The 71,238-nt window shown below is 39.4% G+C and overlaps 6 protein-coding genes and 1 long non-coding RNA gene across 11 annotated transcripts in view; 6 read left to right on the top strand and 1 right to left on the bottom strand.

The window, feature by feature from the left end:
• Positions 1–1,755, top strand: part of LOC311287068 (uncharacterized protein) — a 30,796-nt gene extending 29,041 nt beyond the window's left edge. For 2 of the 3 annotated variants that reach the window (XM_084403652.1, XM_084403654.1), the window contains exons 30-31: positions 509–633; positions 884–1,755. In XM_084403652.1, the coding sequence (XP_084259778.1) occupies positions 509–633; positions 884–1,137 (379 nt within the window). In that variant the 3' untranslated portion in view covers positions 1,138–1,755. The remainder of the gene's footprint in view (positions 1–508; positions 634–883) is intronic. The other variant, XM_084403653.1, reaches the window with a different exon arrangement.
• Positions 1,756–3,118: 1,363 nt separating this feature from the next.
• Positions 3,119–8,676, top strand: LOC311288535 (lysosome-associated membrane glycoprotein 1-like). The gene is made up of 6 exons (XM_084405975.1): positions 3,119–3,282; positions 4,602–5,059; positions 5,213–5,332; positions 5,838–5,907; positions 6,515–6,685; positions 7,819–8,676. The coding sequence occupies exons 1-6, from the start codon at positions 3,237–3,239 to the stop codon at positions 7,956–7,958; spliced, it is 1,005 nt and encodes a 334-aa protein (XP_084262101.1). The 5' UTR covers positions 3,119–3,236; the 3' UTR covers positions 7,959–8,676.
• Positions 8,677–15,299: 6,623 nt separating this feature from the next.
• On the bottom strand, positions 15,300–15,722 carry LOC311288537. Its single transcript, XR_014626952.1, has 3 exons — positions 15,621–15,722; positions 15,494–15,540; positions 15,300–15,367 (listed from the first exon to the last, which is right to left on the bottom strand). It is a non-coding gene; the product is annotated as an uncharacterized lncRNA (long non-coding RNA).
• A 26,823-nt stretch (positions 15,723–42,545) lies between these two features.
• Positions 42,546–49,503, top strand: cd68 (CD68 molecule). The gene is made up of 6 exons (XM_084405974.1): positions 42,546–42,705; positions 45,048–45,688; positions 45,850–45,969; positions 46,626–46,695; positions 47,267–47,437; positions 47,788–49,503. Exons 1-6 carry the CDS (start codon positions 42,660–42,662, stop codon positions 47,925–47,927), a joined length of 1,188 nt encoding a protein of 395 aa, XP_084262100.1. The 5' UTR covers positions 42,546–42,659; the 3' UTR covers positions 47,928–49,503.
• Positions 49,504–52,407: 2,904 nt separating this feature from the next.
• LOC311287007 (uncharacterized protein) lies at positions 52,408–55,296 on the top strand. Of its 2 annotated transcripts, none has more exons than XM_084403552.1 (7): positions 52,408–52,546; positions 52,643–52,785; positions 52,877–53,020; positions 53,770–53,823; positions 54,005–54,160; positions 54,683–54,805; positions 54,911–55,296. In XM_084403552.1, the coding sequence occupies exons 1-7, from the start codon at positions 52,540–52,542 to the stop codon at positions 54,947–54,949; spliced, it is 666 nt and encodes a 221-aa protein (XP_084259678.1). In that variant the 5' UTR covers positions 52,408–52,539; the 3' UTR covers positions 54,950–55,296. The 2 variants fall into 2 exon arrangements, with proteins under 2 accessions (XP_084259678.1, XP_084259679.1); XM_084403553.1 differs by having other exon boundaries at positions 54,686–54,805; positions 54,911–55,081.
• A 3,627-nt stretch (positions 55,297–58,923) lies between these two features.
• On the top strand, positions 58,924–61,852 carry LOC311287005 (uncharacterized protein). 2 transcript variants are annotated; one of them, XM_084403549.1, is made up of 7 exons: positions 58,924–59,093; positions 59,195–59,337; positions 59,437–59,583; positions 60,300–60,353; positions 60,535–60,690; positions 61,216–61,338; positions 61,453–61,852. In XM_084403549.1, exons 1-7 carry the CDS (start codon positions 59,087–59,089, stop codon positions 61,489–61,491), a joined length of 669 nt encoding a protein of 222 aa, XP_084259675.1. In that variant the 5' UTR covers positions 58,924–59,086; the 3' UTR covers positions 61,492–61,852. The 2 variants fall into 2 exon arrangements, with proteins under 2 accessions (XP_084259675.1, XP_084259676.1); XM_084403550.1 differs by lacking the exon at positions 59,437–59,583 and having other exon boundaries at positions 58,944–59,093.
• A 2,772-nt stretch (positions 61,853–64,624) lies between these two features.
• LOC311287006 (uncharacterized protein) lies at positions 64,625–67,503 on the top strand. The gene is made up of 7 exons (XM_084403551.1): positions 64,625–64,735; positions 64,837–64,979; positions 65,076–65,222; positions 65,943–65,996; positions 66,178–66,330; positions 66,862–66,984; positions 67,090–67,503. Exons 1-7 carry the CDS (start codon positions 64,729–64,731, stop codon positions 67,126–67,128), a joined length of 666 nt encoding a protein of 221 aa, XP_084259677.1. The 5' UTR covers positions 64,625–64,728; the 3' UTR covers positions 67,129–67,503.
• Positions 67,504–71,238: the final 3,735 nt, after the last annotated feature.

Below are 71,238 nucleotides of genomic sequence, written 5' to 3'. Positions count from 1 at the left end.
TATTCATGAGAATGAATAAGAAAGCAATATCTTTGTCATAGTATACTTTCAATTGTTAAAGTAACCACAGTCATTGCATGTGCTGCACTTTATTTGTACCATTTTGTTTTATTAGTTTATTTTTATTCCATTTTCCCTTTTTTAGAATTTGAAAGATAATAAAGGTATTGTTTAACAAGTGAGATCTCTGATTGTAGTCCGTCAAAACCAAAAAAGTAGTGCTTAAAGTGTTTGAAAGTCCAGGAATTTTATTTTACAGTATCTGTACGAGCCCTGTTTTTAATATACACTACCAGTCAAAAGTTTGGATTTTTTCCATATTTTTTAAAGAATTGTCTTGCTCACTTATGTCAGTTGTTTAGTGTATGTAGTCTATTTCAGTTTTTATATACATGTATCTCTTAAAAAAAAAAAAAAAAAAAAAAAAAACTACTATTAAGAACATTGGTTATTGTTGCATTTATCATGGACATGCTTTAGAAAAATACCCTTTTTTCCTAAAACTCAGGCTGAAAGTATGGGAGCCGTTCCGGAGGAAGCATAAAACCATCTCTGGTTATGGAAGTTTAAATCTTAACTGGTCCAGTTTGCTTTTTATCACTGAAGGACAATCCAAGGCTGTTTTATTATCAGGTACAGTAGACCTTTGACCATATTTGTGTTGGCTTGCTCTAGATGCTATCTGTCTAATCTAGGTCGAGAAAAACAGTCAAACTTTGGCAGTCTAGTATGGTGGTGAGAGGATTTAATAGGATCTTCACAGTAGGATTTGTTTTGTGTTTAAGTTTGATTGAGATACTAGGAAGATAATGTTCTTTTTCCACAAGCCTAAAGGAATATGCGAGAATACATATTTCAATACTTTGAAATATTTGTTCAACAGATGAAGTGAGCATGTGGGACCTGGACAATGGGACGTTGTTGTCTTGCTTCACACCCGATTCTAAGATCCAGACCATCTCTTTACTTGGACCCAACAACGGCACACTGCTTTTGGGCTTTAGTGACATGTCTACTCTAATCACCATGACGGTCAGCCAACAAAATGCACACACAAAATCCAGCACTGCTTGTGGGAAAGACCTGTTTGGGGAATCCAGCAGTAGTGAAGATGATGAAGAAACAAACAAGAACTGATTGGAAGAGCACTGGACCAGTTAAATGTACTGTGTAATATAGGTTCTTTGTCAAGAATGAATTCAGTCTGAATGGAAATATGGAGCTTTATGATCTCTGGCATTCACTTTGTATTGATCTTAAGGATTTTTAGGAAATTTTCTTGTACACGGAATTTTCAAAGCACAGTGTGGAAGGTAGACATGTGACTGCTGTCTTCATGAGAAATGCAATGTATTCCGATCAGCATTTCCAGTGCCTGTTTTTCCACATGCTATGAATTTACCAGAACTTCCCGTCTTGCCCTTAGCAGTCATGAGATCCTGAGGTTACAATAAAACAAATCTCAACCACCCCCCCTTTTTTTTACTTTATATTATTTCAGTGTATTTTCCTAGACTAATGAATGTAGATGAACATAACAAGATGTAATCTCATGTGTGCATACTTTGACAGTCCATTTTCAAGTGTATAGTAAGACATGCTTAAACAGACTCTCCTTCTGTAGCTGTCACCCATGCTGTGCATGAGTCAAAATTTCACTTCCTGCATTTCTGTCACATGAGTGATGAGCAAAACACTTCCTGCTTTTTTTTTTCTTATTAAGGCAAATAAAATTAACTGATGCCATTTTGTTTCATTTCCTATGTAATTATTGATTTATTTAAAAGCTTCTGTCTTTATTTATTGGCAAGTAGGAATCAAATGTAAGATCAGGATCTCCCCCAATTTGTTTAATTTGCACTTGCTGATATGGCACTTGTCTTGTCTAAGTTTTCAGTTTACACACTGTAGAAATGCACTATTTCCAGTGAAAACAGTATTTATTGACTCTGCGAAACGAAACTGGCCAAATAACAGGGGGGTCACTGAGGTAAAGATGTGATCTTAACATGGCGGCCCCCTTGAGGCAACCCATGTGTAATAATGCTGCCTTCATGTGCTTCATCACTTCCCACTTCTAAAGTCGTGATTACGAGCTCATCACATTCAAGTGCTTTGTTGTTGGATAGAACACCAGGTTTATTCCTGCCTATTTTTGGAAAAATCATATTAAATCCAAAATGATATTTAACGTCCCATTCACCTAGCCAACCAAGGCTGGTTGGTTGGTCTTAGCTGGTTTAAGTTGGAAGTAGCTGGTTGGGATTTTTGTGGGGTGGCAACATATAGCAGACGTATATATACTGAATTTAATCACAGTTAAATTGGCCATAACTTTTCATTTGTTGCTGCCAACCAGGGTGGCAGCAGGGGTGGCAAGGCTTTCTTTTAGGGTGGCACTTGCCACCCTATGCTACCCCGGTATATCCGCCCCTGAATACGGGCTATTTTCGCTGTACAATATGCTTTAAATGATTATTCATATTTGTAAATTCATATCTTTAATTACAAGACAGGTGACATAGCTGTTGCAGAAAAAACGAATAAAGAATAGCAGTCACAGCAGCAATCGTTCTCCGCTCTGCCATGTTTAAAGTTGATGGCCTGGCCCTGAACAACCCGGGAGCCCCTATAGCTTCCCAGTGGTAAATACGACTTGAGAGGTCGTATAGTGTCCAATTTTTACCTACTGTAGGAAACTAGCATTTACCATAATTCTGATAGCACATGAAGGCAGCATAAAAACACTACAGGTCATGGGAATATATGGTTTTAATTATATTTTTTTACAAGAACATTTTTAAACATTAAACTTCAAAAGAGAGGAAAAACAATAAGAACTGCTTGGTTGTCCCATAATATAAGATTCTCAATGAATATCTGTATTAAAGATGATTGCCACAATATAAATGTATCATAAAAGCAGTTCTTCTAAATGTTCCAACAAGCAAAACCGACAGCGAGACAGTGACAGAATCCCATATCGTCTGTTAATTTTCGTTTTCTCCAAAGCAAGCTAACTGTATTGAATTTCTAGGACGCTTGTCTCACTAACTGTGATTGGACAAACACTCAAAGCTAGTGTGGTAAAGGACTTCCTTTACCTTATCAGTGGTTTCGTTTCAGAGGAATAAGTGCACTGTGTTACAGGCTTTCGACACCAGTTTCTTGCGCTGCTTTACTGCTGACGATCCAGCCAGTTCTTGTGTCAGGTACATCGAAATAAAGGCGTAAAAATGAAACACGGATTATTATTGATCGCGCTTTTCATTGCTGCAACAGGTAAAGTACACTATTTTACATTAATACTCGCTTTGAAAGGAAATGTTAAATGTTGCTCTGTGTCCACCATTAAACACTGTGTGATTTAGGCTAATACCTACTGACATAACATACTGAATCGCACTGCACTCTGGAACTTGAAAATAATATATAATAAAAACAATAAAATACTAGGCTATAACATATGGTAGGCTACTAGTGCAAGCCATAAAACTGACTGGTTTCATCAATAAGGAAGTGACTGTGCTGTAACATACAACTTCTCGCAAATCTGTAACCTATCCTAATTGAATTAATATTTAACTTTTGTGATTAGGTTATTTTTATTCATGAGAACGATTTTTATTTTTTAAATTACAGCAAAGAGATTTATTATTTGACATAGGCTACTTTTCGATTTCCATGCATGACTTGAAACAACGCTGTAAAGAGAAAGTGAGGGTCAAAATGTTGTAGGCTGAGGTCAAATGTTGTAGTTACGCGTCAGAACATTATAAAGAGTAAAGAGCAAGAAATAACAATAGTCTGAAATGTTTTTGTCTTGAAGTTGGGATGATGTAGGCAAGTTTTCTTCCCTTATGGAAGAACTGACTAGTCCAGTTCAGAAGTGAACACGAAAAGTGTACAAAAACTGTTACTGCGGTGTTACCCTTTCAAAAATACACCTTTGTACTTAAAGAGTGCATTTTAGTACCTTAAAGGTACATATTGGTACCAAAAGTGTACATATTAGTACATAAATGGTATATTAACATTTTAAAGGGGAGGGGGATTTAAGGTTTATTGGTACACTTTTTCCCAGTCATCTCAATGGCAAAAAGTGACCCAATTAACCTGAATTTCCCCCTACTGTCCCAGTGACAGCTTTTGAACCATTTCTTCTGAGAGTGTACCCAAGTGTACCCATTTTTTTCTACTGGTAAACGAACTTTATGTAAAGTAAAGAGAGTGTCAGTTATTTTGTCAGCACTTTATGTTATGAGGCTAATCTAAGGATCACACATCACGTGAAATCGGCTGAAGTGAATTATCACATTTCCCTATTGGGAAATTGTAACGTGTGTACTTGTGACAGCGCGCCCACTTGTTGGGAGGAAGTGAATGTATGTAAACACCATGTACAAAACAGATGGAGGCTCTCTGTATAGTGTGTACTTTCTTCTCAAAAACGTTTACCTAGCTAAATATGTTTTATACGGGTAATTATTATTAATTTTAAATTATGAATCTTTTGTTTTGCCACTGAATTCTTTTGCCAGATGTAGCTCACGCTTGGGAACAAATTTTCTCACATTCCTTGTCTGCATCTTTTTCCTCAGCTCTCACCTCAGGTGAATATAGTTCAGCTTTTATGACCAGCCCGAACACAACGACTCACCTACCAGCACCCACAACAACTCACAACCCAAACACAACAACTCACAACCCAAACACAACAACTCACAACCCAAACACAACAACTCACAACCCAAACACAACAACTCACAACCCAAACACAACAACTCACAACCCGAACACAACAACTCACAACCCGAACACAACAACTCATCGACCACCCACAACAACTCACAACCCGAACACAACAACCCACAACCCGAACGCAACAACCCACAACCCGAACGCAACAACCCACAACCCGAACACAACAACAGCCCTTCCACCAGCACCAACGCCACCCACCAACTTGACAAAGGGGAGTTATAATGTTACTGATGGAAAAGGCAATATCTGTATTCTGGCTGACTTGGCCATCGGGATCCGTGTGAACACCAGTGAGGTAAGAAGCTTTCTGTTGGAGTGGTCTACGGTACATACGCATTCTTGCTTATTATATCTAAATCACTTGTATCCTTCTCACTGTCTACCTTGTCATTTCTCCATATCCCATATAAATATTATCCATTGTTCTGAAACATTTCTGTCTTTCTAGGTTAATGGCACGTTCATTGTTCAGCCAAGTAAAACTACTACCGATGGACAATGTGATTTGAAAGCGGCTAAAATCTTTCTCAGGTTTGGTGATGGCAAAATTTCCCTACATTTTAAAAATGTAAGTTTGTTTATGGATTTTCAAAAATAGCCTATTTGAAACATTGTTGTCATGTATGATGAAATGTAATCAACAAGATCTAGAAGATTTCTTTTACCATTGTACTTAGTTTTTATCAGGCTAGTGGTGTTTTTTTGCAAAAAGAATTGATGTACCTTTCAGTACAACCTGAGTTTGTGTGGTCTGAAAACAGAACTTTGAGGCACTTTAGGAGGAAGTATTAAAAGACTGTGTTATTTATTATCTCTGCCTAAGCACAAACAATGTAACCAATAAGCTCACATGGAGGTAATCACCATTGATTACCATATGGTGACCCACATCATGTCAGTATGATGCAGTTATGTAGATAATGTTTGTTACTCAGGTGGTTTATTGCTTGTTACAGGATTGTTGTTGTGATTTGAAAATTGTGTGATGGTTTTATAATACATTATGGTTCTAATTCTATTGTGTTTGTGTATTTTTGTATAACATTCTAATTATCTTTTTTTGGATTTTCCAGGATGAGACAAAAAAAAAGGTCTATGTCGAGTATGTGGAGTATGATTTGACCTATGCTTTCAAACGTGGAGGTAAATTCCCTGCCATATGACTGGTCCAGTTTGCCTTATAAAACACCCACAACAACACACATCCTCAATTTTCAGCTATTTATTCCCAGGACTTTCAACTGTTACCTGTATAGTTTTGTATTGGGCATCTAAACAAAGAGGTTAAATATTAGTATTGGTCTTTTTTTTTTTTTTACTTTAATAAATTATTTATAATTTTTTTACTCATTGGTTCCTCAAAAATCTACTGAAAACAGAATTCTTGCTTGAAAATTATTTTAAAGTGTTATAAATAGCCAAGCCTCAATAAAACAAATAAACACTAGGCCATGTTGGTCAACCAGTTTGGCAACAGTAAATGTCACATGCTGACAAGGAAGTATTACTGTCATTTTGGTTACAGTAAATGTGTACTTTCCCTCCCTGTGAAAAATCCATGTGTGAATGCATTTCATTTTGAATTAAAAAACAATATGACTGCATAAAGACTAGTTTTTATGTCCATGTGAATACATTTTCCCTATTTCAAACGAGTTGTAGTTAAAGTGTTTTGACTATAATTATGACTATAATCGTTACAATTTCGTTTGTATGTTTGATCAAATTATTTTTATTTTTGTCAACAAAGAAATGAGAAATTACTTAGGGAAGAACGAGTCTCTTGAGCTGTTTTCCGCGGATCCGGGTCACTCTTACTCCTGCAGTGCTGAGACCGTGTACATGGGGAAGGGTGTGAGTCTAGATCTGACCAATTACAGACTTCAGGCCTTCAACATCAAAAACAAGGAATTTGGCACAAGTAAGTATAGAGTAATGACACTTCAATATCTATCCTTGTAGTCCTTAAAAGAAACCTCTATGTTACACTCTACATCAAGTTATGTTGCTATTTGGACTATACTCTTTGCCTTTTTATGCACTGTATAGCTTATGTCCTGGTCACAGTGATCTTACCAAGTAAGACTTGTTCCTGGATCAACATATTTTGAGTCATATTCCTAACTCTACCCATAACTTATCCCTAAAATCAAAGGGAAATGATGGTGAATAACATTGATGTAGAAGTACTGGTTGTAAGCCTTAACGTGACATTAACTGTAAACTCAAATCTGATTGGTTGATTGGAATCAACAAAGATGTTGCACTAAGTGAAATCACGTTCACCATTGTATACTTTGTACAGCTTGTTTACAAAAATTGTTGCAAATGTGGCAATGCAAAGGAGCTGGTTAGACCAGCCAGATGACTCTAAACAACCAGTGCTAAGAAAAAGTAGGCCTGTTATAAAGTCCAAAGGCTACCTAACATATTATTAACTTATGTGGATGAATGTTTTTTTTAAATCATATGAAAATCTGCTACTTTTTTAAATAGCTTTTTTTTATTATTTGACATGACAACTTTAAAAGTCATGAAAATTAAATTATTATCTGTAATACAACTGTAAATGAGCAGTTGTGTCTGCAATTTTGGCCACCCATTTAAGTATTATGTATATTTGTATCTACTAAATTTTAAGACTGGAAAACACTACACAACTTTTGCCCAGATTTTTGCAGAGATTCAGTTCGGATGAGTCGACGCTAGTTGCTGAAAGTCAGAGCCAATCTTCAGATTTGAGTTGACAGATTTTACAGAAAATTGCATAGTGTAAAATTATCACCGACTTTTGTTTCTTTTAGTTTCAGACTATAATTCCGTCCAGTCAGAGAATCAAACATGTTTGATATTGTTTGTTGTTTAGTGTAGGATTCCCAGTTTTTCTTGAGCCTATCACAAAGTTGGCAAGTTTATGCCTAGTGTTTTAAAAATGAAGTTGTGTAGTCTGTTCCAGCCTTTAACTTTTGCCTTTAAAACTAGAAAATTTACTCTGTTTTCGTTTCTTCCAATGAGATACAAGTTCACTGTGCTCTATTTGTGTTTGTCCAACAGCTGATCTATGCAAGGCTGATAAACCGGACTACCGTGTTCCCATCGCTGTGGGCATAATCCTCATCATTCTCATCGTCATTGTAGTCATTGCTTATCTCATCAGCAGAAAACGGAGAAGTAATGGGTACCAGTCACTATAGAGGCCTATAAGTCCTGATTTATACCAGCGATTCAGGTTTACAGGAGATTTAATACTGTTGTGTACGTCTTAAGTGAATGTTACTCATATACTAATGATGAACATGGATGGCTTAGGATCTGTTCAAACAATGTTTACTATTCAGAGACTGTATGCCACATCCTAACACAAGCTGCAACCATACAAACAACTGGCTAAGTTAGTGCATGCCTTATTTAGCCTACCTTCATAAACTTTTTTGAAAGAACCTAACCTAATCCTGACATTACAGAAGGATGTGCATAGGATCTACTTTTGCTCCATCTTGTGTAAGTGTTCTTTTCTGTAGGTGCTCTTCACTGCTTGTCTCATGCATTGCATTTTCTGTGATTGGCTGATCAGCCAATGTTAATCTGATTAATATGTCCAAATTTGTTTTCAAACCAATAGGCTGCATAAAAGGGAATTCAGTTGCTCATGTTTATGATGGGATATATATATAGACCTTTACTGTGTTTTGTAATTAATAATAGAAAGGATTTTTCTTTCTGTTGTGCTTTTTTTTATCGCTTTTTTTTTTTTTTTTTTGCAAACTGAAGGGCTTTACTATTCTGTATTGTGATCTGAATGCACTGAATAATGGGAATAATGTGTAATTTGGATACATATAATAAATAATTTGTCCCTAAAAATGGTTACTATTTTAATATTTAGCTTTAAATAAAAAACGTAACACATAATTTCATGGTAATGCATGTATAAAGCTGGTCCTGATTTGTCTTTCCCACCCTGTAGTTTAATTATTTTTTTACCTTTTATATATTAGTGCAAAAAAAATTAAGATTTTTGTTCACTTGACTGCTAATTCTGTGGTGTAGAACTGGAAGAGGAAGAGGGGGAAAACACAAGGATTATTTTTGGCAGTGTGTTATGTGGCGGCGCAGATGCAGAATCGTGCAAAAGAGTATTTAGAACAGTTTTCTATTAATTTGAACCAAATATTTGACTAAATATTAGTCCACGCTTTGACAAAAAAAAAAAATTAAAGCAACAAATCGAAAATCATCCTCTCAATTATTATTATTTTTTTATTTGGTTTTGGTTTTAGTAAGTAATCAACTTTTTCAAATCCCCTTTTTATGATTTTATTCATGCTATAAGGTTAAAGGTGCTCTAAGCGATGTCACGCGTTTTTTTGCCAAAATATTTTTTGTCACATCCAGCAAACATCTCACTATCCGCTAGCTGCCCGTCCCCTGAACACACTGTAAAAAAACACGGTCTCTGTAGACAGCCCAGGCTCCACAAACGGCAACAAAAACAAACTGGTCCAACCTGGACCACGAAACATAACAAACAGTGTTCCAGCCAATAACCGACAAGAATGATTTGGGGGTGGGGGTTGGGGGGTTAGTGCTCGTGCACATGAAGGGGGTTGTGGGGAGTGGAGGAGAGAGAAGCATGAAAAGGGAAGTTAGCTAGAGGAGAGATGTCCTAACAACGACTAACGTTAAAATTTTATATTCTTGACAATTTTGAAATGGCCGGCACACGACCAAAGAGACGACGTTCCGATGAACAAATAACAAACAATAGGGAAAAGGAGAATGAACGCAAAAAGCGTTCAAAAGGTGGCGAGAACTCCGCCGGAAGAAGGGCTTCCAATCCGACATTCAGGTGGCTCTGTTTTTGCTGGACAGGTGGGTAAATCTAGTTTGTTTTTTCTAAATGGTTCATGACTGTTTCAGGAAGCACGGAAGGTAGGGATGGGAAGGTAGGGATGGGGAGGAGGGAGGGTTGAGCTAGCCTCCGTTTTGTTTGACAATACTTCGAACATCAACAAGAAGTGACATCACCCAACATCGCTTAGAGCACCTTTAAACATTCACTGTAAACCCCAATGTTGTCATTAATAAAGAAATCAAGTTATCATAACATTAGGCTACTTAAAATAGCAAGTTTTGGCATCATAAATTAAACAGGTGTGTTTACTGTAATCATTTGGCAGCAAAAATCTTTCGAATTAAGATTTTAAGTGTTGTGAACTCAATTTCAATTCATTTAAATGATTTGCTATGTCTCTGATTGGTCATGCTTGAAATTCTGCCTTGACAACCCCGCTGATTGGTTGATACACAAGAAGGTAATTGTTTGGTCATCGTGAATTTGCTGATGCAGGCAACAGGCCAGAGGCACTGGCGAACAGTCCGAGGTACCCAGAAAGGCACAAGCCACAAATCAAAAACACCCAAAGGGTAATGAATCTCAGCGAGAACCAGACATGAGTCGAGTCCTTATGACATATAAGAGGTCTGGAACCCCTCCAGTGCCAGACAAGCTCTATATTATAAGTTACCCCTTGGGACAGGTGCTTATGGACATTAATAGTGCTTAGACTGATAAGAACGGCCATTGTCCCATCAGACTATTATACTGAGAGAACCCGAGCTTGCAAGCAGGGTGCCTCTAGATTATAAAATCTGATAAATGTGGCGAGGACCATGAAGAGGCCATGCCTCTTGTAGAATGGGCTCTAACGCCTATGGGACATTCCTGGAGGGCCACAGAGACTGTGGGCCACTAGACTGTGAGACTGTAAGCCAGGGAGATGGCGTCCACAATCCATCTTGATAACCTCTGCTTCGTGACCGGTAACTCTTTGGTGCGGCCTCCGAAGCACACGAAGAGCTGTTCCGACTGCCTGTATGGTGCAGAACGCTCCAGATAGATTTTTAGGGCTCTGACTGGACAGAGCAGATCAACCTCCCCGTCGTCAACCTGGGGGGGGGGAGTGCCGACAACGTCCACGTCCAAGTGATCTGAGGGTGATCTCCGCCTTAAAGACATTCGTTCCAATGAACTGCCGTAGCCAAGGCGACATCTAGTGTATATATCTATGCACCAGTCTGCGCACACGTCACACACCAGGATGCGATCGCGCCCTCAGATCACTTGGACGTGGCTGTGTTACAAGAGGTAAAAACTATATAAATACTGTTCGTTTTCTCGCACAAACCGCTCGTTTCATGTCTTAGGCCATCAATGTGTACTTACGATGGGGAATTGTTTTAATTTGGACTCTGTGCATGCTCTTTGAGGTGGTGACCATAGACTTGCATGCAGACTGACAGACAAGAACGGATTGACCTAAAAATATCAAAATTGAAACTACTGCGGAAAAAAAGACACCTACATCTTGGGATGCCCTTGAGGTAAGCTAAAACATACCAAAATTTAATTTCAAAGTGAACTATCCCTTTAAAGGTGCTGTATGTAGTTTTCAGCGACCTCTAGCGGTGATGTTTCAGATTGCAACCAATAAGTTTACAAGCGCGTGCTCCTGCGTGCTCGAATTTATGAGCGAGCACTGTGGGTACCTTCAGACTGAGACGCAACACACCGGAGAAAGCATCACACAACATGCTGGAAAATAAGGTAAACTCCCACTGCAACGTTACAATAATAGGCTACTTTTATCAGCTTGACGTTGAACTAATGCTCCATGCTCGTACCATGATAAGTATGGAACCCTATATCAACCGTGCCGAATTTTGCCACTGCAAGCACCACTTCACATTTTCTTAAGGAAATGTACATTCTAGGTTTGTAGTTAAGGTTTCTCCATGATTCAAATGCCCTGCCGATGTTCAGCCGTGTTTTTTCACCCGAAGTTCATGCGAATCACTTCTGGCCTTATGAGCTTCAGCAGAAAACCCTTTTTTTTCTTTTCTTTTTTTTTCATTATGTGGAGTTTTTGTTGGAGTCTGTGTTGTGCTGGGAGCAGGTCGTTTCTTAGTGTTATCAGACATGTCATAACTTAAGTTGCATAAGTCATAAGTCCATATCATAATTTGCAGTGTCGTCGCTGTTGAGTGCAAAGTCAGTAGGCTAGACGAGGCGAGAGGCTCGGGAGCGCGCGTGCAGGTCACGTCACTGGATTTCGCGGTAAAACCCGCAAAGTGGATAATTTTAATGTGAGATTACAACCCCTTCACACACAGGCAATAAAAAAAAGGATTCATTTTAGTAGAAAAGTTACACCTTTAATAAAACATTGAACCACGTTAAGTGATTATTCTGTACATCTCCACAAGAGGGCGCTACTAGCACGTGAATGCTGTTTAACAGGGCATGCAATATGCATGAGCAGCTGATCATTGCACGTTAATAATCATCTCTAAATCACACTAATTTCTAACAATAACGTGATGTATAAGATATACACAAGCATCTCACATCAACATAATGTAGAAACACTCTAGACTACATGGAATTACACAGGTAATCAAGCTATACTAATTGGCTACTTTTCATAACATAAGAATAAACGGACGATCTCCACACAATAAGCACGAAATACAGACAATAATCACTTACTGTACATGCACGCACACAGTAAACCAATATTAACTCTGTGGCGAAATGGTGGAATTGCAATACAGATGACGAACTTTACATAAATAATAATAATAATAATACATAGGTTATAGGCTATTCAAAACACTGCCGTTGCTTAAATAAAGTATAAATACTACTGATTTAAAATCACATAATAATTTTTCTAGTGAAACACAGCCATTTGTATCTATTTATTCTGTCTTTAACTTGGCATTACAGTTTAAATTACATGAAATACCAGATTAATACATTATACTTGTTAAAAACATCCAATTCCGCGCATGCGCGTCAAACATCAAGTACGTCATCGCGCTACAAGCTGCAGCGAGGATAGTCTCGTATTTTCAAAAATAATAATAATAGTCATATATATTTTTTCTTAGGCTTAGAAAACGTAAACAGTAAGTGTGAATTCATAAAACTGTTTTAAATAACGTGTTTACCAGAACATAACATCCAAATTTGTTTAATGTTGTAACATTTTTTTAAACTGTTTTTTTTCTAGCCCGACATTGTTTTCCAGCCGTTTATTCCCGCTCCTCCACTCAAATCTTGCGCGCTGACAGCGTCCGGTATTTTCTGTGAGATTTACATCAGACGAAGGTAAGTGTGAATTCATAAAATCATTGTAAATAACATGTTTACCATTACACAACGGCAAAGTTTTTCAATGTCATATTTTTCTGAACCGTTTTTTTCTAGCCCACTGCCTTCAGTTACGGCCTGCGCTGACAGCGTCCTGTGTTTTCAGAGAGATTACCAAAACGTAAGATTAAGCGTTGTTGATTTAAACTGAGTGTGTTTATGTTGTAAAATTAGTCTAGCTTTCTTAGCTAGTTTGGGAACTGCTAACTGGTACTTAGCAACTAATACATACATTTCTAAGAAGTTATAGCTATTTGTTAAATGTTTATTAATTAATGTTAGCCTAGCTAGTGTGCTAGGCTAGCACCAAGCATGCATTTGAAAACCTCACTGCACGCAATTGGATAACACTATGACCAATCACAACAAGCCCCATATGCTTAGCTACCAGCTGAGCTAACTGGTAGATTAGACTCTTGCCGTATCCGGTCGGCAAAACAGACAAAAAGCCAAGTCTAACTCGTTCATTGTAGCGGCCAAAGCCGTTTCAAACAACTGGGGCCTGTTTCAGAAAGGAGGTTAAGTGAAAACTCTGAGTATGTTAACCCTGAAATGAGGGGAACTCTGAGTTTTCTGTTTCAGAATGGGAGGTACCGGTAGGGCTGCACGATATTGGAAAAAAAATTACATTGCGATATTTTTTTCCCAACGATATATATCGCGATATTGCGAGCCATCAATCCAGGCTAAAGTCAATAATTACCATTCCATGTTATTAATAATTTCACTAATAAGCAAGCTTCATTACAAGTGACAAAAAGGCCACTTAATATTTTATTCCAGAAACATATTTCTCTCAGAATTCGGTGAACATTCTACACAGGACCTAACGTTCTTCAGGTTCTAGGACCAGAAAAATTATGTTTTCTGTGCTGATTCAGTGACGCGTTCATGTAAACGGCACCTAGAACCAGCAAAAGTAATGATTAATAGTATGTAAAATATTATAATGAAACATTTTAATTGTTTATTAATAAACAAGTGTTTTCTGTAAAGATGAAGTTGACAATAGCCTACTGACTCGCGATCTTCGCAGCAGTGATCGGGAGAAATGCACTTTTCATACAGATTAATTTTTTATTTTTTTTAATGGTTCTTCTGTAGATAATAGTTATATTTCTATTTTTTTTATTATTATTATTATTGTTATTTTTCGGTATGTGAGGCGAGTAGGCTACCTTTTATGCTGAGTTTCGGTTCATGGATGATAGCTTAATCTCCAGTTCAGGCGCTGGCTGCTATATTTAATTTTTAGGCTATTTATTAAATCCAAGAAAATGGATGAAATGAAATACTGATTAAAATTAAGATACAATTAATAAAAAACGAAATTCGTTTTAAAGAAAGGCTTTGTGCTTTCTGTTTGAGGTCTCTGTGAAAGTTTTAAAGCAGTCTTTTACTGCCGCTTTCATAACGGCCGCGTGACAAGTCCGTAATGTCACGTAACATTGTTTTTTTCCCTCATAAATGCGAACACGAAACGACTTTTTTTTCTAAAGACAACCATCCACAACTTTATAACACTCCAGCAAAGTAGCCTACCTCTTTTTGGTCAACAACATCCTCCTTTTTGTAGACGAAATAGGCTAGTCCCAAATAGCTGATTTTGACTTTTTTTGCGGCGGATCCTCTTCGTCGCGCATTTTTAGCTATAGGATTGCCATGAATGTTGGCTGTGAGCTGTGAGCGCGTTCCTGTCAGATCCTCACTGTGCAGGCACGCGGAACGCCTATGTCACCCCAGCAAAAAGCCATACAACAAACTTGTGTTTACTGTGTGCTACCGTTCTCTTACACTATGGGTGCTACTAACGTAACGTTACCCTTCACATCGCATGTTCCGGCGATGTGACTATCGCTCATTCGCACATCGCGATGTCGATGTTAAAACCGAATATCGTTCAGCCCTAGGTACCGGTATGTCAAACCTGAGAAAGCAGAGTAAGTCAAGCCCGTTTCTGAAAGAGAGGTAACTTATACTCAGAGTCAGTTACCATGGTAACTTACTCTGTGAACCTAACCTGGTCGGGAGCAGGTTTTCTTTGGTAAACCCAGAGTTTCTTTCGGTCTCCTCCCCTTTTTTAAAGAGGAAGTAGTGTTTAAACACCTCATTCATTCTTTCAGTACATTTTTATTAATAAAATTAATCTTTTATTAATAAATAAAATATTGCTATTTTTACTGCAGTTTTTTTCTATTTTTTTTAAATAAGATGAAGTCTATGACTCCTTAACTGGCAACTGAAAATACAGTAGTAGATTAGGGTTACATAATGTAGTTCTGAACAAATTCTACAGAATTAAACTGTGGCATTTACTGGAAATCACTGAACTGTGTTCATCTGTGCAACAGAAGTTGATGGACCGTCCTCCTGCTGTTCTTCCACACTCTGAGGGAGGGAGAGATAAGAATACCTGTTTATACTTAGATTTAAACTTAGATTATCCACATAAAAATGTGAAAAAATCTGAATGTGTAGCTTGTTTGATGTGTAGACACATAATATTAACATTACCTCTGTAGGCCTCTCTGTGGCAGCAGAAACTCTTTATCCCCATCGTCCTGTGAAGATGAGCATTTGATTGAGCACACTTTATAACACTATTAGTCATCATTTCTGGTGTATTGAGTAGGTGACTTACAACTGCCTGGGGTTCTGTTGGGACAGGAGGCTCCAAAAGACCAACAAAAAACCCAACCCAAAGTAAAATAAATGGAAATATCAAAAATAGCCTATATAAAAAATAACACATATGTAAACCTCTTACATTTTATGAAGTCCCTTGGATCTTCGGGAGTGACTGGCTCTGAAGTCCCTCCAGGAATTCCCTCAGCCAAAAATGCTGCTGCACTGCTAGACACTGGATGCTATTTAGTTATTTAATATAAATGTAAAGTCAAGTAGCCTACACCCATGATATGCTCAAGCCTTACTTGATTGAATTATGTTTTAATATTTAATTTTAAGCAGCTGCCATGTTCTTTTAATACCTGCAGGATTGCACCTACATGAAAATTAAAATTAGGTTTAAAGCTGCCGTCGGCAACATTTCTTTGATCATATTCAGTGAAATCGACACTATAATCCGACAGAACAACATAAATAAGGTGGTTTTAGAAAAAAACCCAGAGCTTCTAACTCCACCTGGAGCGTGTTATTTGTTTTGCAAAAATCCACCGCTCCCGGATCATCGGGTCCAATCCGCGCTGGGGGGTGTGAGATCTGACTGTCAATCACAGGTCGTGCACAGCACACGCCACAGATCCCACTCACCCACCCCTCGCGCTGAGTCGCGCACGTTACAATATCACAATGCATTGCACACGCCTGAAGTTCGCAGGTGTGTTGGATTGTACGAAGCGTGATGGCGGAGAGAAAATCTACTAGCAAGCTTCCAATTCCTCGGTTATTGTTGCTATCTATGGGTAGATTAGCCAGGGCAGCCTACCTCCGAGTCCATGGTGTTAATCGATGCTGAAGAGACGGACGCGTTCACAGAAAACATGGTGCACACGCACTGACGAGCACGACCTCGATGGAAGGGTGCTCGCTGGTAGTGGGGGAGGGGCATGAGAGTTGTAAACATTCAAAATTTTGCCCAAGTCGACCCAATCTGCCAGACTTGCCGACTGCAGCTTTAATAACATACTGTTCTTCCAGTTTCACCTCAGATATTATAACAGTTGGGTAAGTTACTTGTATTACTAACTACAAATGACATCTTCAACAGTGCAATTAGATTAATGTAATAATGACAATCTTTAGAAAGCATTGGTTTACTTATTACTAATTACTAAATCCCATGTCAACCTCAACCACTTGAACAATACAAGGAGAGACAAGAAACAGCACTTTTAAAGGGGTAGTTCACCCAAAAATGAAAATGCTGTCCTCATTTACTCACCCTCATGTTGTTCCAAACCTGTATGACTTTCTTTCTTCTGCTGAACACAAAAGAAGATATTTTGAAGAAAGTCGGTAACCAAACGACTGATGGGGTCCCTTTGACTTCCATAGTAGGAAAAAAAAAATACTATGGAAGTCAATGGGGACCAGCAACTGTTTAATTACCAACCTTCTTTAAAATATCTTCTTTTGTGTTCAGCAGAAGAAAGGAAGTCATACAGGTTTGGAACAACATGAGGGTGAGTAAATGAGGACAGCATTTTCATTTTTGGGTGAACTACCCCTTTAATGCTTTCAAATAAACAATATACAATTGCATGAATTATTCTTGAATTGACCAAAGTGTGTAGAGGGAGAAGGTTACATTAAAAATATACCTTTTAAAAATGTATGTTAAATATACAGAATTGTTCTATAGTCTAATGCAATTACATCAGATTTTACTTTAAATTACAGAAGAATTAATGTTCTAATACTGTAAAATTACAGTAATAATGTTTGTACTGGTGAGAAATATGAAGACCTCTTTTTGTCTGGCGCTGTTGCCATGGTGACTCATAATATCTGCGCTCCATTGATAATGCCTTTTTATAGTTGTGGTGCACGCGGTCAACTCAGAGTTGATTGAACTAACTCAATTCAGCTGTTCTGTAACCGAAAACTCAGAGTTTCCCATCTCAGGGTAAGTCAACTCAAGAGTTCAAGTTTTAAATCAGAGTTGGTTGAACCTCCTTTCTGAAACAGGCCCCTGGTGTTCATCCATAGCCGTCTTGCAATGTTTACTAATGACTTCGACGTCACATCGCTGTCGTCATCTGTTAAGCTCGCCTCTGGCCCGCCTATATCAGATAACCCGATGTGATTGGTGCAGCTCGGATACAACGGCATATTTAATGAGCATCATTACTGGACCCCAGAGTAAACTCGCTGAGCAAATTCAACTTGTGCTCTCGCGAGAACTCTAGATTTCCAGGGTATGATATTATGGTCGTAGAAAGTAGCATTCTCACAATATGAAGCTGTATTTGTAATCTGAAAATACATTTCTATAACTCTGATTGATTTTAAAATGTAATTTTGGCTGCATTCCCCCTGAAATGGGTCACAGTCCAGCAGTATTGTTTAAAAAAAAAAAATGAACATGCTTTTACTGCATGTATGGAACTAGACATGAAGTGTCTGAGCACAATTCAGTAGAATGATGAAGTTTCCTTTAACTGTTTGCTTAGCACAGGATAAAGCAAACTGTACACTGAAATATCCAGAACATTAACATCAACAGATTTGCGCAGATTTTTAAATTTTTTTTTTTGTTAATTTTATTTTTATATATGTCGCCAAAAAACGATAGCGAAATGACGGCGTTTCCATTAACTGATGTTATGCGACTAAAACAGAATTTTCTCCTCTCGCGATAAGTCACTCCAAAAATCATGGCGACAGATGTTGATAGGTTTATGTATATCTCAGCCACTGCACTGGCCATTATTATTAATCGAAGGAGACGTATGTGTGTCATCCAATCATTAGGGATGCACGATGATATCGGCACAATGAATGAATATGATATGAATATTTCTGACGATGAGCCTTGCCGATAGGGTGGCGTGTTTCCTATGTGCACGTGACTGTGAAGCATGAGCCCAGCAACTTAAACTTCCAACATGTGGAGGCATTTCCAGCATGGGCGTCAGTTTGGTTTGAAATGTGCCGGGGACAGAGACGCATTCGCAAGTGCATTTTCAGGAGTGCTGGGTACAATGACGCAGTCATTTTTTTTCTCTTTCGTGCAGGTCATGTTTTGAAAGACGATGTCCTGTAGCTTACTAATGTAAGCTCTCCAAGCTACTATGCTCTCCACAGAGCATAAAATATTCATTTTATTTTATTTTTCGTATTCGCATTTATGAGGAAAAACAGTGACAGTTCTCGGTTACGGACGTGAGCGCTCTGAAAGCGGCACTAAAAGAGACTGCTTTAAAACTTTCACAGAGACCTCAAACAGAAAGCACAAAGCCTTTCTAAGTGAATTTCGTTTTGTATTAATTGTATCTTTATTTTAGTCAATGTTTCATCAACCAATTGCCTGGATTTAATAAATAATAAGTAAAGCAGATAATAGATAATGGATATCACGACACGGAGGCGCCCGCGATTGAACTGGAGCTAGTCTCATAAATGAAACGAAACTCAGCATAGCCTACTTGCCTCACAGACCTGAGAAATATATCTATTATCTACAGAACGCTTGAAATCATATTTTTAAACAGAACAATTCAAAACGAAAGAAAACTATGTAATCCGAAATGTGCATTTCTCTTTGGGGCGTTCACTAGGCTACTGAGAAGATCGCGAGTCATCGTCAACTTCATCTTTGCAGCCGACACAGAAAACACTTGTTTATTAATAAACAATTAAAATGTCTCCTTGCTATATTTGACATATTCATAATACTTTTACTTTTGCGGTTCTTTGTGACAACTTTTAGTTGCTTTATTGGCAGCGCCACCCTTTAGGCTATGTTACATGAACGCGTCACCACTGCATCAGCATTCAGCACTGAAAACAGGGAAGCATTTGGTAGACCTGTTCAAGTAGAAGATGTAGGCCTAGCCTATATTTTTTATTTGAAAAGTTTGAAGTCTGAACTTAAAAATAAAATGTGGCACTGGCATATAATTTATTCTCCAAGTGAAATAATTTACTTATTTTTTAGGGGTGAATGTCTGTCTACATTTGTAAAATTATACATTTATGGTAGAATCAAATGTTGTTTTGTTTGTCTTGTGTATTGCCTAATCTACAACACATGAGTGTAATATGGTAAAGGTGCAGGAGAGAGACTTGGATTTCTCTTCTGTAAAATTAAAGTGTAAATATATCAGGGGGAAAATGTGTATATATATATATCGGTATCGGCATCGGACAAAATAAGTTTGAAAATATCGGCATATCGAATATCGGCCAAATTGCAATATCGTGCATCCCTACCAATCATTAATGGTAAGGAAAGACCCTAATACTTGGAGCGGCTGGTGTTTCTGGGTGTTTCTCCCTCATATCTGCTTCGAGGTCTTGATTGTGGCATTTCTTTGAGGTTTAGAATCCAGTATTCCTGTAATTCTTTTGTCTTTTATGAATTTAATAAAGAACTCGTATTCTGTCCAAACACACCGCGTCATCTACGTCAGGTGACCTGTAAATGCGCAAAAACTGTTTCCATTCCAGTTTTGCGAAATTTTAATTTTTCGAATTGCCTGAAAAACCACCTCATGCGAGCGTAAAAAGTGTTTTACGATAAATGGGAATTTTTGCGAAATTGACGTGTTTCCATTGGGCGTATTTTCAATTCACAATTTCAATTTGCACAATTTGAAGGGTATGGAAACGCGGCTACTGATAAGAGCACGATTAATCTGATGCACATAGAAGTTTTTTTTTTTTTTACTATAGGCTCTCAGCCACTGATTCGTGCTCTCAACACGTTTTCTTTCAGGATTATCATTGGCTAATATATAAAAAAAAAAAAAAAATGATATATATATATATATATATATATATATATATAAATCTACAATGTACTTAGTTTTATTATGATGTAATTTACTGTGTATATATATGACTGTTTTTAGGCCAGGTGGTAAATGCTGCCATTCTTCTCGAATACTGTTGCTCTTCAAAGAACCGAGTCATCAATCAGGTAGGCTAATGCACAGAGAAAGACATTTCTATTATCATGTCATGTTGCATCACTCTAACCTGTGCTTAAACAATGGGAACTTTTAGATTTCATCAAAAATATCTTCATTTGCGTTACGAAGATGAACAAAAGGCTTATGGGTTTGGAACAACATAATCTGGATTATTGTGTTAACTCTTAGGGATACCACAGTGCTGACCTGCTTTGTGGGTCTGACATCTGAGAGCAGAAACGTACGTCAGACCCTGTGTCTGCAGTTAGCCAACATCTATAGCCTCAAAAGACGTTAGATGTTTTTAAAGTTTCTAATGTTTTAAAAAAAAATGTCTATGATAATACAAACATAAATTTTATTTTATTTTATTCATACAGGTCATCAAAGCAAGGGGAAAATCGACTCTAGACATTCACTGATCATTAGTGAATAGTAGGGATGCATACCGATACCGAGCTCATGTACTTGTACTCGTACTCGTAAAAATACCCCGATAACAAAGACCGATAGTGCATAGAGACACCGGCCGCAGCAGACACGATGTCAGCCTCAGCAGTGTGGAAATATTTCAAAATTAATGATGATGACCCACGCATGGCAAGCTGCACGCTTTGTTCTGCATTAATATCAAGAGGAGGTACAAAAGCTAGTACATATAATACTGACAATACTAACCTGATAAAACATCTGAAATTGAAACACAAACGTGAACACGGAGAATTTGCCGCTAGTAGTAGCACTCGGCAACAAACGCTGTAGCAAACCTTTGCAAGACGAGAGAAGATGTCGAGATACCCCAAGAACTATAAAAATAACAGAAGTGCTTACCCAATTAATTATTCTTATTCTATAAATGTTAAGTTATAAAATGTGTCGCCCTTTTCAGACCTTCTGAGTTTGCAGGTATGAGAATAGCACAATACTTAAAGGTATTTAGCAATGAAATGGTCAGGCTTTTTTATTTACAACACAGTAAGCTAATGGCATGCACAAAATATGATAGTGTTGTAATATTACAATATAATATTTAATGATAAAGTTTACATTGGCTTCATAAATTAATTAATAACATAAAAAAGCAAAATACACCTGATGCACACTCTTTGTTCTTCATTTTTTAGAAGATGAGTTAAAAGTCTTTTTAGTCTAAAAAGTCTTAAAAGCCTTGTGTAGTTAATTAAGGGAAGGTACACTGCCATCTTACTCCGATGAAAGTGACTTGAACGCACCTGGCGTGACTTAAACGCACCATAAAACCTTGACATAAAAGTTCAAATCATATATATATTTTTTTTCTGCCCTCTCTATATTGGATATAGAAATCTTTTGCTCAGAAGTCTTAAAAATAAATAAACATTTATAAATAATTAAATAAATACATTTTAAATATTTTAAATTTAATAGTTTTTGGATATTATGGGGATTAACAAATGTCTTATTGTATGTTTTGAAGTTTCAAAAAAAGATAAGACAATGTTTATTTGTGTGTGTGTGTGTGTGTGTGTGTGTGTGTGTGTGTGTGTTACAGAGAACTTCTGGAGGTGAAGTTGTTGGATCAGGTTTTGTGTCTTTCTCATTCTGTGCTCTTGAATGATCCTTGCCAGCTGGCATCTCAACTCTTGGGCCGTTTGGGGCGGATCATTTCCCAAGATAAACCTGATACTTCAGGTACACACACAAACATACATTTTATATTTATATACTACACTATACACAAGAACACCTAAAACACCTGCATGTTTTAATGTCAAGGCAAAACTCATATCTCAGTGTATGTTGTTCCAGGTGACCCAAGACGATACTCTTTTCTGCATGATCTGTTAGCACAATGCAAGAGCTCTTCTCTGCCTGTTCTTGTGCCCTCGTACACCTGCCTGCTTCCTACAGGGGGACTTACTCTATGTCCTGGCAAAATCTTGGGAGTTGTGGGTTTCCTTGGGAATTTCCTAGGGGGTTTCGGAACAGTGTTTCTTTTTTTGGAAATTAAGGTCTGTTTTTAACATTACTTGAAGAGACATAAATTACACAGTTATTCCTACTGAATTTTGAGTTCACCGTATGCTTTTAAAATGCAAGTTGATAAGTTACCAAATACAGACTACAGTAGTTGTCCAATGAATTAAAGACCAGTTGACAAGCACATAAACATTCTGGTACTTTACACAAAAAGTGGGCAATAGTTTTGGCCTAGAATAAACTAGCATAGACTAAAACTAATTAAAAAAATGTCAATAACTGTTTATTGGTTTTCCTTCTTTGAATCTCTCTTCTTTTCTCACTGTTCTCTGTGTATCACTTCAGGTGGTCATATGCTCATATTTTGCCTATCATCTCAACATCTTCAGTGTGGTTTCTGAGGAGCATCTGCACACCCTTGAGGACAGCTGGTCCCTTTTGAGCCTCCGTACTGCTGCAATCACTCACTCAGGAGGGTACTTGGTGGTCTCCAACTACAGTGAGGCCCAGCATGCTCCATACCTCACCCTGTGGGACACACAACAGGGCAGGGTATGCTAATCATCAGGGACAAACCCATAAAGCATAAAACCATCTCTGGTTACGGAAGTTTAAATCTTAACTGGTCCAGTTTGCTTTTTATCACTGAAGGACAACCCAAGGCTATTTTATTATCAGGTACAGTAGACCTTTGACCATATTTGTGTTGGCTTGCTCTAGATGCTATCCGTGTAATCTAGGTCGAGAAAAATATTCAAACTTTGGCAGTCTAGTATGGTGGTGAGAGGATTTAATAGGATCTTCACAGTAGGATTTGTTTTGTGTTTAAGTTTGATTGAGATACTAGGAAGATAATGTTCTTTTTCCACAATCCTGAAAAAATAGCCAACATTTGCATATTTCAATACTTTGAATTATTTGTTCAACAGATGAAGTGAGCATGTGGGACCTGGACAATGGGACGTTGTCTTTCTTCACACCTGACTCTAAGATCCAGACCATCTCTTTACCTTGGACCCAACAACGGCACACTGCTTTTGGGCTTTAGTGACATGGCTACTGTAATCACCATGACGGTCAGCCAACAAAATGCACACACAAAATCCAGCATTGCTTGTGGGAAAGACCTGTTTGGGGAATCCAGCAGTAGTGAAGATGATGAAGAAACAAACAAGAACTGATTGGAGGAGCATTGGACCAGTTATATGTACTGTATAATTAGGGTTGGGAATCGGAAATCGATTCCAATTCTTGAATCGAATACTTGAGGTCAGGAATCGGATACTTGTTATAAAATTAAAATGTCGATTCCTCTTATCGATTCCTTTGTGTGCATTTCAATCATATAGACTGTAAAAAAATATGGACGTAGTTTTTCTGAAGGACATTTTGGAAGCCCAAAGTAGGCGGAGCCGGCCATCTAGGCAGCGAGTCACTCCCGGATAAACAAAAATGGGCAAAAAGGCGGGATTAGTTGAGGTGACGTAACTGCTAACAGACAGCAGACAAATGGCTAGTAGTGACATCAGCGGCAATCCACCTGTCACTCAAGTGGCCACGCTTGAATTTTGATGTTGTGTTTTCAAGGTTTGAAAAGTGCTTAAATTATGGATAAAATGCTTGAAATTGGAACTGTATTTCTTTCACAACAAATACCTATCTGACTGAATAGTTCGTTTATTAAATGGAGAAATAAAATGTAGCCCTTCAGATACAAAGCCATTTGCGCTACGCTTTTCATTTTGATTTCCGCGCTTGTTTGGATACCCCGTTTTTATCAGCCGTGCGTGTAATCGTCACAGAGCGCAGCGGCAAAAGTTGAACAATTTTAACTTTGACCGCGGCGTCCACTTTGGTCGACGCAACAACAAAACGTCCTGAAATGCAGTGAACATAGCCAAAGTTACTGCACAGTAACTGTAACGTTAACTACCCGCAACTTAAAACCTGCAAACGTTAGCCCAGTGCATAACAGCAATCGTTGATTGCTGAACAGAAATCGTGTCAGATGGAGTGTCATACAAGTAGTCTACTGTTAGGTTGAGGATGGCCTTATGCAGTATTTACACTGCTTTATTCCAGTAGATCAATGTATATGTCTTGGCAATGAAAATACATTTTTTTTTCTTTCAATTAATATAGATAGACTATTTATCAGGCAGATGCCTGTGCACTGTCAGAGTCTTCTGGGTTAAAATGGAATTACAGGTTGTTGTTCAAACCTTGTCTATATCAAGAATGTTGTCCCAAAACCAAGGCCTGTAAAATATTTATGTTCAAATCCTGTGTCTTCATATTGTCAGCCCTTGAAATTACTTCAGTTTTACAGCCTGAAAAAAAAATCACATTATCTGGGAAGCAATATTTGGACATTAATATAATGAAAAGTATTATTCATAGGCATTATCTACTTAGACAGTGATACATTTTGAAAAATAAAACTTGTGATTTGCTTAAATATCTGATCCTTCTGCTATTAGGTTTATAGCATTATCTCTTTTAATGTGATAAAAACACTTAACTAATAATTTTGACTATGTATTGCTATGTAATTTACGGTGGTGTAAGGTGCTGGAAAAAGCTTTAAAATGGACCTTGGAAAGGCCTTTGGAAAAGGTGTACGAACCCTGAAATTATTCTTTTTTTTAAAGAAAGAAAAAAAAACCTAATATTTATTTTGGGTGACCTATCCACGATACATATTGTTGCATTTTTTTTCGATTTATTGTGACACAATATATTGTTACACCCCTAATGTTTAATAAATAAGTGAAATGAGGCAGGATCATTCTCAGAGGCAGTGTCGTTCCCAGAGGCCGTGTCAATCTGAGAGGCAGTATTGTTCCCAGAGGCAGTGTCGTTTTCTGAGGCAGGGTCGTTCTCAGTAGGAGTCTCAGACACTGTGGCAAAAGAAGAAAGCAGAAACTATTATATTTTTAAATTTACTTCATTTTACTTAAATCTATTGACACGATGGTAAAAGGACGGAAGACCGAAGTTTCACGTGGCGCATTCGGATATTTATTTCATTGAATTACCGCTGGGTGTGAATTGTGCATTGCCTTGTCTTCTCTGAAAAGCGTTCCGCCCATTCAGCTGACATAACGTTAAACCACACTTTCAATAAACAAAAAACCTATCCAGTGATGAAATGTTTTCTGTGTTTGACACAAATCTTGTGCGATGTCCTAACTGCCGGGATAATCACGCAACATAGACGTCCGCAAATGACACATTGCATAATTCGCAAACTAATTACTCCTTTGAACCGATTCACTTTAATGAATGGTTAAAACTGATCTGTCCGACACTGAACTCACTGAGTCTGAATCGGTGTGTAACTGTTAGCAGTTCGGTAACATTTTACACTAAGGTTCCATTTATTAAACTCTAGTCAACTATATTAATTAACATTAACTATTAATAAACTGCACTTCTACAGCATTAATTAATCTTTCTTAATGCTAATTTCACCATTTAGTAGCCTACATTATTGAAATCAAAAGTTGTATTTGTTAACATTAGTTAATGCACTGTTAAGTAACACGAACAAACAATTCATGTATGTAAACTACATAGTATTTTCAGGTTATTTATATCATAATGTGTAGAAACATTACCAAAAAAAAAAAATCATTTAGTTTAGACTGGAGTGAGGTGAAACCAGAAAAAAAGTGCAAAGCAAGTTATCTAATAGCTCATTTTTTATCTGGCAGCTAATTTTATTCAATTGTACAGTTTATGGTAGAAAATTAGACTATTAGTTAAAATAAACTTTTTAATGCTATACTTTTTTTTATTCTACTTTTTGATATTGATATGATTATAGACCAAAATAATTATTAGGTCTATCAAAGAAGGATTTTATCTTACAAAGCTATGAAATCAAGTGGTAAAATCACAGCTTAAAAAAAAAAAAAGAGGGCAAGAAAGCATCGGCCACCAATCTCTATCTGTCTCTGTGTTGGTTTTTGAGTCCAGGACTGAAGTTAAGCAGAGACAAGGACTTTGAGTTAAGTTATAATCACCTCATTAAATTGTGATAATGTTTTATTATTTTTGAAAAGATATTTCATTACTTTATACTGCTACAGTTGCATCTTGTCGTCCTGGTATTAAAAAATATTGTGAAGGTATTAAAAAAGGTATTAAATTCAACTTAAGAATTTCTGTACCTGCAGACAAGCATCCCTCCTGTGAGGGGTAGGTCTCCCCCATTTCCGGATCCACCTCTTCCAACTGTGCTAAAGCCTCCCTTTGTGCTGTGGTGTAATGGCTCTTGAGTATCGCCAAACTCTCCAAAAGCCACCTTCTCGCATTCCCAAACAGCTGCCAGCCCGTAGTCGGTGCTGGAGCTGCCGGAATCACCACTGCTCCCAACCAGCGGGCTACCACCTAGGCCCTGGTTCATCCTCCGTCTCCCTTAAATTGAACAAATGATGCTTCATTTTAATGTATTTATGCATCTGCCTCACCATCCGCTTGAAACCTTCGTCTCTATCCATACCGATAATCTATAAAAAAGAAAAGCAAAACAGAAAAATGTTTTTATTAGTTCCCGTCCTCTTAACCCTTTCAACCCTCTTCCTCCCCTAATAAAATTCAGAACCCCCCCCAAAAAAAACCTTTATCCTGATATCCTGACCTTCACTCCAACCCCAATCTCCTCCGGCCGTAGCTTCCCCCTATCCCGTTGACCCAATACTTCAGTTTGCCACAGTCCCCCCATTTCCGAAGGCACTGGCTATTTTTTTGAGAATTGTGAAAAGACAACGCCTTCCCCCCAGACCGCCACTCCGGGCTGCCCAGTTTGGTTTAGGGAAGCTGCAGGAATGCACTGGCCGGCACATGTTTTTGATGAGACTGATCCACCCCTTCCGCTATTTCTTATTCATAACTTTTAACTTGACATGGCATTTTAAAACATGGCGCGAGAAACTGTAAAAGCAGAAGAGATGCAAAAACGGTCAAATACGCTTGTTTAACGCATTAATCTAGATCTAAAACAACGTTTTCTCTTTATTTTTTTCATCACCAGACTAGCTAGGGTGAACAAAGTGCAAGAATTTATATTAAAATCTATATTATTTGGCGTTTAGCCTATAACGTGAGTGAATCTTCAAAAAGATCAGGGTAACGTTATAGATACTCACCAATAGCAGATTACAAGAGGACAATTTGTCTGTTATCTTCTTAACTATTCCGAGGTGTGTCAAAAGTCTGCAGTCTTTTTCTCATATTTAATCTCCAATATGATCGTTTTTGATGAGGAGCTTGTGATCACCATTCGCTTAATGCGCGCGCCACACCTGTGCGTGCAATTCACACTTTGCAGTCACGTGACTACCATGGATACCTGGCGGGCAACAAACGCTGACAAAATGGCGACGAACAGTGGCCAGCCAGGGGAATTGCAGCCTTGCAAATTTCCAATACTACAATCAATTAACTATTTAGACCACATGTCACCAAATGTTAAAATTAGATATCAAGAAAAGATTATAATCTAGCTCTACTGTTGGGTCATCTCTGGTTCTCATTGAAAACCATAGATATCACAAACCTCAAAACAACCTATCACACACTTTTGTTGTTGTTAGCAAAAGACGACAGCTGTTAGCCTAGCTTAGACTCATAACACAAACAGCTGACTCACCGAACCAGCTGGTGGTGTTGATTGACGAAACTACAGGGTAACTTAAAGACACGATTAATTACATGATCATACACCCATTGTATTCAAACAAATGTTGAAATTGCCTTTGAAATGATCACTGCACAGACGTGTATACTGTGAAGGTTGCCAGGTCCCATTTCCTGAAACGGTTGCACGTCTGATAGCCTGTATCCATAGTTGTCTTCTCTCTGAATTCTCCTGATCAGATGGGATCCGGTAAAAACATAACCTCGGCTTATCTCCTCTGCGGTTAGTGCATCCAATCGCACAACAACTATCTGGCATGTCGTTTACCTCAAAACACCAACTTTTGTATAGTAAAACTAGCGACGTCCTGGCAAGATCCTTGATTAGTTTACTGGGTTTCATTGCTGGAGAACGACGTTCTTGCCCGCCAGCCAGTACTTGTGACATCACGTGCAAAGTATGAATTGACTCCTCCCCATAAAAACCATTGTAGGCACATTTGTTACCCCCCTTTTTTTTTTTTTTTTTTTTTTCGAACATCGTTGAATAAACATGAGCACTGCACATTTCAAAGTCAAAACGCGGCGTGTTCTTTAAATGATTGTATCTTTGAAGGGAACTGACTGTCTTTAGAAAAGTTTCAATGTTATTTTCATTGATCGTTCCTGATAAAGCAGCGTTTATGAGCGTTGCGCTGCTTTGTGTACAGCCGTTACCGTGGAAACCACTGTTTCTGCCGCTCCTAAAGCTAAAAATGTACACATTAATTTGTTATTTAACAACAGAAACTTGTTTAAACACATTGTTCATGACTTAAAATAGGCCTATGCATTTTATCAGTTTTGAAAAGATTTTTTTTAAAACACCTTTTTAAAGCTTTATTTGTCAATGACCCTCATATTTGTTTGATTGCACTTTTAATTCAAAAATAATTCAGCTATTTTTAAAAATCAAGATCACCCTTTTATAATTATACAACATAAACCAGAAGTTAAAGGATTTTGATGAAGTGTATCACCTTTTAAAGCTGGGCTCGCCCTGAACAAATCAACTTCCTCCTCATCGGCTGTAAGGCCTGGCCCTAGAGCAGCAAATAACACAAAACAAAACATTTCAATTGTGCACTCATCAAAACACAGTTGATGGAGATCATTTACTGCATAAATGATCATTTACTTGATTTACTTGAATATATGCTCAGATGGAGATTGTACAATGACAATGCGCTTACCTCGATATTTAATTAAATGCCATTCTAGTTGTCCCTTGGTTGTTTTTGCCATAATTTTTTTCTTTTTGGTGTAGAAGTAGCCTAATGGACAAGCAGCAGACTCACTGTGATCAGCATGGCTTGATGCAGAATGTATTCTTTCTGAGAGCAGAACAAATCTTACAATAAAGCAAACAAACTATTGCAGAGTAATGCAGATAGTCAAACAGACTGAGTGTTCGTTATAGCGACTGTCAACATTCTAATTTTTCTCAGCTGTGATGTCACTAGTGATCTCACCTAGGCCTGTATTTCACTAATAATCACAGTCTGATCTCCTTTATAAACTGCCCTCTCTTATTGCCAGTCTGACCTGCTTTTGAACCAGTATACAAACTAATATATCCAGGGCCTGAATTTCGTGAGATTTTTTTGTGGATCTTCGGTTTGGCTGCTTAGTTGTCGGCCTTTCGTTGTCGGACACTTTTTTCTTTGGATCGTGATCTGCATCATCCGAACTTGTCTTTCGCTTCAGCCAGCGGTCCATATTTAAACTACGCTAACCGAACAATTCATTGTCTGTGGCCGTGTTTGTGCGCGCGGGAAATATGGAGAAACGTGCAGTCACATGCTCAAACAATCAACAACGTCGCTCTAGATGTGAAAAAAACAAATGGAAAGCGCGGGCGCGCCGCTGTCTCCTCCTTTCCACAAGCGCGTGCTCTCCCGTGGCGTCTGTCGTTGCTATGCAACCATGAACTCCGCTCTCCATGATGACAAGGAAGTACTGTATCGGCAAAAGATTAATTGATTTCTAGCCCTTGTATTATCTTTACTACTAGATATATTTATGGAGATGAAAAATAATAAGGCGCCCTGTACTATGATCAGCTGTTTGGCCGAGCATTTAATGTTGTTACTGTAAGCTGATCAGTTGGTTCGTTGCTGCAGTTGGTATACTAAAAGTCTGCTAAATTGGAACAACTAATTTTGTACAATTTAGTTATCCAGAAATAGTGCTGAAGTTCAACTAAAGGTATACTTAAATATATTTGATTGTGCTGAAGTGGAAATATTGCTTTATATCATATTATAATATACAAGTATACTTTAGGTACACTTTAAATATCTTGCATTTAAAGACTGATATTATACAGAGATCATACTATCCTTACTAAAAGTGATATTAAAACACATTTTAGGCTTAATATTAAGAAATGTTCATTGTGTAATAAAGAAGTACTCCAAATAATGTTTAATTATAATATTTAGTTCACTAAGTCTTTAATGCATTACTATTTGAAATAAATGTTTATATAGTTTTAGTTTTAAGTGACTAAAAATGACTACGGTTTCCCTGATATCTTTTTTGTTGTTGAAAACAAACACTTTTCCCTGAAAATGTCGTCTTTACTTTTGTAAATTTGTTTGCATTTTGCACCTGTCATTCATTAGATGCATTTTTGTGTTCTTTTTTGGTGAACCGTGTTAGATGACTAACATCATCAGAGATGCAAACATTTCAAATGTGCAAGAATGCATTGTCCCAGGTTTTGTTTGCACAAAATGTCTCATCACAAATGCTCTGTATTTGTGATGAGAATAGACGTTTATTTTCTGTGAAGATGACAAAACCTATTTGCCGTCTAATGATGGCGTTTATTATTGCTGCAAAATTAATCAAAATCGTGATACGATTCAGTGAGATTATCAAATCGTAGAAAGGTGATTTAATTAAATGTGTTTTGAAGTGAAGTGCTGCATTGTTCTCTTACTCTCATGGAGCTCATGATACTGTGTTTTCAGCTGCTATCCCCTGCTCCACCAAAACCACTTTATAAACACGATGAATTGCAGTTTAAGTCACTTCCGTGTTGGTTTCAAGAGAGAGACAGGCAGGTTGCCGCTTGATTTCAATTTGACTTTAAACCATTCAACCGTGAGACAAAACAACTTTTGTAACTATATTTCTAATGTATATTTTATTAATAAAGTGCAGTGTTATATACATTTGATTACAGTTTATGTACCTGAAAATCTTAAAACACCGTTTATTTCAATCATATCTTTGTTCATTTGTATCTATTTGTTGCGACTGGTAATTTTTTTTATTTTTTTTTTTTTTTTATTATTACTGAGTGTTTACTTGTCTTTAATAATGCTTGAAATGTATTTAGTTTGGGTAGTTGTTTTTCTATGGTGTTTTTAAACCACAGGCAAATGTTCCTTGCATAAGTGTTTTTTAGCCTGTTGATTTTTGTTCATGATAATCAGCTGCAATTAAATATTTTCCAATAAGACTAAATGTGAATGATATCTAAGGTTGTTGTTTTTTTTTTGTTTTTTTTTTTAACCTTATTGGAATCGAAATTAGGAATCGATAAGCAGAATCGGAATCGTTAAAATTCAAACGATACCCAACCCTATGTATAATATAGGTTCTTTATCAAGAATGAATTCAGGCTTAATGAAAATATGGAGCTTTATGATCTCTGGCATTCACTTAGTATTGATCTTAAGGATTTTAGAGGAAATTTTCTTGTACATTGGGAAAAAAGCACAGTGTGGAAGGTAGACATGTGACTGCTGTCTTCATGAGAAATGAAATGTATTCCCATCAGCATTTTCATTGATTGTTTTTCCACATACTATAAATTTACCAGAACATCTCCGTCTTGCCCTTAGCAGTCATGAGATCCTGAGGGTTGCGATGAAACAAATCTCAACAAGCTTGTGTTTTCACTTTACATTATTTCAGTGTATTTCCCTAGACTTCAGATGTATGTAGATTAATAGAATAAGATATAATCTCATGTGTGCATACTTTGACAGTCCATTTTCAAGTGTATAGTAAGACGTGCTTAAACAGACTGTCCTTCTGTAGCTGTCACCCATGCTGTGCATGAGTCAAAATTTCACTTCCTGCATTTCTGCATTTCACTTTCATGAGTGATGAGAAAAAACACTTCCTTATGAAGGCAAATAGAATTAACTGATGGCATTTTTTGGTTTCCTTTGTAATTATTGATTTATTTTAAAGGTGTCTTTATTTATTGGCAAGTAGTAAGTTATTTTATTTTATTTGAGTAAGATAAGGATCATAAGCGCAATATATTGGGAGACATATGGAGTGGGTCAGACATGATTTTGACCATTAAGTTTTGTTTTGTAGAAAACCTTTCTTTAAAGTGAAAGTGAAATTTCTAAAGTCGTGATTACGAGCTCATCACATTCAAGTGCTTTGTTGTTGGAAAGAACAGGAATCATGGAGGACACCAGGTTTATTCTTGCTATTTAAAATTTTAAAAACCGAAATTATATTAATGTTCCCTTCACTCCCTGCTGAAAAAACCCTCCCGCTAAATCCAGCCTAGGCTGGTTGGTTGGTTGGTCTTAGCTGGTTTAAGTTGGAAGTAGCTGGTTTAGGCTTGTCTTCCAGCCCAGCCAAACTGGTGTGAAGATAATTCCAAGGTTTATTAAACAAGTACTAACAAAAAGAGCCAACAACACGAAACAGTGTGCTATGCACAAACAATTCGCCTTATTCACCTGGCGGCCATTTTTTGAAAACTCGAACGCCGTTGAGGGGTACACAAACCCGGAAGTTTGACTCCGACGCATACGATCTTCTATAGAAGATTCAGCAGCTCCAGACATATAATAAAACTAACCTTAAAGGTCCCGTTCTGCGTGATCCCATGTTTCAAACTTTGGTTAGTGTGTAATGTTGCTGTTAGAGCATAAAAAGATCCAAGATGGCGGCGCGAGTACATCGCGAGGCTCGCGGTCTCTCCAGATTCTGTAATTTAGCAGTATTTTTCTTGCTCATTTCGGGTCTGTTCGTCCAGAACAGTTGTGCCTTAACATCGTACACCCAAGGTGAGCTTTTGGATATTGGTTTGCGAATTTCCGACAGTTTTATGGACAACCTTCGACTCCTTCCTGAGATCGCCAGATCACCCGAGGCTATGCACTCTGCCCGGCCGGGCGGAAGTGCTCGCAGGCGCCGGCGAGATCGTAAACAAAGGCGGGGGAAGCGCGGAGGACTAAGAGCTAAGCTAAAGCTAACACCACACCGGCTCTCTTTACCCAGCATTTTCCTTGCCAATGTACGGTCGCTGTTGAACAAAATGGAGGAGATTCGACTCAACATCACATACAGCAAGAGACTTTTGAACTGTAATGTTCTAATTTTCACGGAAACATGGTTAAACAGCGGAATACCGGACAACGCTATTGAGCTAGCGGGACGCCATACATTCCGGGCGGATAGAACATTAGATGGATCCGGTAAGACCAGAGGTGGTGGATTGTGCATTTACATTAACAAAGCTTGGTGCACAAACTCTGCTATTGTTGGGAGACATTGTTCAGCTAACCTTGAGTTTCTCATGGTTAAATGTAGACCGTTTTATCTACCGCGGGAGTTCACTTCCACTATTATAACTGCAGCCTATATTCCCCCGGATGCTGATGCCAAGTTTGCTATGAAAGAACTTCACGCAGCCATCAGTAAACAACAGACCGTTCACCCGGAAGCTGCGTTTATTGTTGCGGGTGATTTTAATCATTCAAACTTAAAGTCAGTGCTACCGAAATTTCACCAGCATGTTTCCTGTCACACCAGAGGAAACAAAACCTTAGACCATGTTTACACAAACATGGCTGAAGCTTACGTCGCGACACCCCTCCCCCACTTGGGACAGTCAGATCACCTTTCTTTGTTCCTCACCCCCAAATATGCACCTCTGATCAATCGCGTGAAGCCATCAGTGAAGACCATCAAGGTGTGGCCTGCGGGGGCAGATTTCTCACTCCAGGAAAGGTTTCTACACACAGACTGGAGTATGTTTGCTTCTCAAGCCACCAGTGGCTCTCACACGGACATTGACTGCTACACCTCCTCTGTACTGGATTATATTAATACCACCATTGACAGTGTTACAACCCAGAAGCAGATCACCACATACCCAAATCAGAAGCCATGGATGAACAGGGAAGTGCGACTCCTATTGAAGACACGCAATACTGCCTTCAGATCAGGAGATGCACAAGCCTATAGCACATCCAGAGCAAATCTGAAAAGGGGCATCAAAGAGGCCAAGCACTGCTACAAGCTTAAGATAGAGGGACACTTTTCCAACGCTGACCCTCGGCGCATGTGGCAGGGCATTCAGGCCATCAGTGACTACAAACCCTCTCACTCCACCCCCGCAGCCACTGATGTCAACTTCCTGAACGAGCTAAATGACTTTTATGCTCGCTTTGAAAGAGACAACAGAGAAACTGCCACCAAGCTCAAATCCTCAGCTGACCACCCACCGATCACACTCTCCTCCACAGATGTCTGCAATGCACTGAGCAGGATCAGCGCGCACAAGGCTGCTGGACCAGACAACATCCCTGGACGCGTACTCAGGGCATGTGCGGAGCAGCTCGCTGGGGTTTTTACAGACATTTTCAACCTGTCTCTTGCCCAAGCAGCTGTACCAACATGCTTTAAATGCACTTCCATTGTGCCAGTGCCAAAACACTCCAGCCCGAAGTGCCTTAATGACTACCGCCCTGTAGCACTCACACCCATCGTAATGAAGTGCTTTGAGCGGCTGGTCCTGGCACACCTAAAAGACTCTCTACCATCCACATTGGACTCACACCAGTTTGCCTACCGTAGCAATAGGAGCACAGAGGATGCAGTCTCCATGGCACTGCACTCTGTGCTCACACATCTGGACAATAAGAACACTTATGCACGCATGCTGTTTGTTGACTTCAGCTCAGCATTCAACACTGTCATCCCAACTAAGTTAATAGCCAAACTTGGAGACCTGGGCTTCAACACCTCCATGTGCAACTGGATTTTGGACTTCTTGACCAACAGACCCCAGAATGTTCGATCAGGCTCCAACTGCTCCACATCCATCACACTCAACACTGGTGTACCACAGGGCTGTGTGCTAAGCCCGTTCCTCTACTCCCTCTTCACCTCCGACTGCAAGCCTGTGTACGGATCTAATTCCATCGTCAAGTTTGCGGACGACACTACGGTGATTGGTCTCATCAGCAACAACGATGAGACTGCCTATAGGGAGGAGATCAAGCACCTGGCCACATGGTGCACCGAAAATAACCAGCTCCTCAACACCACCAAAACGAAGGAGCTCATCGTGGACTTCAGGAAAGTGTCAAGAGGCACACACGACACCATCCACATCAATGGAATGGCTGTTGAGCGTGTCTCCAGTTTCAAGTTCCTGGGGATCCACATCTCGGCGGACATGACCTGGACAACCAACACCTCCAGCCTGGTCAAGAAGGCTCACCAGCGCCTCTTCTTCCTGAGGACACTGAGGAAGAATCAGCTTTCCTCCACTATCCTGGTGAACTTCTATCGCTGTGCAATAGAAAGCATCCTGACCAACTGTGCTACAGTGTGGTATGGGAGCTGTTCTGTTGCAGAGCGCAAGGCACTGCAGCGGGTGGTGAAAACCGCCCAGCGCATCACTGGGACTCCACTACCTGCCATCGAGCACATCCAGAGGAAACGCTGTCTGCATCGAGCTCGCAGCATCCTTAAGGACTCCTCTCACCCAGCCCACAGACTGTTTTCTCTCCTGCCCTCCGGCAGGCGTTTCAGGTGCCTCCGGACCAGGACCAGCAGACTAAAGAACAGTTTTTTCCCCAGAGCTGTCTCTTTATTAAACTCTAACCCTCATTGATCCCACTCCCCTCATATACTGATTGACTCTCCTCTCCCTCCTCACACCTGCCTCCATTTTGTTATTTGCAATACTATAATGTTCATTTGCACTGCTGACTGTTATTACAGTAACAACTGTTTACATATGCATCTTGCACTACTACCTTGACTGGAATATGCTCAATTTGCACTGCCGACTGTTTATTTACAGTACCGACTGTTTACATATACATTGCAATATCGTACCTTAACTGTAATATGCAATTACTTTCCACTGCACTTTCACTCGGATAGCTTCTGTCCAAACTTTATTTGCACTACTTAAATCCATTGTTATACTGCTCATTAGCCTAACTTATACATATATCTATTTGTTAAATTCTGTTTATAGTAATAGCCATCTGTATATTATGCTCACATTCTGTTTATAGTAACAGCATCTGTATATATATTCATAGTACATATCTATCTGTAAAATTCTGTTTATAGTAACAGCCATCTGTATATTATATTCAGTACATATCTATCTGTAAACATTCTGTTTATAGTAATAGCCATCTGTATATTATTATATTCAGTACATATCTAGCTGTAAACTCTGTTCACAGTAATAGTTATCTGTATATTATATTCATAGGACAATCTATCAGTACATTTTTGTTTATAATAGTATTCAACTCTATATTTATTCAGTACATATCCATGTTCTGCACTTATGGAACCACTGTATATCCTGCACTTGCTGCTATTGCACTTCTGGTTAGACCTAAACTGCATTTCGTTGCCTTGTACCTGTACTTGTGTAATGACAATAAAGTTGAATCTAATCTAATCTAATCTAAAAATAATATCTGTAAAATTATAAAGCTCAAAGTTCAATGCCAAGCGAGATATTTTATTTAACAGAAGTTGACTACAAAAAAACGGCTCGATTGGACTACATCCCTCTACTTCCTTCTTTAATGATGTCACTAGAACCGTTTCTTGACTAACCTCCGCCCACAGGAATGCTCCCTCAACTCTACTGGCTACTTGCGCACTTCTTATAACTTAGGCTACTGTGTTTACTCAGCTCTTACGGTGATTTTCTGAAGTAAAACTGACGCTTCATCTTTTGTGTGATGTACAATAAACTTTATTAAACTCATCAGTACATGTTTGATCATCATTCAGACAGCAGACTTGTAGGCTATTAATAAATAATGGATACATAGCCTACAAGCAGATGACAAATACGTTATAATAACCGTAATTAAACTACTAAACCATACCTGTTTCATCTCTATACAGCAATCTGACTCTGTAGGCATTATTGTCCGACTCGAAATGAACGCCGTTACTGAGAGTTTCTGATATTATCATCATTCCGTGAGATGAAATTGTCCTGACAGACTGAGCGCGAGCTCATGAAGCTCCGCCCCCTGTGTCGTCCAGCAGCACCTCATTTGCATTTAAAGGGCACACACTGAAACAGCTCGTTTTTCTGAGCCCCAAAAAATGTCAATTTAAACATGCTGTAAAAAATGATCTGTTGGGTATTTTGAGCTCAAACTTCACATACACACTCTGGGGACATCAGAGACTTATTTTACATCTTGTGAAAAGGGGCATAATACAGGACCTTTAAAATTACGACCAGGATCCCTTCTGATGTGTATTATCCATTGTCGAGGCTATAGCACATTAGTTGGCAAGAAAAAAAGAGCTATAGAGAGTATTTTGCTAAATATGTGTAGGCCTACTATATTACATATTTATTATATTTGTACTTATATCATTAAATAAAGTTGTTATTATAATAAAAAAACGCATTATATTTAATTTGAGTTATTTTAACCTTAAATAATACTGCCAGCTGATATGGCTCTCTGTATGTTTACAGCATTAGGTGAGTTGTTTTTTTCTTGAGAAAATGTAATGCCTATCTTGTGTAGCCTACCTAATACCAAATGAGTCAATATTAAATCAAATCACAATAACTGAATTGAATTGAAATAATAAAAAAGCGTAGCTTACCAGAAATTGTACCATGTAAACATTGTAACATGTTGTCACTAAACCTAATAAAATTCAGTTTAGTTACTAAAAATGTTTTGACAATCACAACACACTTATTGTAATGCAATATTTTTTTTTTACATTGGGGAACACAGCCGTGAGGCGCCATTGCACTGAGATAAATCGCGTTGTGAGAACTCCCGGAAGTGGTAAGTGTACCCCTCAGGCTCGGTGGAACGTTCGAGGTGAATAAGGCGAATACCGGACACTGAACTACTACTACTTCTTCTTGTTGTTTTTTTACGGCGGATCGCAAACAAATATGTGCATTACCGCCACCTATGTCAGAAATGGACCATTGACATTTTCCTATACTTCTTTAACCTATCAACTGACATAAATTCCCTTTATTTACCCGCATAGAGGCTTCATAGAATTTCATCCGGCGCTGCGTGTTCCGGACACTGAACTTCTTCTTCTTCTTGTTGAGTTTTTTGGCGGTTTGCACACAACGAAATGGTGCATTACTGCCACCAACTAGTATGGAGTGTGGATCTGAATGTCTATTAATTACTTTATTCAAAAAAAAATAAAAATAAAGTCTCAAATCCTCTCAATCACATAGATTATTCTAAGATAATGAAAAACAATTCCATAGCATTTATCTTTTGAGTTTTTCCTAAGAATTTCTACTAAATCAAAACTTATTCTCTCCTTTTTAAGATTTTGGATCATTTCCTTCCTTTTTCCCTCATATTTTTTACAATGTATCATAACATGTTCTATTGTTTCCTGTTGCTCACAATATTCACATCTGCCGGTGTTATGTTTACCTATTTTAAATAAATGACTGTTTAACCCTGTGTGCCCAAATCTAAGTCTCGATATAATTGTCTCTTCTCTCCTTCTCCTTCCTGCACATCTCATTTCTCCCACTCTCCTCTGAATTTTGTAAAACCACCGTCCTTTCCTCTCTTCCTCCCATTGTTTTTGCCACCTTTCCTTCAACCTCTGTTGATGTTAACTGTAACTTCAACATACTCTCTTTTTGTGGCCTCCTTTGCAGCCTTGTCTGCCATTTCATTTCCTATGACTCCAAAATGTGGTCATTTATAGTGACACCTGGTACTCGCATCTCCGGCGCATTCGTTCATTGTTTGAGCGTTTGGTGGAAGCACACCTTACCATCAATTTGGCTAAATGTAGCTTTGCCATGGCCACAGTGACATATCTTGGCCGTGTGGTAGGTCAGGGCCGTGTGGCTCCAGTCCAGGCCAAAGTCGTGGCAATATCAGAATATCCACAACCCACCACAAAAAAGGAACTTCAGAGGTTCCTGGGTTTAGTGGGTTATTATAGAGGTTTCTACACCTGCGCTAGACGCTGTGGGAAGGATAAATATTCCGGCTTTTTGGATTTCGCGCTCACTCCTGCTTGCAGCAGCACCACATCTTTGTTTTGTTATATTTTGTTTTGTTACCGTTTCTCAACATCAAAACGCCACTCTAGTCACTCATCCACATTTACACCACTGATGCTACTGACTAACACACTCTATATTGTTAATTGTTAGTTTATTGTTTAAATTGTTATAATAAATATGTTTATTTTTGGCAATTCTCCGTGTCCTCTTCGCATTTGTCATGGCCTTTGAGCCGGGTTATGACAGTACCCACAAAAATATAACTTCAATGCCCATCATTTGAATTCTATATAATACTTGTTGTATTTCTATTAAAATATCGGCTCTGCTGTTCTAATGACTGTTCTGTAAACTGACTAATGATGAAGTTGAATCTGAACATATTATAACCCTCAATGGTCTTATTTCCTCTATCCACTGTACTGCTAACAGAATTGCTAACATTTCTCCCGTGTATACTGATACATTATCACTTATTCTCTTTGCTATTGAAATATGAAACTCTGGAACAATAAAAGCTACTCCTATCTTATTAACTAAATTCTTTGATGCATCTGTGTAAATCTGAATATAACTAGTAATTATTAATATATTCCTGTATAGTATGTGAGTCAAAAATTGACATGTCTTTGTTCTTCTTTTCTAATAGCACTAAATCTACTTTCACTTCAGGTATTATCCAAGGTGGCACTACTGGTAATGGTACTGTAGGACTAATTTTTAATTCAGTTAATTTTAACTCTTGCCTTTTTTAAAACTGTCCATCCAAAGCTTTTTGTCTCCTTCTCCTTTTCCCAACAAGGTTTTAAAGTACTTTGTGCTGGGTGATCTTCACTATGGCCCTGTAAATTGACCCAATAATTCAGAGATAGCTGAATTCGTCTCAACTCGAGTGGCATTTCTCCCATCTCCACCAACAGAGCTGCCGTTGAAGTTGTTTTGAATGCCCCTGTACATAATCTCAAAGCCTGAAACTGAATGTTATCTAATTTTTTAAGGGACATGCTTGATGCCGATCCATACACCACACAACCATAATCCAGTACTGATCTAATTAATCCACAATAAATTGCCTTCAGTGCTGTTCTGTCAGCACCCCAAGAACACCTTTTAACACCTTCCTACACTTTTCTATTACTTTCTGGATATGTACATTCCATGTTATTCGTGTTTCACTCTTTCAACTCTTGATGATATAACTTTAATTTGACCTCAGTACCAATTCTTTTCTTTGTAAACAACATTATCTTTGTCTTATCTACTGAAAATTTAAACCCCCATTTATATGACCACTCCTCTATTTCCATAATAGCTTCCTGTAGTCTTTTAACAATAAATTTAAGATTTCTTCCCCTCTTCCAAATCGCCCCGTCATCCGCAAAAAGTGAAAATCCCTCTATAAAATTTCTCTATAAACATCATTTATTAGTATGGAGAATAATAAAGGACTTATTATACTCCCTTGAGGTGTTCCGTTCTCAACAAGATATTTCCTTGAATAACTCTCCCCTATTCTAACTTGTATTAATCTTCCTCGTAAAAAGTCCTTAATCCATCTATATATTCTTCCTTTGATACCTAATTTACACATTCTAACTAACAAACCTTCTCTCCACATCATATCGTAGGCCTTCTCAATGTTAAAGAAGACAGCAACTACACTTTCTCTGTTTACTTGTGCTCTTCTAATTTCATGCTCTAAACATACAGCTGGATCGGACACTGAACTGATGACAAGCAGGAACTAAATACACAGATGATGACGAGACAATGACAGACAGCTGTGATGATAGTTAGTGTCCATTGTGATTGATGATGTGCAGGTGATGGCTGTCTGATAGTGTGCAGGTGGGAAACGAGGGATGCTGGGAAGTGTAGTGCTGTTGAGGTGTGTGACAGTACCTGCGTGCAGGCGGCCATGGCGGAGATGACCCTTCAGGCGGTGGCGGAGACGGAGGGAGGAGCCATGGTGGAGAAAGGGCTGACGACTCCAGGGGGCCGACTGACGGAGGTGGAGCAGGTGGAAGAGGATACTCGGATGAAGGCGGAGACCGGGGATCCACCGACCCTGGTGGAGTTGGCGACTGGCAGACCTGCGGCGAACCCAAATCACTGAAGATGGACTGAGGGTGAGCTGAGGGGCTGACAGGAAGCAGAGGCAGGGATGAGAGATGGATGATGGGAGGAGGCGGGAGAGGGAGGCTGGGTGGGATTTCAGAATCAGGCTCAGGTTCGGGGACAGACACAGGCTCTGACGTGGTGGCGGCCATCCTGGCTGAAGGCTCAGGTGGTGTGGCGTCAGTGGCCATCGTGGCTGAGGTCTCAGGCGGCGGCCATCTTTGCTGAGGGCTCAGTCGGTGACCATCTTTGCAGAGGACACAGGCACTGCAGGCATGACGTGAACAGTCTCTGGCTGGGCAAGCATGGTGTGAAGAGTCTCTGGCTGGGCAAGCATGGCGTGAAGAGGCTCAGGCTCGACAGGCCTGACGTGAAGACATTCAGGCGGTGTGGTGAGGAAGATGGCTGGTGATGGTGGTTGTGTAATTATCAGCCTCACTAACAGTGAAGGCAACAACAGCACATGATCCAGGTATTGTACAGGTACAGGCTGGTACAGAGGATCATCCAGTCCAAGCACGAACACGTTCTTTAGGACGTCATCTGTCCAGGTGAGCTGGTGTGAAATATCTAGAAACTCACAAGGACATTTCTTTATATGTAAACAACTAAGAAAAAACAACTAAGAACTGCTTGGTTGCCCCATAATATAAGATTCTCAATGAATATCTGTATTAAAGATGATTGCCACAATATAAATGTATCATAAAAGCAGTTCTTCTAAATGTTCCAACAAGCAAAACCGACAGCGAGACAGTGACAGAATCCCATATCGTCTGTTAATTTTTAGTTTTCTCCAAAGCAGCCTAACAGTCACTGAATTGAATTTCTGGGACGCTTGTCTCACTAACTGTTTGGACAAACACTCAAAACTAGTGTGGTAAAGAACTTCCTTTACCTTGTCAGTGGTTTCGTTTCAGAGGATTAAGTGCGCTGTGCTACAGGCTTTCGACACCAGTTTCTTGCGCTGCTTTACTGCTGACGATCCAGCCAGTTCTTGTGTCAGGTACATCGGAATAGAGGCGTAAAAATGAAACACGGATTATTATTGATCGCGCTTTTCATTGCTGCAACAGGTAAAGTACACTATTTTACATTAATACTCGCTTTGAAAGGAAATGTTAAATTACACTGTGTGTCCACCATTAATTACAGTTGCTTTGGTGCATTTCTCGAATCATCCTCGACATTTGCAAAACAGTAAGTGCATTTCTCAAAACAATTCGTACAAATAGCAAAACACCATGTATTACCTGCAAAAACCAGTCTCTTGCTCAAAATCCTTAGTTCATCTCTCAAAAGTAAATATCTGTGTCAATGAACATGTCAGTGCCATCAAAATGAAAAGTCCTTGTGTCATTGTGTACGGATAAGACAGTCAAATTGCTTAGTCATGTTGTCAATAAAACACTGCACTCTGTTAGTATTACCTGATGTATGGCAACAGTTTGGATGACAGTTACTGTACAATTTGTACTGTACAAATGTACAAAGCTGCGCTTCTTCTGTATGCCATATATCCATTTCAAAAGTACAAATTTACACACTACTGGATATGATTCACACAGTTACACTTTTACTAGTGGTCTGACAAAAAAACAAAAAACATTACAATATTATTGTGATATAGAAAAGAAATAGGGGCACAAAGGCCAAAAATACAACATTAGAAAGGCAAACACAGGAAAGACCCCTTAGGCAGAACTTTTATTTTGCATGCAGCACTGTATATATGCTTGACAATTGAAGGTTCATGAGATGCAACTTTGAGCTATTTCAGAGAACTGGTTTCTCATTGGTTGATCATTCTTTTCATTAGAGAAAGTCAAGATTCACTTGCACAATTCATCAATTCATGGCACATTTCCAAAAAGTCTAATGGATTGTGTAGAAAATATGCTTGACAGTTTATGACAACTAGATCAACCATTTTGCATTCAATGACTTATACGATGAACTAATGACTAGATGTTTTGAGGGGTAAGACTATTGCACAGAGAACTATTTAATACATTTTGAGCAACATGGCATTAGCAACTGATAATGTAGGAAACCACAGACAATTGTACATAATCAATTGCATGAATGTACCAAAGCAATTGCAACTTGTTCAAAAGAATGATAAACTGCTTTTATGATGTGCACAAGTGACTACATGATGTGGAGGTTGAACAAGTAGTTTTGAGAATTTCATTTCTGATCTGAGAAATGCACCAAAGCGACTGAGAAAAACTGTAAACATTGTGTTATTTAGCCTAATTAGTACCTACTGACATAACATACAGTACTGAATCGCACTGCACTGGAGCTTGAAAAAATACTAACATATGCTACTATATGCCAACAAAGTGCAAGCCATAAAACTGATTTCTTCAAAAAAGAAGTGACTGTGCTGCAACATACAACTTCTGTATCCTACAGCCTAATTGAATTAATATTTCACTTTTGTGATTAGGTTATTTTTATTCATGAGGACGATTTTTTTTAAACAAAAATGACAGGGAAGAGATTTATTTTTTGACATACTTTTCGGGAACTAGTTTCGATTTCCATGCATCACTTGAATCAACGCTATGAAGAGAAAATACTGAGGTCAAATTTTGTAGTTACGCGTCAGAACATTATAAAGAGTAAAGAGCAAGAAATATTAATGGCCTAAAATGTTTTTTTCTTTAAGTTGGTATGATGTACTTTCCTTCCCTTAATATTTAAAATGGACTGACTAGTCCAGTTCAGAAGTGTAAACTCTTAAGTGTACAAAAACTGTAACTGGGGTGGTACCCTTTCATAAATACACCTACATATTAGTACCAAAAGTGTACATATTAAATTGTAAATTAGAACCTTTTTAAAGGGGAGGGGGATTTAAGGTTTATTGGGACACTTTTTCCCAGTCATCTCAATGGCAAAAAGTGAACCAATCAACCTGAACTTCCCCCTACTGTCCCAGTGACAGCTTTTGAACCATTTCTTCTGAGAGTGTATCCAAGTGCACATTTTTGTCTACTGGTAAACAAACTTTCCCTAAAGCAAAGAAAGCGTCTGTTATTTTGTCAGCACTTTCTGTTATGAGGCTAATCTAAGGATCACACATCACGTGAAATCGGCTGAAGTGAATTATCACATTTCCCTATTGGGAAATTGTAAATGTGTACTTGTGACAGCGCGCCCACTTGTTGGGAGGAAGTGAATGTATGTAACACCATGTGCAAAACAGATGGAGGCTCTCTGTTGCGTATTTTTCTTACTTCCTCAAAAACGTTTACTTAGCTAAATATTTTTTTATACAGGTAATTATTATTATTTTTTAATTATTAATCTTTTGTTTTGTCACTGAATTCTTTTGGCAGATGTAGCTAACGCTTGGGAACTAATTTTCTCACAATCCTACATCACAAGTCTGCATCTTTTTCCTCAGCTCTCACCTCAGGTGAATATAGTTCAACCCACCACCCGAAGACAACCCACCACCCGAAGACAACAACAACTCACCACCCGAAGACAACCCACCACCCGAAGACAACCCACCACCCGAAGACAACCCACCACCCGAAGACAACCCACCACCCGAAGACAACAACAACTCACCACCCGAAGACAACCCACCACCCGAAGACAACCCACCACCCGAAGACAACAACAACTCACCACCCGAAGACAACCCACCACCCGAAGACAACCCACCACCCGAAGACAACAACAACTCACCACCCGAAGACAACCCACCACCCGAAGACAACCCACCACCCGAAGACAACAACAACTCACCACCCGAAGACAACTCACCACCCGAAGACAACCCACCACCCGAAGACAACAACAACCCACCACCCGAAGACAACAACAACCCACCAGCCGAAGACAACAACAACAACTCACCAGCCGAAGACAACAACAACAACTCACCAGCCGAAGACAACAACAACTCACCAGCCGAAGACAACAACAGCCCTTCCACCAGCACCAACGACAAAGGGGAGTTATAATGTTACTGATGGAAAAGGCAATATCTGTATTCTGGCTGACTTGGCAATCGGGATCCGTGTGAACACCAGTGAGGTAAGATGCTTTCTGTTGGAGTGATCGATCTACGGTACATCCAAATGCGATTCCTGCTTATTATATCTAACCGCTTGTATCCTTCACACTGTCTACCTTGTCATTTTTCCATTTTCCATATAAATATTATCCATTGTTCTGAAACGTTTCTGTCTTTCTAGGTTAATGGGACGTTCATTGTTCAGCCAAGCAAAACTACTTCTAGTGGAGATTGTTTGGATAAAACGGCTAAAATCATTCTCAGTTTTAATGAAGGCCATTTTATCCTAAACTTTAAAAATGTAAGTCTGTTTATGGATTTTCAAAAATAGCCTATTCTGAACAATGTTGTCATGCATGATGAAATTTAATCAACAAAAGATAACAAAATATATACATTTAGAAGATCTAGAAGATTATTTTACCTTTGTAGTTAGTCTATTTCAGACTAGTGAACTTTTTTTGCAAAAAGAATAGATGTATCTTTCAGTACAACCTGGGTTTGTGTGGTCTCTTTTAAGCTGGCCAATCGTCCTTTCTATGATTACTCTGGTTTTTGTTAGAGCAGCGATGTATCGTTCCTGCAATATGAAAAATGAAAAAAGATAGCTATCTCTATTTCCGCACATTTAACTAATTTTATTGATCTATTCATCTTAGCTATACTGGTGTTATTTAAATGAATTTGACCTGTGCAGCTCCTATTGGATTCCTAAAAGGTGTCATAAGCCATGAACGACGGGGTTAGCTGATTGATTACCATATGGTGACCCACATCATATCAGTATGATGCAGTTATATACATAATGTTTGTTACTCAGGTGGTTTATTGCTTGTTACAGGATTGTTGTTGTGATTTGAAAATTGTGTGATGGTTTTATAATACATTGTGGTTCTAATTCTATTGTGTTTGTGTATTTTGGATAATATTCTAATGATCTTTTTTTGGACTTTCCAGGATGAGACAAAAAAAAAGGTCTATGTCGAGTATGTGGAGTATGATTTGACCTATGCTTTCAAACGTGGAGGTAAATTCCCTGCCATATGACTGGTCCAGTTTGCCTTATAAAACACCCACAACAACACACATCCTCAATTTTCAGCTATTTATTCCCGGGACTTTCAACTGTTACCTGTATAGTTACACAGTCTTTTATTGAGCATCTAAACAAAGAGGTTAAATATTAGTATCTGGGTTTTTTAACTTTAATAAGTTATATATATTTTAACTTATTGGTTCCTCAAAAATCGTCTGAAAACAGAATTCTTCAAACTCTTTTTAAAAAGATATAAATAGCCAAGCTTCAATAAAACAAATAAACACTAGTAAAGAATACTTTCCCTCACTGTGAAAAATTCATATGAATGAATGCATTTCATTTTGAATTCAAAATCAATATGACTTTGCATAAAAACTCAAAGATATTTAGTTTTTATGTCCATATGAATACATTTTCCCAATTTCAAACGAGTTGTAGTAGAAGACCTATAATATAAAATTATATAGACCTATAATATAAAAGACCAGAGTTTTGACCTATAATCGTTACAATTTCGTTTGTATGTTTGATCAAATTGTTTTTATTTTTGTCAACAAAGCATTGAGAAATTACACAGGGAAGAACGAGTCTCTTGAGCTGTTTTCCGCGGATCCGGGTCACTCTTACTCCTGCAGTGCTGAGACCGTGTACATGGGGAACGGTGTGAGTCTAGATCTGACCAATTACAGACTTCAGGCCTTCAACATCAAAAACAAGGAATTTGGCACAAGTAAGTATAGAGTAATGACACTTCAATATCTATCCTTGTAGTCCTTAAAGAAACCTCTGTTACACTCTACATCAAGTTATGTTGCTATTTGGACTATACTAAACTATACTAATACTCTTTGCCTTTTTATGCCTTTTTACATGTTTGATATTGTTTGTTGTTTAGTGTAGGATTCCCAGTTTTTTCTTGAGCCTCTCAGAAAGTTGGCAAGTTTATGCCTAGTGTTTTAAAAATGAAGTTGTGTAGTGTGTTCCAGCCTTTAACTTTTGAACTTTTAGAAAATTGACTCTGTTTTCGTTTCTTCCAATGAGATACAAGTTCACTGTGCTCTATTTGTGTTTGTCCAACAGCTGATCTATGCAAGGCTGATAAACTGGACTACCGCATTCCCATCGCTGTGGGCATAATCCTCATCATTCTCATCGTCATTGTAGTCATTGCTTATCTCATCAGCAGAAAATGGAGAAGTAATGGGTACCAATCACTATAGAGGCCTATAAGTCCTGATTTATACCAGCGATTCAGGTTTACAGGAGATTTAATGCTGTTACTCATATACCGATGATGAACATGGATGGCTTAGGATCTGTCCAAACAATGTTTAGTATTCAGAGACCGTATTAGTCATTCTTAACAAATGGCTAAGTTAGTGCATGCCTTATTTAGCCTACCTTCATAAACTTTTTTGAAAGAACCTAACCTAATCCTGACATTACAGAAGGATGTGCATAGGATCTACTTTTGCTCCATCTTGTGTAAGTGTTCTTTTCTGTAGGTGCTCTTCACTGCTTGTCTCATGCATTGCATTTTCTGTGATTGGCTGATCAGCCAATGTTAATCTGATTAATATGTCCAAATTTGTTTTCAAACCAATAGGCTGCATAAAAGGGAATTCAGTTGCTCATGTTTATGTTGGGATATATATAGACCTTTACTGTGTTTTGTAATTAATAATAGAAAGGATTTTTCTTTCTGTTGTGCTTTTTTTTTTTCCTAAAGGGACAATGTGTAGGTTTTTAGGTATTTTATTATCTAAAATCAATATTTTTATTCATAAATATGTCCTCAATGGTATACAAATATCTATGCCAATGATCAGACTAATCCTCGTAAATGAAGAATTTATTATCTTTATATACATGGGACGGGTAGGTCCACGGAGGCTTCCATGTAGTTCCGCCATCTTGAAGAACTATAATAGCAGAGAGGGACAAAAAGTACTAGGCCAACGCGTTTTCGTTCAGAACCAGCGTCACGTGACTGAAGCCAGCAGAAGCGGAGGAGCAGAGCAGTGAGAGGCGCTTGTCACTGCCGCGGCAAGTTTAAAAGGCTGCACTGTACGGTTATTTATAATGAAGGAGGGCCATACATATGCTGAGTCACAGGATGAGTCCTCGTCGTCGAAAAAGTTCAAAATAGACCGTAAAAGGAAACGTGACCGGAGATTACAAAAAACAAGGGTTAATGTCGGGATAGCTAATGCAGGAGAAAGCTTTCAAAAGAGACGCTAAAGTTGCCTGCTTTCTTCTCGACAGGTAAGTCAATGTTACGGTCTTAATTACAAGCTTTTTTTCATTGCTTGGTTGTGAACTTTATTATACAGACAGTAGAACATTTATAGTTTAAAGTTAAACATGCTCTTTGATGAATAGCAGCTACTGAGTAAAGTAGAGAAGGCCCTAAAAACAAGGTTGTACGTTTTGTTTGTTCAAAACTGTAACATTCGTTTGTTCGTTGTGTCAAGTTTCAGTTTGTTTGAAATAACAAACCAGTTCACCCGAAGGAAAACTCGATGAAGGGCTATTATAAGACATCCTGTCATAGCTTTTTGGTACATAACGGCTACCGTAGATGCAACACGCATTTGAAAAAGCGAGGCGCTGGAGAGCACTATTTGTTTGAATGCAAAATACAATTTTACTGCTAGATGGGAGAAATTCCTACACAATGTCCCTTTAAGGGTTTTACTATTCTGTAGTGTGATCTGATCCTTTAACTCAAGCTGAATGCACTGAATAATGGGAATAATGGGTAATTTTGGATACAAATAATAAATAATTTGTCCCAAAAAAAGGTTACTTTTTTAATATGTAGCATTAAATAGAAAACTTGTCATGGTAATGCAAGCTGGTCCTGATTTGTCTTTCTCAGTTTTTGTAGTTTACCCACTTTAATTAATTTCATGTGGATTATCTTTTGTAGGCTATATTAGTGAAAAAAACAAAAAAAAAGTTCTGTGGTGTAGAAATGGAAGAGGAAGAGGTGAAAACACAAGCATTATTTTTGGCAGTGTGTTATGTGGCGGCGCAGATGCAGAATCATGCAAAGAGTATTTAGAACAGTTTTCTATTCATTTCACCACAATATGAGTCCACGCTTTCAAAAAAACATAGTTAAAGCAACATATCTAAAAATCATCCTCTAAATTCTGTATTTTTTCTTCTAAATTTGTTTTGGATTTTAGTAAGTCCTGCTTGAGAAAATCAACTTTTTATGCCTTTATTCATGCTATAAGGTTAAACATTGAGAGTATTTAAGATTTTTTGTGCCCTTTTCAAACTGCCTGCAATCGAGGTGGCGCTGGAGAGCTCGTGCAGCACAGATGCATCTTTAGAAATAGTTGGGAATTGCCAGGAAATTTGAAACCAGATACACTAGTCTTTTCTGCCTCATCTTAAAGTTGTCTTTCTCTTTCAATACATTTTACTTTGTATTTTCTGTTTACCTTGCATATTCTTATGTCTGTGCAGCTCAGTAGTGTTTGTTGACATCTCTATTGCCAAACTATTTTCTTAGCTTTCTTACTACTTTTATAGAGTCCCGCACTGTAAAATATGACAGTGGTTTCAAGTTCAGCCTTTCCATCTGTATTGTCGAAAGAACTATGGCAAGCCGTTTTAACATTTAATCCTTAAAATGTACCAGTATGTATTTTCATGCTACTAGTGCTTTTATTTTTTTTAGATACTAGTATATATTCCATTAGGTACTAGTACTTATTCATTTCATTTGCTACTAGTGCTTATTCTTTATTCTTTAGGTACTAGTACCTTTTTAAAGATACTAGTCTCTATTTTTTGGATAAAATTTGGATAAAATAGTGCACATTTTTGGATGACCATGCAATGGATAAATGAACAGCTTAAGGATGTAAAGGCAACTTAACTACTTTAATATTAATGAAAAATAAAAGTGACTTGCATAAATCTCCTTGTTCTCCTTGTGTGTTTCTATGCGTGTTAACAATTTAGCAGCAAGCCAAAATCAGTTCAAACAAAGTCCATAATGTGCATTTTCATAATGTTCACGCACCTTTTGCTGCACACCAGCCCGCTCTCCCCTCATCACACTGGCCCGTAGTATGCTTGCGCGATGAGTTTAGCTTTGTCATCATCAGTGAAAAGACTGTTCAGCCTCTCCAGAATCACACTGGCAATCGACTCGGCTGTTGTATTCAAGATAGGGATGAATGCATAGAAACGTTTTTGCACAGCATGGTCCCTGTCAATGTATCTGAACACAAGCACTAAACTGAGTCTGTGTGGAAACGTCTCTTGAATTGCTACGAATCTAGCTGACTTCACCTCTTCCATTATATGCTCCCTGATGACTGATAGCATGCAATCCAACAGCTCATTTTGCACAGTCTTTGATATACCTTTGAAGACTGTGGCAGTTTTCAAGTGCTCCTCAAATACCTTGTCTAGCAACGGCTACGCCCCTATATGATAATTCGAACAGGCCACAAAACTTCACACAGTCGATAAGATGGCCTAGAATGTGGCGGTTCTTACTAACCTCGTCATTGTGACGACGTACTATCCGGTAACTGTCGTCCAACTATGTGGCAATGTTGACCGTCCCGAAAGCCGGCAATTTTAGGCAACTGTCCACATGCATTTTCGCTGTTTCATGCTTTTTCACCTTCTCAGAGAGATGATGCATATCAGTGACACCTGTAGTTGTCCATGCGATGTCCGTACCGTTCTTGGGATGGAACAGAATGCAGGGGTAGCAGAATAAAGCATTAGCTACTTGGCAACCTGCTAGCCATTTTATCTGCTCGTACAAGTTCCTCGAGAATGCTCTATTATATGATTTCCCGCCCTTTGTAGATACTTGTTTTATTTTTAAATTTGCTCTTGGTTGCTTTTATTGAAGTAGTGTTTTATAATTCACAATTCAAAATTGTTTTAAAATATTATTGGATGTCACTTAATCTTAAAGATTATTAATAGAGGTATGTTTGGTCCCACCAATCGCTGCACAAGTTAAGGTTACGTATGATGACGAAAGCACATTAGTACGAGCCCTCCCGGAACCCTCTGAACCCAAAGAAAAAATCTTTGTATGGAAGTCTATGGGAACACTCTGGGCGATTCGTGGCCAGAGTGAAATCGCCCAAAAAGAGGTAGTACTCCACAGAATGTGACTTGACGCTGATTGGACTATATCCAGAGGCAGAACAATCAATCTCTAGCACAGTTACAGCTAGCGTAAACACTGTTGAATATTGAACAACAACAAAAAATCCCTACCTATCACACTTTGGTGATGCGTTGCCCAATCGCCCTAATGAAGAAACCGTGTGCTGAGCTCACAATCATGTTTCTCTGTATATCCTATGTTTTTATTAATAATTTTGGTGTATTTTATTGTTCATTTTTGTGTGTTTTTCAAAATAAATGAACTGAATTCATTTTGAGTCTGCATTCATCATTAAATTAGTTTGGGCAAATGAGGACATAAATTAGGTTAAACTAGGCTACTGCATGTCCGTCCATAGAAAAATAAATAAATATAAAAATGACCATCTGATTCAAGAAGAATGATCCAGGATTTTCACTTTTCCATTTACATGACGAAAGGTCACCATGATTACGTTATGTAAAGTAACAGTCACTTATTTTTGTTAGCTGGGTAAATTGTAACCGTTAGATGTTAAAATGGACTGCCATAGAAGTCTGTATGAACTCCTCAAGCTCCAGAAGGGAGAAGGGCGGAAATATTCCGAAAACCCCATAACGGAGTCTTTTTCAGGGATTTGGGCCGCTAGGCTAATATAGCTTTTGTTTTGAACGCATAAAGACCAGCCGAAGAAAATGACGAGTAAGATATCTTATAAATAATGTGTATTTTATATATTGTTATTTGCAACAACTGAACCTGGACTGATCCGAGACTTGTTCTGACGCTGTTCCTCAGGCGAACCCGAGGCAGATGTTTCGGATGTTGCAGCGCAGAGCGCGAGCGATTCAGGCGAAGCGGGGACGTTAGTGGAAGTTACTTTCCAGAAGAACCCACGTCAAAAATACAAATACCTGGAGGCAGAACCCAAGATTTTAGGGGTAACTTACACATAAAGTTCGCGTCAAAGTAGAATACAATGTGTTGTGAAACACGTCCACTACTGAAGAGTTGTATACGTCTCATCCACAGGTGACGGAGATCGCGCTGACTGTCTTCTTCATTGGTTGCAGAATTCCGTTTTTTATAGGAATGTCTTTTGAACACAGTCGGCATGATTTCAGAATGTCTTTTGAATGGATGACAAACACCATCATGCTAGTGTTTTCCTTCGTTGTAAGTGTTCATCGTTTGTGTTTTAACTGTAGCCTAGGTATATTTTTACATAGGCTATTTAATAAGCCTGCTTAAAAGTAATTTTAAGTTGGTTTGCTGGTCTTATTTATTTAAGCTGTTCCAATACCTAGTTCATGCCTTGACGGCTAAATCAGAGATTGGAGGATCAGAGTCCTGCAGCTGTGACCCTGATAAAAACTCTCTCTAACCTGCTCTAGTGATCCTGAAGACATTGTCTGCGTCTGAAATCGCTTACTGTCTTGTGTAGCCTACTTATGTTGAATAGCCTAAGTAATTACTTCACCATTGTTAAAAAAAAAGTATGTTCTATATTATAAGTGTGTGTGTACTGTAGGCTACTCTAGTATGAACTATGAATGTAATCCGGACAAACTACATTCGCCACAATCTCATTATCATGTGACACCAGGGTCAGTTGTGTCCTCTCCTGTGGCCTCATGGGATAAAGTGTCCATAATATGCACACTTCAGAATCTCGCCGGATGAAGTAGGTCATCAGGGTACTTTTTCTCTACTCTTTTATGAGTAGCCCATGTTAATTCGGACATGAGTGTTTTGTCACATACTGTTCTTCGCCTACTATGAATTATGCGATTTCAGATGCAGCCATTGATTAGCTTGTTCAGTGTTTGATTAAGGTTGGAGGCGGAGCTAAACTCTGCAGGACAGTGACCCTTCAAGACAGAAGTTGCTCATCCCTGGTGTAACTCTGTGTTTTCCTTAAACAGGGCATTGTTGCTGGAAGTGTGGCGATAGCAGCGCAGAAACTCCACCTACCGACAGTAAGAGTATCTGGACACATAGCAACAACAACAAAAAAGGAAATTTCATATTAAAAAAGTGTCATCATGCTAGTTATGCTCTATATGTAGAATGAGCCCACTGAAATTTTGAGTACCCATTCAGAATGTGTCGGGAAATGAGCATTTCTGAGCTTATGTGTGTCAATTTATTTCTTAACAGCTCAAGGCATGTTTGGGAATGCAGGTGGTCACATGTGTGGCATTTACTTTCTGTCTCTTCTCCACGGCTAATCATCATGTATACCCTGGTCTTTGCTGGCTTTACTTCCATTATAATGAGACAATTCCTGAAAACAGCACGTGTACACTTATAGGGGTAAGCTAAACTGTTTTACAGAGAAAATGTCAAGGCTATTGTTATTGTCACTGTATGCTGTTCTCCTTTGAAAATAATGCTCTCCATACTGGATGTGGGAAAGCAAAAACTTAACTGAAACGGTTGTTGAAACTGAAAGTTCTCCCAAAAATTCTGTCATTAATTACTGACCCTCATGTCGTTCCAAACCCACAAGACTTTCGTTAATTTTCAAAACAATTGAGTTTTCTGTCCCTCCATTGACAGCTACACAACTACCACTTTGATGTTTCAAAAGGTTCATAAAGAGATCGTAAAACTAATCCATATGAATTGAGCGGTTTAGTCCAAAATGTCTGAAGAGGCTCAATCACTTTATATGATGAACAGATTTAATTCACATATAAACATTCATCAACTCACACATCAGGGTTGATAAACAGAAGCTCTAGGGCTCGGGGATTGACAAAACAGCTATTACATGATGATGAAATATTTGCCTTTAAATGATTTATATATCGTTTACCCTCCTTACACACACAGCAGGGATTCTATTATCTGAGTTCAGTGGATCAACTCATGGAGGCGACTCAGATCGCTCTCTCTCTCACTCTCGCCGCGTACTGTTGCAAGGTGATTCCCTGCTGCACTGCCAGATCTCATGTGGTAAGCGATGCTCATTTCATAAACCTTTCCATGCTGGCGACCAGAACCAATGATGTGAAATATGATGCAGAGTTCTCGATTGTAAACCGTTTCTGTCTTTTTCAGCCTGTCATCGCCATGATGCCACCCACAGCTCAACAGTGAAAGTGAGAGTGTGTGCACCTAAAAAGACGTAATTTTATCTAATAAAACTAATAAAACTGGCACATTATTAGACACACCAATACATTATACTATATTCAAACATAATATCACTATTTATATACATTTATTTTAAGAGCATGAAAACATCAACCCAAGTTTGTCTTTTTCTGAACACAAATTGCATAATAAATAACCAGTATGAATTTATCAATATGAATTAATATCTTTACAATACAAAATGTAAAACGTGTAAGAATGACCTTTTACAGTACATATACTGTAAGAATCAGTCGCTATATGGACAGTGTCAATACTCAAATAAGAGGTTATTAAAATGTAACAATTTTAAAAATGACAGGTATAATGAATTATTTTCTGTGTAGCAGCATTCCTCTAGCATACATGCATGACAACAATTATATTAATGTATTAATAGCTTTGTTTCCATCCACCCATTTTTATGTGAATTTTGGGATATCGCATGAAAAAAAACACTGGATGGAAACGGCAAGATGCGCATAAAAACTTATGTGCTCAATTGAGTCGGATACATTTTTTCCATCCGATAAGAAGACGTGCATAAACTATGATAGAAACAAATTTACCTAATAAATCCCTCAATGCACTGCAAAAATCTCACGTGACTTTGCCCCAACAGTGGATGTGATATAACCACATAACTGGACTAACCAGTGGATCAGTTTCATCGCAGCATCTCAAATGTTGGTTTGATCATTCTGAAACACCTGAGCCAAAGTCTGTCATCAGAATGATTTGGTTTAATTCCCTCCCTGAAGCGTCTCACATGATTGTTCACAAACACCAGCATCCGAACACAAGATGAACATGACAGCGTTTATTGTGTCATCCGTGCGCTCTGAGACTCAAGTAATTTATGATGTAGGAAAAAAGAGCCACAGTTTCTTCCCCAATTGCAGCAACTTCCATTTTTATTACAGATATTTTGCGTCAGTTTCCAAGGAAGTGACGATTTTGTCCTCTTGAACACATGGGATGGAAACGCTGCTTTATTCACGTTTATTTGATTTTTTAATTTTGCGCACGAGTTAAAATCACAACTTTGGATGGAAACATAGCTAATGATGATGAAGTTTTTGCACTGAACTTGAACTGAGAAAGTTTACATTTACCCACTGACCTGAAGTAGAGACTGTATTTGTTCTTTTTAAATAAGCAGAGGACAAACAGTTGGCAAAAATCCACAGTGCATGATGCTTTACACTATCTTATCATATTTATCCCAAGAAAAAAACAAAGAAGTTTTAATTATTCATATTGTGCACATCTTAAAGGGGTCATAGAATGCCATTTTTGTACAAGCTAATATGATTCTTTAGGGTCTAAATTAAAAGTTTGTAATATACTTTAATTAAAAATTCTCTTTAGTATTGTGAGAAAACACTCATTTTACCTGGTCAAAAACAGCTCTGTTTTCAGCACGCCGTTTAAGTGCATGTGTCTTTAAATGATAATGAGCTTTGCTCACCCCGCCCCTCTGTTCTGTGCATACACCGTTTGAAATAATAACACAATAACCATAACGCGTTGTTCATCATAAACGTGGGATTATGAATTATATTGAGAACGTCGTACATAGAAAACATGCCGTAATGTACCCTTAGTGTAAACCTTAGACGCATTCATCGTGAAGCGTGCAGCAAGCGATTTGCAAAGATTAATATAAATATTAATATAAAGGTTAATAAAACGTTACACTCACTTCTTCTTCTGGAGGTGCAGCAGGAACACGAATAGTTGGCACCAATCCTTTTTTCAGGAGCAACTTCTTAGCAAAACCAGCTTTATAACATTACTGACCCTCGTTTATAAAGCAGTCTGGGGTGTGAAATGATTCGCGCAAACATGAAAGCATTGACGTTGATCGTGGGGAATATTCCCTTCGAAAACAAACTCAGCCACTGCGTCTTCAGCGGTTCGGATTTAGGAACATCAAAATGACTGCTGTGTTCCTTATTACACCCGAGAACAGAACACCACAATCGCTTAGACGCCATTCTGCTCATAGACAGTGCTCCAGCGTATCAACAATGACGCGCAGACTATGATTGACAGACAGCTTGCTCACGAGCGAGGGCGGGTCTGTGTTGAAACGCTGCTATCAATCAACAATCGTGGGAGGGGCGTCCGACCGTGTGACGTCACACGGTCAGACGGCTTGATTTGAGCCAGGGGAAAACATATAAAGAGATTTAAAAAAAAAAACACTGAATGGATTTTTATCATTTTATGATGGTTGTGTACAGGCACTGCCAACACACATTTCAGTACAATCAACTTGTAAAAGTGCATGTACCATTATATGACCCCTTTAAAGGTGCCATCCTTCAAAAAAAATAAATTCATACACCACATTCCATACCAGACGGGGGCAGTATACCTGGTCTACTCTAGAGTATGAATATAACATCTTCAAGCTACTCCCCTTCACCTTTACCAGTGAATATGTTCATATTCGTTTTGTTCATATTACATTTTTATTGTTAGTTTAAATTACATTAATTTGACAGACAGCATTCGCTGATGTTGACCAAGCTAGCGCCAACGTAACTTAACAGAGCTGCCAACTATCACGCATTCACGTGACACACGCAATTGACACTTTTCACACGCTCTCACATCACACATCAATTTTCTCACGCACAGAAAAATCGCGAAGCAAAGAAAACACGGATACCGACAGACTAGACAGAGCCGGTTAGTTATGATATAAAAAAAATCTCAGCTCTCAGATTCTGTCAATTTTATTATTGAATTCAAACAATAAATACACTTTTGGCGCTTGTAATTGTTACACGACAGATCCCTAGCGCACGTGAACCGATCAACTCTACTAACGTTAACTGTTAGCTAATAGTAAAAAAACCACGAACTCTGTTGAAAGATACAGTAGGCTACAACTTACCAAAATGTATTCCTCATACATAATATCGACCAATCAGTGTTTTTATCAGCGCCTGAGAAGCCCCGTGGTGAGGAGCAGAGAGTTTGCTCAGAGTTGGAGTAAATCCCTCCGCAGAAGTAGCAGTGCTTCGCTTTCTGAGAATATAGTTCCCAGTATGTATACGGTTAGAAGATGGCTGTCTCATGTGACCTTGTTATTTGTACACGCTGTGACTAAACAAATCACAACATGTAAATAGGAAAATGTTGGCGTTATTTTGTCACTTATTTGGAGCAGTATGCTAGCTGGAGCCGTTTACCTCCAGTCTTTGTGCTAAGCTAGCGGTGGGTGCGTCAGACAGAGTTACGGCACGCACAGAGATGAAAAGGGTATGTATGGACTTATCTAACTCTAGGGGATACGGTGATTAAGCTAAGGTCCCAAAAAGTCGGCGTGTTCCTTTAAGGTCCTTGCACACTGAGTCCAAAACTTTACACTTTACAGTGAACAAATAGCTTTCATAAAAATGTTTCTTGTCAGTTATATCAAAAAAGTGAAACAACATTACCCACAGTCTAGTACTTTTGTTAATTTTTATACCTGATTATATGGTATTTTTCCTTAATCATCTGAAATGTCTGCTAGCAAATGTTACGCTGCTAGCATAGCATAATGGTTTATAATCATGTTTTGCTGTACAGTATAGCCTATATGTTTTTATTAATAATTTTGGTGTATTTTATTGTTCCTTTTTGTGTGTTTTTCAAAATAAATGAACTGAATTCATTTAGAGTCTGCATTCATCATTCACAGCTGTTGAAATAACCTTTAAATTAGTTTGGGCAAATGAGAACATAAATTAGGTTAAACTAGCCTACTGCATGTAGGCCTACCCATAGAAAAATAAATAAATATAAAAATTACCAACTGATTCAAGAAGAATGATTCAGGAATTTCACTTTTCCGTTTACATGACGAAAGTTTGGTCACCATGATTAGCCTACTTATGTAACAGTCACTTCTTTTTGTTAGCTGGGTAAATGTAACTGTTAGATGTTAAAATGGACTGCCATAGATAGAAGTCTGTATGAACTCCTCAAGCTCCAGAAGGGAGAAGGGCGGAAACATTCCGAAAACCCCATAACGGAGTCTTTTTCAGGGATTTGGGCCACAATATAATATTGTTTTGAACTCATAAAGACCAGCCGAAGAAAATGACGAGTAAGATAGGCTACCTTATAAATAATGTGCATTTTATATATTGTTATTTGCAACAACCGAACCTGGACTGATCCGAGCCTTGTTCTGACGCTGTTCCTCAGGCGAACCCGAGGCAGATGTTTCGGATGTTGCAGCGCAGAGCGCGAGCGATTCAGGCGAAGCGGGGACGTTAGTGGAAGTTACTTTCCAGAAGAACCCACGTCAAAAATACAAATACCTGGAGGCAGAACCCAAGATTTTAGGGGTAACTTACACATAAAGTTCGCGTCAAAGTAGAATACAATGTGTTGTGAAACACGTCCACTACTGAATAGTTTTATACATGATGTCTCATGATCCACAGGTGACGGAGATCGCGCTGACTGTTTTCTTCATTGGTTGCAGAATTCCGTTTTTTATAGGAATGTCTTTTGTACACATACATCTGGTTGATTTCAGAATGTCTTTTGAATGGATGACAGACACCATCATGCTTGCGTTTTCCTTCGTTGTAAGTGTGTTTTAACTGTAGCCATAATTATTATTATTTTATTTTTTTACATATTTAGCCTGCTTAAAAGCAATTTTAAGTTGGTTTGCTGGTCTTAACCAATTTAAGCTGCTCCAATACCTAGTTCATGCCTTGACGGCTAAATCAAAGATTGGAGGGCCACTGTATCGCAGCTGTGACCCTGATAAAAACTCTCTCTAACCTGCTCTCTAGTGATCCTGAAGACATTGGCTGCATCTGAAATCGCTTAATGTCTTGTGTACTTATGTTGAATAGCCTAAGTAATTACTTAACGATTGTTAAAAAAAGTATGTTCTATATTATAAGTGTGTGTTGGTTACTCTAGTATGAATGTAAAACTACATTCGCCACAATCTCATTATCATGTGACACCAGGGTCAGTTGTGTCCTCTCCTGTGGCCTCATGGGATAAAGTGTCCATAATATGCACACTTCAGAATCTCGCCGGATGAAGTAGGTCATCAGGGTACTTTTTCTCTACTCTTTTATGAGTAGCTCATGTTAATTCGGACATGAGTGTTTTGTCACATACTGTTCTTCGCCTACTATGAATTATGCGATTTCAGATGCAGCCATTGATTAGCTTGTTCAGTGTTTGATTAGGGTTTGGAGGCGGAGCTAAACTCTGCAGGACAGTGACCCTTCAGGACAGAAGTTGCTCATCCCTGGTGTAACTCTGTGTTTTCCTTAAACAGGGCATTGTTGCTGGAAGTGTGGCGATAGCAGCGCAGAAACTCCACCTACCGACAGTAAGAGTATCTGGACACATAGCAACAACAACAAAAAAGGAAATTTCATATTAAAAAAGTGTCATCATGCTAGTTATGCTCTATATGTAGAATGAGCCCACTGAAATTTTGAGTACCCATTCAGAATGTGTCGGGAAATGAGCATTTCTGAGCTTATGTGTGTCAATTTATTTCCTAACAGCTCAAGGCATGTTTGGGAATGCAGGTGGTCACATGTGTGGCATTTACTTTCTGTCTCTTCTCCACGGCTAATCGACATATATACCCTGGTGCCTGCTGGCTTTACTACCATTATAACGAGACAATTCCTGAAAACAGCACGTGTGCACTTGTAGAGGTAAGCTAAACTGTTTTACAGAGAAAATGTCAAGGCTATTGTTATTGTCGCTGTATGCTGTTCTCCTTTGAAAATAATGCTCTCCATACTGGATGTGGAAAAGCAAAAACTTAACTGAAACGGTTTCTAAATGTAGAAATTAAAGGGAAAGTTCACCCAAAAATTCTGTCATTAATTACTAACCCTCATGCTGTTAATTTTCGAAACACAAATGAAGATCTTTTTGATGAAATCTGAGTTTTCTGTCCCTCCATTGACAGCTACGCAACTTTGATGTTTCAAAAGGTTCATAAAGAGATCGTAAAACTAATCCATATGAATTGAGCGGTTTAGTCCAAATTTTCACTTTATGTCACTTTATATGATGACCAGATTTAATTCACATATAAACATTCATCAACTCACACATCAGGGTTGGTAAACAGAAGCTCTAGGGCTCGGGGATTGACAAAACAGCTATTACATGATGATGAAATATTTGCCTTTAAATGATTTATATATCGTTTACCCTCCTTACACACACAGCAGGGATTCGATTATCTGAGTTCAGTGGATCAACTCATGGAGGCGACTCAGATCGCTCTCTCTCTCACTCTCACCGCGTACTGTTGCAAGGTGATTCCCTGCTGCACTGCCAGATCTCATGTGGTAAGCGATTCTCATTTCATAAACCTTTCCATGCTGGCGACCAGAACCAATGATGTGAAATATGATGCAGAGTTCTCGATTGTAAACCGTTTACAGCACGATTGTCTTTTTCAGCCTGTCATCGCCATGATGCCACCCACAGCTCCACAGTGAAAGTGAGAGTGTGTGCACGTAATTTGATCTAATAATACTAAAACTGCCACATTATTAGACACACCAATACATTCTACTATATTCAAACATAATATCACTATTTCTATACATTTATTTTAAGAGCATGAAAACATCAACCCAAGTTTGTCTTTTTTTAAATAATGTGCACTTATTTCTGAACACAAAATTGTATAATAACCAGTATGAATTTATCAATATGAATTAATATCTTTACAATACAACATGTAAAAAGGTGTAAGAATGGCCTTTTACAGTACATATATTGTAAGAATCAGTCGCTATATGGACAGTGTCAATACTCAAATAAGAGGTTATTAAAATGTAACAATTTTAAAAATGACAGGTATAATGAATTATTTTCTGTGTAGACAGCATTCTTCTAGCATACATGCATGACAACAATTATATTAATGTATTAATAGCTTTGTTTCCATCCACCCATTTTTATGTGAATTTTGGGATATCGCATGAAAAAAAACACTGGATGGAAACGGCAAGATGCGCATAAAAACTTATGTGCTCAATTGAGTCGGATACATTTTTTTCGTCCGATAAGAAGACGTGCATAAACTAGGATAGAAACAAATTTACCTAATAAATCCCTCAATGCACTGCAAAAATCTCACGTGACTTTGCCCCAACAGTGGATGTGATATAACCACATAACTGGACTAACCAGTGGATCAGTTTCATCGCAGCATCTCAAATGTTGGTTTGATCATTCTGAAACGCCTGAGCCAAAGTCTGTCATCAGAATGATTTGGTTTAATTCCCTCCCTGAAGCGTCTCACATGATTGTTCACAAACACCAGCATCCGAACACAAGATGAACATGACAGTGTTTATTGTGTTTCATCCGTGCGCTCTGAGACTCAAGTCATTTATGATGTAAGAAAAAAGAGCCACAGTTTCTTCCCCAATTGCAGCAACTTCCATTTTTATTACAGATATTTTGCGTCAATTTTTTGTGACGTCACAAGGTCAGACGGCTTGATTTGAGCCAGGGGAAAACATATAAGGAAATGTAAAAAAAAAAAAAACACTGAATGGATTTTTACCATTTTATGATGGTTGTGTACAGGCACTGCTAACAAACATTTCAGTACAATCAACTTGTAAAAGTGCATGTACCATTATATGACCCCTTTAAAATCATTACTGTAAAACTGGAGAAACTGGAAGAACTGGAAGAGAGGGCTGTACTTTCTGAGAAAACAAAGGAAATTAACATTTGAACTCTTGCTATATTACCATCCCCATAGAGACACGATCACACCTGACTTGATCACCTCCCAATTTACACATCATTCCCTTCACCCATCCCTACCTGAATTCACCCAAAAATCTATATGGTTTAATATGAACAATTATCAAGCACTGCACAAAGCACTGCTACTTAGGCGAAGTGATTTGCTCGCAGCGCCTGAGAAGCCCCGTGGTGAGGAGCAGAGAGTTTGCTCAGAGTTGGAGTAAATCCCTCCGCAGAAGTAGCAGTGCTTCGCTTTCTGAGAATATAGTTCCCAGTATGTATACGGTTAGAAGTTGGCTGTCTCATGTGACCTTGTTATTTGTACACGCTGTGACTATACAAATCACAACATGTAAATAGGAAAATGTTGGCGTTATTTTGTCACTTATTGGGAGCAGTATGCTAGCTGGAGCCGTTTACCTCCAGTCTTTGTGCTAAGCTAGCAGTGGGTGCGTCAGACAGAGTTACGGCACGCACGGAGATGAAAAGGGTATGTATGGACTTATCTAACTCTAGGGGATACGGTGATTAAGCTAAGGTCCCAAAAAGTCGGCGTGTTCCTTTAAGGTCCTTGCACACTGAGTCCAAAACTTTACACTTTACAGTGAACAAATAGCTTTTATAAAAATGTTTCTTGTCAGTTATATCAAAAAAGTGAAACAACTGCATCAGATTGGTTAAAGGTATAGCGGAGGATTTTCTTTTTCCGGATGGGTAGTGTAAACTATTGGTCCACCTAAGTGTCAATCATTCTGGTGATATGTTTACGTAAGGCCGTCGTACGTGCTCGTCCCTTAGTTTTCGTTTTCTGCGCATGCGCACTTTCAGGTGTTTATGTGTGGTGAGCTAGAGCTAAGCCATTCATTGAAGCTCGCCGTTTCACCGGGTCCTTTGAAAATGTCTGAGGGTCGCAAGAGAAAAAGTTTGTACGAACTGTATGAGAAGAAGAGAAAGGCCTCAGAAGAGAGAAACAAGATCGGAGTGTTTTTGGGAGATTGTTTTACACGATGGCGTGCGCTGAAAACACAGGTTGGGCTTCCCACTGATGCCTCAGTCGCGAAGTTTCTACTCGACAGGTAAAGTTTGGCATGCTATTTGGAGAAAAAGTGCAAATCTTCTTTTGGAAAGTAATCTTGTATGAGCGATGCCGACAGCAACTTGTAAACAGAGCGTGCACGAGGAGAACCTCGCACACGTTTAATAGGCGTTCCCTCTCGGGAGCAGGTAGAGTGTTGCGCATGTGCATTTTTTCAAAAAGTGGAGAGGGCGGTTCTTATCTAAAATTCGGAAAGATCCTCCGCTATACCTTTAAGTAACATTACCCACAGTCTAGTACTTTTGTTAATTTTTATACCTGATTATATGGTATTTTTCCTTAATCATCTGAAATGTCTGCTAGCAAATGTTACGCTGCTAGCATAGCATAATGGTTTATAATCATGTTTCGCTGTACAGTAGCCTATATGTTTTTATTAATAATTTTGGTGTATTTTATCGTTCCTTTTTGTGTGTTTTTCAAAATAAATGAACTGAATTCATTTAGAGTCTGCATTCATCATTCACAGCTGTTGAAATAAACTTTAAATTAGTTTGGGCAAATGAGAACATAAATTAGGTTAAACTAGCCTACTGCATGTAGGCCTACCCATAGAAAAATAAATAAATATAAAAATTACCAACTGATTCAAGAAGAATGATTCAGGAATTTCACTTTTTCCGTTTACATGACGAAAGTTTGGTCACCATGATTAGCCTACTTATGTAACAGTCACTTCTTTTTGTTAGCTGGGTAAATGTAACCGTTAGATGTTAAAATGGACTGCCATAGATAGAAGTCTGTATGAACTCCTCAAGCTCCAGAAGGGAGAAGGGCGGAAACATTCCGAAAACCCCATAACGGAGTCTTTTTCAGGGATTTGGGCCGCAATATAATATTGTTTTGAACTCATAAAGACCAGCAGAAGAAAATGACGAGTAAGATAGGCTACCTTATAAATAATGTGCATTTTATATATTGTTATTTGCAACAACCGAACCTGGACTGATCCGAGCCTTGTTCTGACGCTGTTCCTCAGGCGAACCCGAGGCAGATGTTTCGGATGTTGCAGCGCAGAGCGCGAGCGATGCAGGCGAAGCGGGGACGTTAGTGGAAGTTACTTTCCAGAAGAACCCACGTCAAAAATACAAATACCTGGAGGCAGAACCCAAGATTTTAGGGGTAACTTACACATAAAGTTCGCGTCAAAGTAGAATACAATGTGTTGTGAAACACGTCCACTACTGAAGAGTTGTATACATGTCTCATGATCCACAGGTGACGGAGATCGCGCTGACTGTCTTCTTCATTGGTTGCAGAATTCCGTTTTTTATAGGAATGTCTGTTGTACACGGACATGTGGGTGATTTCAGAATGTCTTTTGAATGGATGACAGACACCATCATGCTTCCGTTTTCCTTCGTTGTAAGTGTGTTTTAACTGTAGCCATAATTATTATTATTTTATTTTTTACATATTTAGCCTGCTTAAAAGCAATTTTTAGTTGGTTTGCTGGTCTTAACCAATTTAAGCTGTTCCAATACCTAGTTCATGCCTTGACGGCTAAATCAGAGATTGGAGGGCCACTGTCCCGCAGCTGTGACCCTGATAAAAACTCTCTCTAACCTGCTCTCTAGTGATCCTGACTGGCTGCATCTGAAATCGCTTAATGTCTTGTGTTCTTATGTTGAATAGCCTAAGTAATTACTTAACGATTGTTAAAAAAAGTATGTTCTATATTATAAGTGTGTGTTGGTTACTCTAGTATGAATGTAAAACTACATTCGCCACAATGTCATTATCATGTGACACCAGGGTCAGTTGTGTCCTCTCCTGTGGCCTCATGGGATAAAGTGTCCATAATATGCACACTTCAGAATCTCGCCGGATGAAGTAGGTCATCAGGGTACTTTTTCTCTACTCTTTTATGAGTAGCCTGCTGTGTGTTCGGAGTCGGACATAAGTGTTTTGTCACATACTGTTTTTCGCCTACTATGAATTATGCGATTTCAGATGCAGCCATTGAGTAGCTTGTTCAGTGTTTGATTAAGGTTGGAGGCGGAGCTAAACTCTGCAGGACAGTGACCCTTCAGGACAGAAGTTGCTCATCCCTGGTGTAACACTATGTTAAATTTCCTTAAACAGGGCATTGTTGCTGGAAGTGTGGCGATAGCAGCGCAGAAACTCCACCTACCGACAGTAAGAGTATCTGGACACATAGCAACAACAACAAAAAAGGAAATTTCATATTAAAAAAGTGTCATCATGCTAGTTATGCTCTATACGTAGAATGAGCCCACTGAAATTTTGAGTACCCATTCAGAATGTGTCGGGAAATGAGCATTTCTGAGCTTATGTGTGTCAATTTATTTCTTAACAGCTCAAGGCATGTTTGGGAATGCAGGTGGTCACATGTGTGTCATTTACTTTCTGTCTCTTCTCCACGGCTAATCGACATCTATACCCTGGTGCCTGCTGGCTTTACCATTATAATGAGACAATTTATGAAAACAGCACGTGTATGCTTGTAGAGGTAAGCTAAACTGTTTTACAGAGAAAATGTCAAGGCTATTGTTATTGTCACTGTATGCTGTTCTCCTTTGAAAATAATGCTCTCCATACTGGATGTGGAAAAGCAAAAACTTAACTGAAACGGTTTCTAAATGTAGAAATTAAAGGGAAAGTTCACCCAAAAATTCTGTCATTAATTACTAACCCTCATGCTGTTAATTTTCGAAACACAAATGAAAATCTTTATGATGAAATCTGAGTTTTCTGTCCCTCCATTGACAGCTACGCAACTACCACTTTGATGTTTCAAAAGGTTCATAAAGAGATCGTAAAACAAATTCATATGAATTGAGCGGTTTAGTCCAAATTTTCACTTTATGTCACTTTATATGATGAACAGATTTAATTCACATATAAACATTCATCAACTCACACATCAGGGTTGGTAAACAGAAGCTCTAGGGCTCGGGGATTGACAAAACAGCTAATACATGATGATGAAATATTTGCCTTTAAATGATTTATATATCGTTTACCCTCCTTACACACACAGCAGGGATTCGATTATCTGAGTTCAGTGGATCAACTCATGGAGGCGACTCAGATCGCTCTCTCTCTCACTCTCGCCGCGTACTGTTGCAAGGTGATTCCCTGCTGCACTGCCAGATCTCATGTGGTAAGCGATGCTCATTTCATAAACCTTTCCATGCTGGCGACCAGAACCAATGATGTGAAATATGATGCAGAGTTCTCGATTGTAAACCGTTTCTGTCTTTTATAGCCTGTCATCGCCATGATGCCACCCACAGCTCAACAGTGAAAGTGAGAGTGTGTGCACCTAAAAAGACGTAATTTTATCTATTAATACTAAAACTGGCACATTATTAGACACACCAATACATTCTACTATATTCAAACATAATATCACTATTTCTATACATTTATTTTAAGAGCATGAAAACATCAACCCAAGTTTGTCTTTTTTTAAATAATGTGCACTTATTTCTGAACACAAAATTGTATAATAACCAGTATGAATTAATCAATATGAATTAATATCTTTACAATACAACATGTAAAAAGGTGTAAGAATGGCCTTTTACAGAACATATATTGTAAGAATCAGTCGCTATATGGACAGTGTCAATACTCAAATTAGAGGTTATTAAAATGTAACAATTTTAAAAATGACAGGTATAATGAATGATTTTCTGTGTACAGCATTCTTCTAGTAGCCTGACTACGTCAGACTTCCTACTTCCGCTCAATTTCATTTCGCTTCTGTAGTCAGTCTGAGATAGCAGCTTATCTTTCAGTTCTCTTTCATCATCTCGTTTCGAGATCCACCTATGGGAAGGGCATCCGGTACCTGACCTCTGTAGAAGCATCCAATTGCACCAAGTCTGGTTAACAGACAGAAGCGCGCAGCCAATGCCCAGTAAGGCCACACCCCCTTACCTAAGGCATATATACCCCAATGCGCGCTCATGTACCTCAGTTGTCATTCGCTTCTCGCGATCTCTGTATTACTCAGCTCAGTGAAATTTTACACACTGCTCACCGCGTGTCTGCAGGAGGACATATCGACTCGATCAGCCTCCGCCGGACGTGACAGTTGTGTTTTCAACTGTTGCTGCGTTGCATTCGGAGCCGCCCACGCTCTCCATCTCCGTTTTCCTCCTATAACGGCTGCCCGCCACGGATTTCTCCAGCTTTTTTGCGGATATGTCGCTGTCCAAGCCTGCCGCCTCGTCGGGGGACTCCCTATCACGGGCCTGCCCGGCCGCGTGTGGAGCCCTTATTGCCGCGAAGGACCTTCACCAGCTGTGCGTGGTTTGCTTGGGTCCGAAGCATGCTCGCGAAGCCTTGGAGTATCCTGAGAATTGCAGCCTTTGTCTAAGGCTGCAGAGGAAGCTGCTGAAGCGCCGTTTTAAGGTAGCTGTGACACAGTGCGCCGAGCTCTCCCTAACTTCGGACTCGGACGGAGGACACGGTGATGACGCGCTACCGGGGGCCTCCCGGGGCGCGACTCAGTTCGTTTGGGCTGACCAGCCCAATCCCGCCTTCCCCGAAGAGGACATCTTCGAGGAGGGCGGCCTCGCTCTCGTCCACGAACCGGCCGGTTCTGGCGAGGAGGATGATGCGGCTATCCTTGGGGTCTCCGAGGACGAGGAGGCCATCCCGCCCTCCGGTGTTCCCCAGGCTAGCACGGCCCACACGGCTTTACCACAAGCCGTTCTCCTGGAAGTGTGTGAGCGAGCGGCCGCTCGTCTCAACGTTGAGTGGCCAACTCCCCAGAACGTCACCGACCAGGAGAGGGACATTTATGATGGGAAAGTGCTGGGACCCCCTCCCGGCCCGAGGAAACAACTCTTCCCCATCCTCCCGGCGTGCGCTAAGCACATGAGAACGTACTGGAGCGACCCGCTCGACTTCAGACACGGTCTCTCGGGACTCGAGGCTAAGGATATGGCGGCTCACGGTATGGGCGACCCCCCCGCTGTCGAGCCGTCCATCGCCAGACACCTTAACCCCGCTCAGGGTGGGCTACTCGCCCCGCCTAAGCCGGTCCTGCCTAACAAGATGGACCGTTTTGCTGCTTCCATTCACCAAGCCACGTATAAATCGTCGGCCGTGGCTGTCAGGGCGCTGAACGTTTCTTCCCTCCTCTCCGCCTACCAGGCGGAGATTCTCGAGGAACTAGGACAGCAGCTGGCGAAAGGAAATCCTTCGGATACCCTCTGGAAGGAAATCCTCACGGTGAACGACCTCGTTCTCCGTAACGCCCGGCAGGCCGTCCAAGCTTGCGGGTGCTCCATGGCGCTTTCCGTAGTGGGAGAGCGCGCGCTGTGGCTCAATCTGTCAGGACTGCCAGACAGCGAGAAGCGGCGCATCGCAGGCGCGCCGGTGGAGCCCGGCCGGACTCTATTCGGTCCCGCCGTCGCACTGATGCAACAACGTTGCGATGATAAGAAGAAAGAAGATGAGGCGTTTAAGCTGTGCCTTCCCAGGAAGGCTGCCCCACGCCAGGTGCCCCCTGCGCGTGGGCCTAACCCACCTGCCATAGGTCGACAGTTTGCTCAGGGCAAGGAAAAACCCCGCAGCATCCCTCCACCACGGCAGCAAGCCCCAGCGCCGGCCAAGCGCTGGGGAAAGTCTAATCCCCCCGCGGCCGCGGCCGGGAGACAGGCTAACCCCACTTCTACCGACTCGAAACGTAAGCGGCCTGCCTGACGTTCTTCCGATGGGGGCTTCGAGTCTGCAGTCACGGGTCACAAACCCGTCGGACTCCCCTCTTTGTTCAGGACCCCCGTCGAAAAGACCCAGGGGTGCCCTCGGCTCACCGCGCCGCGAGACTGCCCAGTTCGCGGGTGCAAGTGTGTGTTTTCCCCCCACGTTCAGGGGGCACTCTGTGAGGTTACGTTCATGTGTAGTGGCACCAAAGCACCACTCGCCCTCTGTTCCCCTCACGTTTTCAATAAAGGCTTCGGCCCAAGTGCATGTCCAGCACAAAACACACACAATTCAAAAAAACACGAATCACATAAATTCGTTTCGGAGGGAAATACCCTCTCTGCAGAGAGATCCCATCTCATTGCAGAAAGAGGAAATTCCTCCGAATCCATGCATGCCGCCCCCAGTGTGCCCACTGGATGGCGGCATTGCATCATTGACAAACCAGCTGGACGCTCACAGCTCCGCTCCAGCCCGAGCGGGGGCGCTCGCGAGCCACGAAGCGGCTTGGCAGGCCATTTCAGCTCCCGAGTGGGTGTTGCGTACCGTAACCAAGGGTTACAGGCTGCAGTTTGCAATGAGACCTCCACATTTCAACGGTGTTCTCTCTTCTCACACAGAGAAAAAACGCCGCACACATTCTGAAAGAGGAAATCTCCTCTCTCCTAAGCAAGGGAGCGATTCAGAGGGTACCACCCAATCTGGTAAACCAGGGTTTTTATTCCCGGTATTTCCTTGTTCCAAAGAAATGCGGCCCACCCCGCCCCATATTGGATCTTCGAGTGTTGAACAAGTACTTGAGGAAATACAAGTTCAGAATGTTGACACAAGGCTCTCTCGCCCGCGCCATAAAACAGAACGACTGGTTCACATCAGTCGATCTGAGAGACGCTTTCTTTCACGTAAGCATTTACCCCCCACACAGGAAGTATCTTCGTTTCGCCTACCAAGGCACATGTTACGAATTTACAGTTCTGCCGTTCGGGCTCAGTTTGAGTCCCCGAACGTTCTGTTTATGTGCGGAAGCGGGTTTGACGCCCCTGAGACTATCAGGGCTGAGAATTCTGACGTACATAGACGATTGGCTCATCATAGCCGAATCGAAGGAGAGTGTGTCGCGGGACACCACCCGGGTACTCGCGCACATCACATCCCTCGGTTTCAATGTGAATATGAGGAAGAGCAATCTGACTCCCAGTCAGAATGTCATTTTCCTGGGCTTGGAATTGAGCTCAGTCTCCATGCGAGCGCGTCTCTCTCAAGAGCGCGTTCGCTCTCTGATGGACTGTCTGTCTCGTTTCAGAGAAGGGGCGAGAGTACAATACCGTACATGCCTCAGGCTGCAGGGTCTCATGGCTTCATCTATCCAGGTGGTGCCATTGGGTCTACTGAGAATGAGAGCGTTCACGAAATGGGTTTTGTCACTACATTTCAGCCCGATTCACGATCTCTGCCGCTCAGTTACGGTGACGCGCGCCTGCTCGGCGGCCCTGCGTCATTGGGAGAGTGAGGACTTTTACGCACGGGGAACCCCCCTCGGGACGGTTACGATGCGGAAAGTTGTGACGACAGATGCGTCCTTAACAGGCTGGGGAGCCACCCAGGAAGGCAGAACGGTGAACGGTCTGTGGCCGAGCAGACTACGTTCAGCGCACATAAATTATTTAGAGCTCCTGACCATCTGGAAAGCTCTAAA

This window comes from Rutilus rutilus, assembly GCF_951802725.1.
Source record: "Rutilus rutilus genome assembly, chromosome: 3".
In the NCBI taxonomy this organism is placed as follows: domain Eukaryota; kingdom Metazoa; phylum Chordata; class Actinopteri; order Cypriniformes; family Leuciscidae; genus Rutilus; species Rutilus rutilus.
This window is presented reverse-complemented; position numbering and strand designations above follow the sequence as displayed.

Coding starts and splice junctions, on each gene's coding strand:
- LOC311288535 (XM_084405975.1), top strand. CDS start 3,237: ATGAAACACGGATTATTATTGATCGCGCTTTTCATTGCTGCAACAG. Junction 5,060..5,212: donor TCCGTGTGAACACCAGTGAG/GTAAGAAGCTTT, acceptor CTGTCTTTCTAG/GTTAATGGCACGTTCATTGT. Junction 6,686..7,818: donor AAACAAGGAATTTGGCACAA/GTAAGTATAGAG, acceptor TTTGTCCAACAG/CTGATCTATGCAAGGCTGAT.
- cd68 (XM_084405974.1), top strand. CDS start 42,660: ATGAAACACGGATTATTATTGATCGCGCTTTTCATTGCTGCAACAG. Junction 42,706..45,047: donor GCTTTTCATTGCTGCAACAG/GTAAAGTACACT, acceptor CTTTTTCCTCAG/CTCTCACCTCAGGTGAATAT. Junction 45,689..45,849: donor TCCGTGTGAACACCAGTGAG/GTAAGATGCTTT, acceptor CTGTCTTTCTAG/GTTAATGGGACGTTCATTGT.
- LOC311287007 (XM_084403552.1), top strand. Junction 53,824..54,004: donor AGAAACTCCACCTACCGACA/GTAAGAGTATCT, acceptor ATTTCTTAACAG/CTCAAGGCATGTTTGGGAAT. Junction 54,806..54,910: donor GCACTGCCAGATCTCATGTG/GTAAGCGATGCT, acceptor TGTCTTTTTCAG/CCTGTCATCGCCATGATGCC.
- LOC311287005 (XM_084403549.1), top strand. Junction 60,354..60,534: donor AGAAACTCCACCTACCGACA/GTAAGAGTATCT, acceptor ATTTCCTAACAG/CTCAAGGCATGTTTGGGAAT. Junction 61,339..61,452: donor GCACTGCCAGATCTCATGTG/GTAAGCGATTCT, acceptor TGTCTTTTTCAG/CCTGTCATCGCCATGATGCC.
- LOC311287006 (XM_084403551.1), top strand. Junction 65,223..65,942: donor TGCTTCCGTTTTCCTTCGTT/GTAAGTGTGTTT, acceptor TTCCTTAAACAG/GGCATTGTTGCTGGAAGTGT. Junction 66,331..66,861: donor GCACGTGTATGCTTGTAGAG/GTAAGCTAAACT, acceptor TTACACACACAG/CAGGGATTCGATTATCTGAG.